Here is a 72089-nt window from a genome sequence, read left to right on the forward strand (position 1 = left end):
TTACCATCCATGTCGGTCTTCTTCTTGAAGATCCATTTGCACCCTACAGTCTTACGACCTGGTACATTCTCAACCAAGTTCCAAACTTGATTGTCATACATGGACTGTATCTCGCTGTCCATTGCCTCTTTCCACTTGGCTGACTCAGGGCCTGCCATGGCTTCTGCGTAACTGTTAGGTTCATCCAGACCTATCAGTGTCTCATCACTGATAAGTGTATCACCTTCCGCAGTAATATGGAATCCATAGTAACGCTCAGGTGCATTCCTAACCCTTGTGGAACGCCTCAGAGGTACAGACTTGTCAATTGGCTCAACAGGAGTTTCCTCCTCAAGTTGAGTGCTAGGGTTTGAAGTTCCTTCACCACTTAACTATTGAATTTCTTCAAGGTCAACTTGCCTCCCACTGTCTCCTTGGCTTATGAACTCTCTCTCTCTCGAAAGAAAGCCCTCCTAGCTACAAAGACCACATTCTCACTAGGTCTGTAGAAGAGGTAACCAAAGGATTTATGTGGGTAGCCGATGAAAATACACCTCTCACTTCGAGGTTCGAGCTTATCATGAGTCTCGCGTCTCACGAAAGCCTCGCAACCCCAAATCTTAATGTGGTCTAGTTTGGGTACTTTACCAGTCCACATCTCATGAGGAGTTTTGGCAACTTTCTTTGTGGGAACTAGATTAAGGATATGGGCGGCAGTTTCTAAGGCATACCCCCAAAATGATATTGGTAGCGAAGCTCGACTCATCATGGTACGAACCATATCCAACAAGGTTCAATTACGCCTCTCAGCTACACCATTCAACTGCGGTGTCCTGGGAGGTGTCAATTGTGAGACAATCCTACATTCCCTAAGATAGTCGAGGAACTCTGAACTAAGATACTCACCACCTCGATCGGATCGAAGCATCTTAATGTTCCTGCCCAATTGATTCTCGACTTCCTGTTTAAACTCTTTAAACCTCTCAAAAGTCTCTGACTTATGCTTGATTAAGTAGACATATCCATATCTACTGTAATCATCAGTAAAAGTCAAATAATAACGATTAGCATCCCTTGTGGCATGTTTGAAGGGCCCACACACATCCGTGTGTAGAAGATCCAACAAACCTTCACCCCTCTCACAAGAACCTGTGAAGGGTGACTTTGTCATTTTTCCAAGTAAGCATGATTCGCAACTATCATCTGACTTTAGGTCAAATGACTCCAATACTCCATCCTTTTGGAGTTGGCCTATGCGTTTCTTGCTTATATGTCCAAGACGACAATGCCATAATGATGCTTTATCCAAGTTACTATCATTAACAGAATCAATACACAATACATTATTTCCTAAGTTATCAACCACAGATACTGTGACATCCCCATCTTCACGGCCAGAAAAGACCGATTTTGTTTATGCTTTGTTTAAAAATCAGAGTAACATTTTAAATAAAAGTGTTGCGGAATTTGTTCCCAAAATAAAATTATGATAAAGACTTATCAAAGCATTTCCGTAGAAATGTATTTCATTAAAAACATCGGGATGTCATGTTCGATACAGATCAAAAGCATAAACAGTACAATATAGCCTTACTACATTTATTCATAATCTCTCATCCCAAACATCATATCTATGCTCGTGCGCCACTACCTGTAATACAAGAAACTGAGTGGGTCAGGCTTGGGAGCCTGGTGAGCACATAGGGTTTTCAACCCACAATAAATAAGTTTATTAATTTCATCAATCAACAATAACCCGATTACCCGTTCCCGTTATCCTCACATTACGTCCCTAAAACACCTATCATAAGGGACCTAGACTAAGGATCAATATCGGGATGGACACTACTGCCAAGGGATTTCCTCAGCAATAAATGTCCTAAAGGCAACCATGAGGGGGATGGAGTACACCGGTGAACACATCGTTCACAAACACCTACAGGTTGCGAGCCTGCTAGCGTTCCACTGGACTGTCTAGAAGAGTCCGTGGTCGTCATCCATACTCCGCTAGATGACAGAATCAACAACAACAACATCGAGGCCTCTCATCATTTTATCACACATCGTCTTATTACATCTACCCATGTTTTACCCCAACATTTTTTTTTGTAGATATAAAATACATATACAGTTTAAATTATTTAAAACATGTATAAAAATCTTTCATCAGTATAGGCAGCAAGTATTCAGATAATATGCACACATAGCACGTAATTAATATAAAATGCTTCATATCTATGTGTAAGATGAAAGTAACTATGCACTCACCAGATTAGGTGGTGACTCGGTACTCGAACAGCACTCCGTTATCTCAAAACAATTTTTCCTTTATCAAAACCTAGTATTAATACCACTAGCGTTTAGTTTTAACGTTAACCGCGACTAATTAATAGTCTGGCTATTATTATTATACAAGCGTTAAATAACACTCAATATATAAATAATAATAGCCCAAATAATTATTTTAAGGACCTAATAACATTACTATAATTATTTAAAAGTTATATTAAAAATTTTGTAGGCGTACCTTACTTACAGCGGGTTTTTTTTTCTCAAAACCGAGCTTCGCTGGAGCAGCGTTTCCGAGCCGAAAGGTTCTTTTCTCGGGACTCCGGGAGCCTCGGGACTTCCTTTGGGTGCTAGGGGGTTTACCTAGACTTTAGGGGCTCAAGGGAGCTTAGAGAGAGAGTTTAGATAGAGAAAGTGGAAGAGGAAAGGTGTAAGAAATGAGAGAACCCGGCACTTCTATTTGTAGTGAGTTGGGGCATGTGGTGGCCTTCTGGTGGTGCCACTTGTCCAAATTCTGGTGGTGTCACATGTCCAATTTCTGGTGGTGCCATGTGTCCAATTTCTGGTGGTGCCACATGTCCAATTTCTGGTGGTGCCACGTCACCCGATATCGCGTATCGGCCTCCCGACTTAGAAAAATCATAACTCTCGCATACGAGCTCCGTTTTTGACGTTATTTATATCCACGCGAAGGCGGGAACGTAATCTACAGCTTTCGTTTAGACTCCGTTGGCTAATTTTGAATTTATTTTAAAAGTTATATTTTTAACAGGCCGGGACAGGATTGGTCCGTTAAAAATTCATAACTTCTTCATCCGACGTCCGTTTTCGTCTGTCTTTTTATTGTTACGCCACAATTAACGAGCTCTTCGATTCTCGTTTAGGTCGTGTCGGCTAAAAACTCGCTTTATCGTAAATTCACTATTCATGCTTCCCGGTATCGTGTCGGTTCCGTCGTGAAACTTCATCGGGTCATAACTTCTTCGTTATAACTAGGATTTCGGCGTTCTTTATATCTCCATAATCCTTGTTTTGACCACTACAACTTTATGTAAAGATATCGGGCTTACCACATATTTTAATTTTGACGCTTATTTTTATTCTTTATTAATTATACATTTATATTTAAATAATAAGCACATAAATTCACATAATTCACAAAATACTCAAATATTTCATTTTTATTACATCAAAAGAGTTACAATAGTTGACCTAGACTATTACATCGTCTAAAAATGATTAGCCCCGAAACCCGGGCGTTACAATTCTCTCCCCCTTAGGATGATTCCGTCCCGGAATCATGCGTCAGCAAACAGATGCGGATAGCGACTCATCATGTCATCCTCTGTTTCCCAAGTGAGATTCGGCCCATTCGAATGTTTCCATCGGACTAGCACTAAGTCGACCATCTTGCGTCGTAACTTCTTAGTCTTACGGTCAACAATTGCCTCGGGCTCTTCGATTAGCCTCTTATTCTCATCCATTCTTAACTTCGAGATCGGAATTATGTTGGGAACTTCTCCCGTGAATTTCCTCAGATAACATACATGGAAGGTGTTATGAATACCATCGAGTTCTTCGGGCAATTCCAGCTTGTAAGCTTGGTTCCCAATCTTCTGAAGAACTTTGAACGGTCCAATAAACCTTGGACTCAGCTTTCCTCGTTTCCCGAATCGTATAAGTCCTTTCCACGGTGAGACTTTAAGCAAAACGGAATCCCCAACTTCGAAGGTCATCGGTCGTCTTTTCTTGTCAGCATAGCTCTTCTGACGGTCCTGAGCTGCTAACATCCTTTCCTTTATCACCTTCAGTTTCTCAGCAGTCTCATGGATTATCTCGGGGCCCATAAACTGCTTTTCTCCAGCCTCAAGCCAATAAGAAGGCGTACGACACTTTTGTCCGTACAAAGCTTGATAAGGTGCCATCTTGATGCTCGAGTGGAAACTGTTGTTGTAGGAAAATTCTACCAAAGGTAAGTGCTCATCCCAGTTACCTTGGAACTCGAGGGTACATGCTCTCAACATATCTTCAAGCGTTTGAATCGTTCTTTCACTCTGACCATCAGTCTGCGGATGGTAAGCTGTACTCAGACATAACTTCGTACCCAATTCCTCTTGTAGACTTCTCCAAAACCTTGACGTGAAACGACTATCACGATCCGATACAATTGTTAGAGGAACACCGTGAAGTCTCACAATTTCCTTCACGTAAGCATTTGCAAGCTTATCCATAGACCACCTTTCATTGGCAGCTATGAAGTGTGCACTCTTTGTGAAACGATCCACGACCACCCAAATCATGTCGTGACCGTTCTTCGTCCTGGGTAGTTTAGTCACAAAATCCATGGCGATGTCTTCCCATTTACCCATGGGTACAGGTAAGGGTTCTAAACTCCCATATGGTTTCTGATGTTGTGCCTTAACTCTTGCACAAGTTACACACTCGGCCACATATTTCGCAACGTCGAGCTTCATCGTCGGCCACCAGTAGTAGGGTTTTAGGTCCCTATACATTTTAGTGCTACCGGGATGAATCGAGTACATGGTCTTGTGAGCTTCTTCCATCAGAAGATCTCTTATTCCTCCAGTCTTAGGTACCCAAATCCGATCTTGGAATACCTTTAGTCCTTGACTGTTTGTACCGAACACTAATGTTTTTCCCAAACGTTCTTCTTTTCGGTCACTCTTCTCTGAAGCTTCTTCTTGAGCTTCCCTGATACTTTCCACAATGGTCGAGACAACTTCTATTCTCAACGCTCTTGGCCTTTTTCTTTCAAGGTTGACTTTTCGACTGAGAGCATCAGCGACAACGTTTGCTTTACCGGGGTGGTAAAGTATCTCACAGTCATAGTCCTTGAGTAATTCTAGCCAACGTCGTTGCCTCATGTTCAATTCTTTCTGATTAAAGAGATATTGGAGACTCTTATGATCGGTGAAAAGTTTGCACTTCGTGCCATAGAGGTAATGCCTCCATATTTTTAGAGCGAAAACTACCGCCGCCAACTCCAAGTCATGAGTCGGGTAGTTCTTTTCATGTTCCTTCAACTGTCGAGACGCATATGCGATCACCTTTTCTCTTTGGGTCAAAACACAACCCAACCCAACACGAGACGCATCGCTATAAACAGCAAAGTCTTCAACTCCATTGGGTAGAGAAAGTATCGGTGCCTCGCATAGTTTCTTCTTTAGCTTCTCGAATGTTTCTTTATGCTTATCACTCCAAGCATAGGTAGCTCCTTTGTGGGTTAACGCTGTTAATGGACTAGCGATTGAAGAAAATCCTTGGATAAACCTTCGGTAATATCCGGCTAATCCCAAAAAGCTTCGGATCTCCGTGGGACTTTTTGGTTGTTCCCACTTCATTACCGCTTCAATCTTTGCTGGATCGACCATTATCCCTTCTTGGTTGACCACGTGACCCAAGAATTGGACTTCTCGAATCCAAAAATCACATTTAGAGAATTTAGCATACAACTTCTCCTTCTTCAAGACTTCTAACACTTCCCGCAAGTGTCTACCATGCTCTTCTTGGCTTTTTGAGTAAATCAGAATGTCATCTATGAACAATATCACATATTTATCAAGAAACGGATTACAAACCCTGTTCATTAAATCCATGAATGCTGCTGGAGCATTGGTTAGTCCAAACGACATAACCAAAAACTCGTAGTGTCCATATCGTGTTCTGAATGCAGTCTTCTCTATATCTTGCTCTCTTACCTTCAGCTGATGATATCCTGACCTTAGGTCGATCTTTGAAAAATAACTTGAACCTTGCAGTTGATCGAACAGGTCATCAATCCTAGGCAACGGATATCTATTCTTTTTTGTTGCCTTGTTCAGCTCTCTGTAATCAATACACATTCTCATACTTCCATCTTTCTTTTTCACGAATAACACCGGAGCTCCCCAGGGTGATGAACTAGGTCTAATGAAACCTTTGTCCAATAACTCCTGAAGTTGCATCATCAGCTCCTTCATCTCCGTCGGTGCTAATCGGTAAGGTGCTTTTGCTATTGGTGTCGTTCCTGGTAACAAGTCAATACGGAATTCTACTTGTCGATCAGGCGGTAATCCGGGAAGATCTTCGGGAAATACTTTCGGATAATCACACACGACAGGAATGCTCTGTATCACCTTCTTTTCCTTCTTAGCATCGATCACGAATGCTAAATATGATGTACATCCCTTGGACAAACATTTTCTGGCTTTCATTAGAGAAATGATTCCAGAATTTACCCTGCGTTTGTCCCCATACACCATAAACGACTCTTTCCCAGGCGGGTTTACTTTTACGATCTTCTTTTTGCACAGTATTTCCGCATCATTGGTGCTAAGCCAATCCATTCCCAACACGATGTCGAAACCGTTAAGTTCGATAGGCAATAATTCCTCGTGAAACTTATTCCCGTTCAAATCAATTAAGATGTTTTTCATACGATGGCTAAAAGGTACAAACTTGCCACTAGCAACTTCGACTAATAAGGCATTATCTAGTCTATCGACAGGCAAAGCTAGCTTTCTACCAAATTCATGCGAAATAAAGGAGTAGTTGGCTCCAGAATCAAATAAAATTTGGGCATGCAATTTGTTTACGAGAAAGGTACCTGAAGCGACATCAGCTTCTTCCTTAGCAGCTTCCAGTGTCATCTAGAAGGCTCTAGCCTTCGGCTTTGGTGGAATGTTGGGTCTTCCTGCTTCCTTCTTCTTCAGGCAGTCCCTCGAAATGTGCCCCTCCTCGTTGCACTCATAACAGACCTTCTTAGTGAAGGTGCATTCATTGGCATAGTGCCCAGGCTTCCCACATTTGAAACAAGTGACCCCTCCGTCGCACTTCCCAGAGTGCTTCTTCTTGCACTTGTCACACCACTTCACTTCGCCTCCTCCACCTGCTTTCGAACTAGACTTTGAGAATTTACCCTTTTTGCTGGACCCCGAGGGTCCGTCAAACTTCCTCTTCTCACCAACCTCTGACCTTTCCAGACCTTTCTCTCTGATCTGGGTCTCAACATTTCTGGCAGCCCAGATGGCGGCTTTCAACGTGGTTGCTTGCTTAACCATTGGACCATAGTCCGCTGGTAGTCCAAGGGAAAACTTATTGACCTTTGAGAGTTCTGTTGGAACTAGGTATGGGATAAGCTTCATTTTCTCCGTGAAACTTGCAGCGTATTCAGCAACGCTCATCTTTCCCTTCTTCAAATTCTGAAACTCGTTATTGATTTCCAGTAGGTCCTGCTCTGAGCAGTATTGCAGTTTCAGTTGTTCCACAAAATCTTCCCAAGACATTTTACTCGCTTCTCCCTTGGGCATAGAATCAGCTAACAGCTTCCACCAACTCAACACGCCAGATTTCAACAACGGGATCGCAAGAGCGGTCTTCTGCCTGTTGCTGCATTCGCAACTTTCAAACATTGTCTCCATTTCGGAGATCTAATCCATAATTTGCACCGGCGTCGGGCTTCCGGATAGACACGGTGGCTTAGACGCCATAAAATCCTTGTATTTACATCCTCTTCCATCATTTCCTCCATTACGATTGCCTTGTCTAACAATTTGTGGGTTGTCTTGACTAACGGTACCACTGAAGTTTCCACCTTCCGATGGCCCTCCATTCACTTCGGGCTCTTCAACTTGGATTGAAAGTTCTTCACGATTTTGTTGAAGCAGACGTCTAGTTTCTTCCATCTGATTATCCAACATCGCCTGAATCATCAATTGTACACCAGCCATCGTTACTGGCTCAGGTGCTGCAGCTACAACAGGTATTTGCTCAATTACAGGTGGTCGATTCCTGTTTTCGTTTGCGTTTCCAGCTCCACTGCGGGTTCTTGCCATTTTGATCTATACACCGAATAAGGTGAATTTAGATCTTTATTCAGGATAGACGTTTAAATCATCCTTATCTCTCCGAAACGTTTACATGTTAGTTCTAATATCGTAGTTGTACGTTTAGAATCCTAAACACATAAGGTTTCCAGATCCGGTCGGCAACAGACCATAGATCCGAACAAATAACAACATATAAGGCATAAATCATTTAGCACATAAAAGCATTTTAGGCACAATTCCTAAAATAAGCTAGTGCTCACACCTCACAATCATTGCTTAGCATTCTAAGTTTAAGTCTAGAAATCCTACAAATTCCTAGTTCGCTTAAACTAATGTTCTGATACCAACTGTGACATCCCCATCTTCACGGCCAGAAAAGACCGATTTTGTTTATGCTTTGTTTAAAAATCAGAGTAACATTTTAAATAAAAGTGTTGCGGAATTTGTTCCCAAAATAAAATTATGATAAAGACTTATCAAAGCATTTCCGTAGAAATGTATTTCATTAAAAACATCGGGATGTCATGTTCGATACAGATCAAAAGCATAAACAGTACAATATAGCCTTACTACATTTATTCATAATCTCTCATCCCAAACATCATATCTATGCTCGTGCGCCACTACCTGTAATACAAGAAACTGAGTGGGTCAGGCTTGGGAGCCTGGTGAGCACATAGGGTTTTCAACCCACAATAAATAAGTTTATTAATTTCATTAATCAACAATAACCCAATTACCCGTTCCCGTTATCCTCACATTACGTCCCTAAAACACCTATCATAAGGGACCTAGACTAAGGATCAATATCGGGATGGACACTACTGCCAAGGGATTTCCTCAGCAATAAATGTCCTAAAGGCAACCATGAGGGGGATGGAGTACACCGGTGAACACATCGTTCACAAACACCTACAGGTTGCGAGCCTGCTAGCGTTCCACTGGACTGTCTAGAAGAGTCTGTGGTCGTCATCCATACTCCGCTAGATGACAGAATCAACAACAACAACATCGAGACCTCTCATCATTTTATCACACATCGTCTTATTACATCTACCCATGTTTTACCCCAACATTTTTTTGTAGATATAAAATACATATACAGTTTAAATTATTTAAAACATGTATAAAAATCTTTCATCAGTATAGGCAGCAAGTATTCAGATAATATGCACACATAACACGTAATTAATATAAAATGCTTCATATCTATGTGTAAGATGAAAGTAACTATGCACTCACCTGATTAGGTGGTGACTCGGTACTCGAACAGCACTCCGTTATCTCAAAACAATTTTTCCTTGATCAAAACCTAGTATTAATACCACTAGCATTTAGTTTTAACGTTAACCGCGACTAATTAATAGTCTGGCTATTATTATTATTATACAAGCGTTAAATAACACTCAATATATAAATAATAATAGCCCAAATAATTATTTTAAGGACCTAATAACATTACTATAATTATTTAAAAGTTATATTAAAAATTTTGTAGGCGTACCTTACTTACAGCGGGTTTTTTTTTCTCAAAACCGGGCTTCGCTGGAGCAGCGTTTCCGAGCCGAAAGGTTCTTTTCTCGGGACTCTGGGAGCCTTGGGACTTCCTTTGGGTGCTAGGGGGTTTACCTAGACTTTAGGGGCTCAAGGGAGCTTAGAGAGAGAGTTTAGAGAGAGAAAGTGGAAGAGGAAAGGTGTAAGAAATGAAAGAACCCGACACTTCTATTGATAGTGAGTTGGGGCATGTGGTGGCCTTCTGGTGGTGCCACTTGTCCAAATTCTGGTGGTGTCACATGTCCAATTTTTGGTGGTGCCATGTGTCCAATTTCTGGTGGTGCCACATGTCCAATTTCTGGTGGTGCCACGTCACCCGATATCGCGTATCGGCCTCCCGACTTAGAAAAATCATAACTCTCGCATACGAGCTCCGTTTTTGACGTTATTTATATCCACGCGAAGGCGGGAACGTAATCTACAACTTTCGTTTAGACTCCGTTGGCTAATTTTGAATTTATTTTAAAAGTTATATTTCTAACAGGCCGGGACAGGATTGGTCCGTTAAAAATTCATAACTTCTTCATCCGACGTCCGTTTTCGTATGTCTTTTTATTGTTACGCCACAATTAACGAGCTCTTCGATTCTCGTTTAGGTCGTGTCGGCTAAAAACTCGCTTTATCGTAAATTCACTATTCATGCTTCCCGGTATCGTGTCGGTTCCGTCGTGAAACTTCGTCGGGTCATAACTTCTTCGTTATAACTCGGATTTCGGCGTTCTTTATATCTCCAGAATCCTTGTTTTGACCACTACAACTTTATGTAAAGATATCGGGCTTACCACATATTTTAATTTTGACGCTTATTTTTATTCTTTATTAATTATACATTTATATTTAAATAATAAGCACATAAATTCACATAATTCACAAAATACTCAAATATTTCATTTTTATTACATCAAAAGAGTTACAATAGTTGACCTAGACTATTACATCGTCTAAAAATGCTTAGCCCCGAAACCCGGGCGTTACAGATACAGTTTCATACACACCATCACAAGGTAATGCTTTAAAATAAAGAACATTATTAAAGAAAGCATTAATCGAACCAACTTCATTATCAAATGAAAAGGTGAAACATTGTTTATACAATGCATGAAAGGAAATAATATTTCTTGCCATTTCTGGCGAATAACAACATTTATTCAAATCTAAACTAAACCCACTACTTAGCGATAAAGTATAAACTCCAATCTCGGTGACAGGTAAAGCTTTCCTATTCCCCATGATTAAGTTTATTCTTCCATGCTCCACATTCTCACTTCTTCTTAGTCCCTGCAAATCAGAACAGATATGAATACCACAACCGGTATCAAGGACCCAAGAGTTAGAATGGGGTGAGTTATTAGATAAGATAGTGTAAATACCTGCATGGTTGGGTTTAACTTTCCCATCCTTCACATCTTGCTGGTACTTTGGGCAGTTCCGCTTCCAATGTGACTTTTCATGGCAATAGAAGCATTCAGCCTCTTTAGGGTCAGAAGAAGGAGTGACAAAACCTTTCTTGGTTCCACTTGAAGAAGAGCCATTAAGGGTCCTAGCCTTGGTACCCTTCGAAGATCTCTTCCTCTTCTTCCCTCTACCTTTCCCGATTGCCAAAACCGGGGCGGAGTTTGGAGTAGGAGTGTTAACAACCGACTTACCCTTAAGACCTGTTTTTGCGGTCTTGAGGAGTCCCTGAAGTTTGCTGAGTGTGACCTCTTCCTTATTCATGTGATATGTCATGCGGAATTGATCATAGCACGATGGTAAGGAGTGCAAAATGATATCTATTGCAAGCTCCTCAGGGAAGTTCACATTAAGCTTCAGCAACCGATCCACATACCTTTGCATTTTCTGCATGTGGCTCGTGACGGATTCCCCGTCCTTCATCATGGTTGTTATGATAGAGCATATAATTTCATACCTCTTTTGTCGTGCACTTTGATGGTATCTTTCCATCAGATCTTGGTGCATTTCAAAAGGCTAGAATTCATCATAGGACTTTTGGAGTTCCGCTGTCATGGTGGCCAACATGATGCATGCCACTTTTGTAGCATCCCTTTCATGTGCTCGGAAGTCAGCGATCTTCTGGGGAGTTGCAGTGGTCTCATCAATCTCCTTAAGCTCCTTTGCAAGGACATATTCTTTGTCCTCGTAGCGGGTAATCATCCTGATGTTTCTGATCCATTCATTGAAGTTGGATCCATCAAAAGTGACTTTCCCACACAAGTTCATAAGGGTAAAGGAGCCATTAGGATTAGAGCCAGAAGCAGCATTGTTTGAAGACATCTGAAAGAAGAGAACAAGATTAGTTTAGATATTAAGAGAGTCCTTAATAAAACACCCAAATGTAATATTAAGGCTAGGATCCAATCACAATATATTATAACTTAGAAGAGGTATGCCGTAATCCAAGCTATAACATATTTGAAAGGTAGGTGAATGACGATTCACCAATTTCCACCATGAAAAACGAAATATAAATATTAGGTTTTTAATTGGTTCTTAGAAATTCCTAGATTCTTTTGAGATTCAATGAACTTTTCAAAGGCATGTTTCAATCTCGAGTGTGCCCTCCAAGTTTTGTGACTGGGATACCGAGGATCACAAAACGAGGTGTGAAGTAACCATGCAAATCACTTGGTACCCTCAAGGTTTATCACTCAATCGATGTGCCGGTAAACCACACACGCTCCACTGATGTTATGGTAAACCTTAAGTCACCCTTTACCTACCTTGTTAAGTCCAAGTTAGTGTGCCGGTTAACCACACACGCTCCACCAACGACTTAAACAAAGTGTAAAGTGTAATTTCATGGATTAGCACCTTATTCACATTTTCCTAAAGTAACTAAGATTGGGAATTTAATAAAAGCATTTAGTTACTTTATAATATTCATCATACTTTTAATGAGAATTTATAAGTCCTTGTCTTACCCGTTCGGCTAACGACCCTCCACCGATCAAGGAAGCGGTGGGTGAGAGTGAACACCCATTAAGTTGCCATTTTATAGGCAACAACCTTATACCCCCCTTATAGACCGGCTTCGTGAATGAGGCGTACTAGCGATAAGACGACTTGACGTTATACATATATATATTAGTAACTTATAATATTAGAAAGTATAAGGGTTGAATTTTAACTTTTAAAATTCTAAGGGTTGGAACTAAAGTTTTAATCAAGACTTTACATGTTCCAAAACTTGAGGGCAAGTTTTATAAACTTCCAAAACTTTTCATTTCTTATAACTTATGAATTAATTGAGTAATAAAAATGAAGACTCTTCATTTTTATAACTCTTGTGTTCTTTTAATGGCTTTAATAAAAGTGAGACTTTTGGTTTTCCATAACTTGAGGACAAGTTATGGACTCCATTAAAACACATTATGATCATGAATTAAACTACCATGAAGGTTACAAACAATTCCTATGATCATCTAATCTTCATAAGTTCAAGAACATGAATATGAACACTTTCAAGAATCAAAAATTACACTTAAAAAAAACTTGTAATTTTAATAATTGCCATTGTAAATGGATTAGCATAAACATTACACCATCTAAAACAAGCTTTAACACATCAAAACAGTTTAGGGTAATGTTTCTAGTCCATTTCCAGCAACAAATGTGCAAACTTTCATACGAGCAGAAAACAGAAAAACGATTTTTTTTTAAAAAAAAAAAAAACAACAAACGAACCTGGCTCTGATGCCACTGATGGGTTTTGAGCATTCTAACACTTCCTAAGTGTACATGCAACCCTAATAACCTTGGATCTATGTTTGTCTTGTTGTTGCTTATGATCCTTGAAACCTTGTGAGCCTAGCACCCCAAGTGTGATGCCTCAAATGCTTCACACAACACCAAATGCTTTTGGAATGACTTTAGAGAGAATACACACTTCTAAAATCGGCCTAGCCCTCTTGTTTCTTATGTGTGTCCGATTTTGGTGGAGAATGGGTTTCTTATATAGTGTTGACACATCTAGGGTTACACCATGTAAACCCTAATGTGTCATGACTCTTCATTTCCATGACCCATGGGTTTGTAACTCCCATGGAGCATCCTATGGGTTGAACCCAACTTGATAATCCATGGAGCCTCTTAGCCCACTATATAAGATATGGAAGATTTACATAATCTACCCATATATTTAATTAGTTATCTTTTGATCACTTAATTAATTCTAAATTAATTCTTGATCAAACTAATTAAATAATATTATTAATATATTAGAACTTATAATATATTAATAAACCATAAGTGTTTTTTCTCTCATTTTAGTTTATCCAATTGCATGGTGCCATGCAACCCAAATGGACCATGCCGGGTCGGGTCAAGTACATACCAGAAAAGAGACCTTATCCAACAGTTACAACTCTCCCCCACTTAAATTCGATTTCGTCCTCGAAATCATTCCTTACCATCCCCGACAACCTGACATCCTGAGGGGTACCTCCACTACCATGGCATCCGACGACTTTCAAAGGAGACTAAACCCAATGGAATTCTTTTCATTCCAGAGAAGACGATTCCACAATCCCATGCGGCACACAACCCTTCACCACCTAAAACCCGCAATCTGGAAACCTGAATTTTGTCCGACTCCCTGGCCGACCACTCATACTATCCATCACTAGCTCTCTTCCCATTACTACTAACGGACTATTCATCCATGGGAACCTGAAGTTCCTACCCGAAATAGAACCATGGGTCATATTCTGCTGAATCTCTGCCCCTACAACTCACCGTTGGCCCGCACCGGGTATCTTGGCCTACTGCATAGAGCAGGACCGCCTCAGCCTGATCAAGCACAACATGCCATCTAATAGGCCATCAGAATAAGATGTCCACATAATACCGATGATAATTTACCATGTCGTTCCTTGCCATCCACCACTTCCATGGAATACAGTCCCGCAAGCGATTACCACCAACAACATACCTACCACTACCGGCCAACCAGTACGGAACTCATATCTAGCCCATACCACCCTTCGGGTGGGAATACTAATATGCCAAGTCCAATTGATCATAGGGTCCCGTCATCCTCTGGATGGAATACCCTAGATTGGAATACCAACATGTCGAATCAATTCAACCATCGAGTTGAAACTCTCAGGGTTTGTTGGCCTACCACCTCAACCCTACCACTCCTCTTGAGGCTCCGTGCCTACGACTTTCAGTCGGCCCGCACCGGGTATTTTGGCCTACTGCATAGAGCAGGACCGCCTCAACCCTACGCACATATAATGTGTCGCCATAGACGATCAGGAGAAAGATCTAACCCGAACGCGCTCCTACAAAAGACATAATCAACACAATCTCTATGCCCACAGCCTATGACTGTAATACCATTACATGGTCCTCAACATAGGTCTGGATTGCCTCTAAGCCCACAACACGAGTCTGGTATGCCCACTCCGGCCCTCAGCTCATGACTGGAATGCTCCCGATAAGCTATCGACACTGCTGTCGTCACTTCAGTTGTCCCAACGCTCCATCCTGGAGATTCTCACCTCCTCCATTGCGCAAGAGGGCCTAATCAATGTCCTTCACAACACCAACAAGCGTCACAGTACTGAAACCTCACCCCACACTATCCACTTGTAGAACAAGTTGCTACCCCATAACACATATATACTCAGAACCTGATCATATAACTAACAAAACCGACACAATGTCTTCAACATACTCCATCAGCATGTTCAATACTTGGGGACTGACCTACTGATTGCTATAGCATAGCAGCATGCTCAATACCCGCACAACCATGCTAAAACTACTGACGAGCCCTGGCAGCCAAAAAAGCCCTTAATCTATCAATCTAAAAAAAACCATAGAGTCGAGCACACCCTCGACCGAATACTCGAACTGAACTCAATTCATGACTAGAACTCCAACCTAGTTCCCCAACTTCTGCTATCAAGCACCAAGAAGACGTGTTACACATGCTGGGGAGTTTTACCGAACTCCCAACTCACACAACCCTCAAAACAAACAACCACTTGGGTTGTCTTCCTTCCTGACAACGATGCGAGACTTATCCCATTTTCAACACTGCTCCTGATTCTGTATCCCGGGACGATTCTCCCCCACTTAGATTCGACTAAGTCTTCACAATACATGAAAATTTGAGGATTCCCAATCATTCTTACTTCCCAACGATCGATCCATTGACAATCAACCCTTTTCAACTAGTGCTTCATTACTAGCTAATCCCAATAGTTAGTTCACACACGAAAGAGTCATAAAAAGTTCAATGAGGTACTTTACATAAGATAAGGCATCAAAGATCAGGCAATTCTATCATACGGTTCATGAGGATCCCTATCTTATCACTAGCATGTTGTTCTTACATATCACAATATCAAATAACTGTATGGTATTTTTGTTGGATTAGTGTCTAAGTCCATAACTATTTCCGTATGTACTTGACCCGATTATGAGCATGGTCCTTTTGGGTTGCCTTCACCATAGCAATATGTAGGATGAATTAAGGAGAGAAAGGTTTAATTATGATTTATTAATATATTATGAGAATAATATATTAAAGGAGAAATCATATTGTTTAATTAATATTAGTCAAAAATTAATAAAGAATTAATTTTGTGACTAAAAGAGATTAATTAAACTTAAGGGACTTATTGTGTAATTATAAGATAATTACATAATTGGGCTATGGATCACCTTGGAATAATAGGTTGGACGAATTCTATGGGGAAGCCCATTATAAATCGTCCAAGACATGTTCCAGAAGGGGTCCATGGGCTGCTGAGGACTTAAGCAGTCAGATTAGGGTTTCCTAGCTGTAAACCCTAATAGCCAGCATATATAAGGAACCCTTATGGCCCCAAAAACGTGGTGAATACTTGGATTAGGGTTTCCAGCCGTTTTTGGTGCCTCCCCTCTCTTCTCTCCTTCATCCAATTGCTTAGTGGTGTTTGTGACTCCATTAGAGGTGCAACACTTGAGGCACTAAGCTTTCGGAAGTCAAGGATTGATTGTTATTGCTATATAACAATCAAAGGTAATTACTAAACCTTTATTTCAGTTCTTATATGATAGATCTAGGGTTTATAGCTTTGGATATTCGATTGCATGTTCATTAGACAAACTAGATCCAAAAGCTATTAGGGTTTGCATGTAGACCATAGGAATGATGTATTGCTCGAAACCCATCAGTGGTATCAGAGCCTAGGGCTGTTTGTTTGATGTATTTGATGCTATAGTTGATTATTCATGCTTAAAATCGAAAATTTTTGGTTTCTGGGGGCTGGACTCGCCGAGTCCATGGCTGAACTCGCCGAGTCCATAGTGAACTCGACGAGTCAGAGTCGCAGATGGAGCAGATTTCGGGATTTTGACCTGTTTTGGCTGTGGATAATTGCCTAAAACGTTTTTTATTAATGAAATCCGATTTTATCAATATTTGGAGATTATCCTTGCCAAAATAGAAGATAATTGTCAAAATTTAGATAATCTTTTGTTTTATTAGATAAAGATTGATTATTTGTAATTTAGATTTGAATTATCTTGTGAAAAAGTTTCAATTTCCCCTTTACGTTTTATAGTTTAAATTTGAACTTAAAAGTTTTGTTTTTGAAATTTGAATAGTTAAACACTAATGTTTTGAACAGTTTTAAAACTTGCCCTCAAGTTTTGGAATTTAAATTTTTGATTAAAAGTTAATTTTGAAATATTTAAATTCTAATCCCAAATGTTTTGAAAAGTTTCAAAACTTGCCCTCAAGTTTTGGAATTTAAAAGTTGATTAAAAGTTTGATTTTGAAATGTTAAATTCTAAAACCCTCGCATTTTGAAAAGTTCAAATTACACCCTTATGGTTTTGGTAATTAATTAAAGTGTATAGTTAAAAGAGAGTTAATAAATCCATAAAGTTTTGGTTTACATTTAATTAAATTAAAAGTATAATTTATTAAATTAGACCACCTAGTATTTTAAAAGTGTAAAATACACCCTATACTATATATAACATTAAAAGTCTGATATTATATATATGTATGAGTAAACAGTCAGTCTTACTGTTAGTAGGCCTCATTCACGAAGCTGGTATATAAGGGGTGTTTAAGGAAATTGCCTATAAAATGACTATTGAATGGATATCCACTCTTACCCACCGCACTCTTGACTGGTGGAGGGTCGTTAGCCGAACGGGTAGGATAGGACGAAACTTTCCATTATAAGTATAATGAAGTACAAAGTAACTACATGCTTTACAAATTCCAAAAATTCTAGTTACTTTAAGCAAAATGTGAAATTGTATGCTAATCCATGGAATTACACTTCGTACCCTTGTCAAACGTTAGTGGAGCATGTGTGGTTAACCGGCACACTAATTTGGGGTTGACATTGGTAGTGAAGGGTGGCTCGATGTTTATCATAGATCAATGGAGCGTGTGTGGTTAACCGGCATATTGATTAGGTGATAGTATCATTGAGTGCATCACGTAGATTCGTATGGTTATTCACACCTTATTTGTGATCCTCGGCATCCCAATCACAAATAGAAGGGCATAATCGAGATTAAACATGTCATTGAAAAGTTCAATGAATCTCAAAAGATCTAGGAGTTTCAATTCATTTAAAACTTAAACTTCATTTTTGTTTTTCATGGTGGGAATTGGTAAATCGTCATTTACCTACCTTCAAATATTCTGCAACTAGATTACGACATCCCTCTTCTAGGTTGTAGAGTATTGTGTTGGATCCTAGCCTTGATGTTTCTTTTGGGTGTTACATCAAGGATTCTTATCAACTAACTTGAATTTTCTCCCGTTTTGTAGATGTCTGAATCTAACAATGGTCTTCCCAAATCCATTGGAACAAGCTTTCCAAATGAAGATGGTGTTCCAAGATACGATCAAGGAAATGAGAGTCACGCTTCACTTCCTCCACCTCCTCCAATTGTTCTCCCTGACCCACAAGTTCAAAGGCTTGAAAAGTTCAAGCTCACTCAATCCCTATTGGCAAGTAAGCACGAAGATGGGAAACCTGTGTGTGCACACGTCTTAGAGATGAAGTCACGCATTGATAGGTTAAGGATGTTGGGTGTCGATATCTCAGAGATGTTGGCTGTTGACTGGGTTCTTCAGTCACTTTCTGATTCGTATAGTGAGTTCGTAAGAGAGTGCTATACGATGGCTCACGACGTGACCCTCATTGATTTGACCTATTTGCTTATTGCTGCTGAATCAGTGATGATTTGGCGCACTGGTCAAGCAAACTTGATTGGTCGATCAAACTCCCATACTTCATTGGACACTGGCTACATTGGAAGTCCAGAAAAGACTGAGATTGTCCCTTGCTATGTACCAAAGGAGTCCATTTGCTTTTACTGCCAAGAGAAGGGGCATTGGAGACGAAGCTGCCCTAGCTACCTGAAAGATCTAAGAGATGGGAGAGTCAAGACGTATGGCTCTACTTCAGGTAAAATCCATTAACTAACTCTGTAAGTTCCTATTTTTTTATTCTTGATACATGATGTGATAAGATTACATTTTGATGTTTTGCAGGATCGAAGAAAAGAGAGGAAGCTTAAGGAAGAAGCGTGCTGAATCTGATCATGAAGAAATGGATTTCGATCGCATGGATTCTAAGATCAGATTTTTGAGCTGCTGCTCTAGAGTTAGGATAGATTGATTAGAAATATGTAATAGCATAGTTTTTCAGTTGAATTGCATTGTAAGGACAAATTTTTTCCGCAATAAAATAAATTTTGATTTTGTCTTATTTATTTATCCTTGCAATGGTGTGAATGAACAATTGATGTTTAATTGTTTCTATTATTAGCGATAATGGATTTGAATCTTAATTATGTTATTTGTGGAAATGTCGAGAATTTGCCAAATAAGGGAAGATTCTCATCGCCCAACTTTCAATTGGACAGAAACTTGGAATCATACAACTTGGTTGCGTGATGAATGAGAAACTTCATATTTTGAAATTAGACTAAATCTTTGGCAAAGTGTCAAGAGAAGGACTAGGAGATCAAGTAAACTAGGTTGTGTGTTGATCAAGTCCACCACAAGAGTGATAAAGATATTCATCATGATTTACTAAAGTTTAGTAAATATGGTTATACTTATAAGATTAAGTATAATTCTGAGTTGATCGAAAGATTTTCAATCAATAGCAGAACGAATAAGAAGAATCGAGTAGGTAGAAAGATAAAAGTTTCTCTATTCTAAGAAGAAGGGAGAGTGCATTTTATTGTGTTTTATGATAGGTCTTAATGATTAAGAACTATTTCTCAATTGGTCCTCTAAGTGAGTCTTAGTGCATTTTCATGTCTAAGAAGAGGAATCGAGAATTATGGAAATAGTTAAATCAATAAGTCAATCATACTTCGTTCCAATAACAAGTCTTAGAGTCAAGATTCTGACATGAGTGACAAGTCTTAAGTAGGTTTTTATAACACTCAACAAATGTGGAATTTGGAAAAGTTTTCTTATTCTTGCACATTTGAAATTGGTAAGTTGTGATGTCTTGGATAAGACAAAGACCAACCAGGACCAATTGTGTGAAGTGTTAAACTTGACAAAAGGCTACACTAACTCTTGAATATTTGTTTGTCAAGAAATGTTTCTTGACAAGAGAATCTTATATGTCAAGGAGTCAGTGGGAGTCTTAATGGTTTTGAAAAGTTTCAAGAACAAATCAAGAGTAAACCTACTTAATCATCACTAGCGCACGACTTTAGGTTTCTGTGCCATTCCAATTAAGCTAAATATGTATGTGAGTTCTATGAGTTCTCATTTGAATGCATAAAGACAAAACACCTTGATCAATGGAAAGTACATTGATATGTAGGGGTGAGTTGCTTGGAAGACATGGTGGGCACTTGTGTTACCATGAGGCAAGAAATCAAGATTGAACAAGTTCAGTCCATATGTTTTTGGATTTGTTGCAAACTTTCGTTTTGACGAATTCGCATGGATAGGAACACATACATCATAAAATCTAAGTGTCATAAGGTTTCCCTCCTTCATGAAAATGATTGTAAGGAAATGCTTTCACTAAGAGAGATTTTAAGAAGATTGCAATTGTGAAAATTGTATTCTCAAATTCGATTATGATTACGGCATCCCTCTTCATAGTTCGAATTGTGAGATTTGGCAATTAGTCTGAACCTTTGGGACTTAGTAACATAAGTTCTGAATTTCTTTAGACACACGTGTGAGCTTTCTAAGGCAAAGGTGTATGAGGTTAAGAAGCTTAGATAAAGGCTTATCAAAGCATCAAGTATTTAGAAATATGAACTTAAGGAATTCAATAAGCATTGTTTTCTGAAAATTCAGATGTTTTCTAGATATATGTCAAAGCTAGTGGGAGCATAAGTGTTATGCTTGTATGGTAATAATCATCGTGTTAGTGGGAGCATGATTATTATTTTCAGTATTGCAAGTTAGCAATATTAATTATAGAAAAAAAAGATTCACTTTGCAAGGTTGCAAGGGTTGAAAAGTTGTTTTGCTATAATTAAGGGAGAGAATATTATACTTCGTTTCAAAATTCTAAAGCTTAGATCGAGAAATGTTAATAAATTTAGTCAAGGATACATAGTGCATTCTCAAAATTCGATTATGATTACGGCATCCCTCTTCATAGTTCGAATTGTGGGAACATGGCACATAAAATATTATAGCAGAAGGATGATAAAGTATCACGTCTTTATGTGAGACATTATGCATCGTGTCCAATATGCTTCGAGTATAGGATCGATTGTATATGCTATAATATTTGACCATTCTAAAATTTTCCAAATGCCTAGGGCATTAAGAGGGAAAAAGGGACTAGAATCGGTTTTGACTAAAATAATTAAACAACTATCAAAGGACGATCTGAGGTTCACTGAGGATTTGTCGCTTATGAGTAGTTGGAAGTATAGTACTGGATGGACTATATTGACATTATTATGAATAGATAAGATTCTATTAAGAATGAGTTGTCATATGGCAAATATGGAAATGTTTCCATTAATGGGAGTTGGATATTAAGAAATATGTCTAGATTAGAAACTTTTATGCGAGAACGATGTTCAAAGGAATGTACTTTGAATGTGAGACTTCACGTCTATGGAATTGTCTTGTAACAATGTCCGATAGAATACCTTGTAATTTCATTAGCCGGGTCTTGGTGACCTTTGTGCTATGACATTACGAAAGAATCATTGCATAAAATGTTAGAATCTGACATATTCTAAAAGTGGCAAGAATTTGGTATTCTTATACTAATAATAAGGTTTGGGGATTGTGAAATGAGTTTCATTGGAAAAGTTTTTCAATTGATCTATTTCACAGAGTATGGACCATAGGAAACCAAAGTGTGCATGCTTGGAGCATGGGACAATTGTGGTTATAATTCGAGTAATAAGTTGATTTTCTGAAACAGTAAGCAATGAATAATGAGTAATCAATATGGTGTTTAAATAAAAGTGTTTTTATTTACGCTCAAAAGTTTTGGGGCCATATAGGATTAATCTTATTATTGTGTTTCACGTTGCATGTTTTGACTTCCAGAATAACTGGGTTATTCGAACCTCCACAGTCGGTCATACGTTGGAAGTAAGTATGAAGGAAGACTGTCATGAATATGTCTGTAGATTGTCTAGAGTGTTTAGACATAGCACAAGTTTGTTGCAGAGTTCATGAGCGCTTTGATAAGATTAGAGTATTGGATTAAACTCACGCTCATGTGAATCACTTTATGGATTATATCGCGAGTGATTGTGAGTCGATAATATTGTATATTCTTGAAACCAAGACGTGTGAGTTGTTATTTGTTGGGCGGTTGCACATTGATGATAAGTAAACGCACCAGTAACTTGGTGTTATAAAACTTATTGTTGTGTGTGATTCGATTAGTAGGTGCAAGCAAGCATTTGAGTCAAAGTTTATCCATTCCTTTTACCCAAAGTGGGATAAAAGCGATATCTGTGGGCCCCTCGATGATTTAGTGATGACACCCTAAGCGCTTGGCCAAGCCGAGACTAAGTTGATGTTTTCAATTGTAGTCTGTTGTCAGTCGTCATAAATCGAAAGTCGGGAAACAGCATAGAGAGAATGATCGAAATCCATGTCTCATGTCTATACGATATCTTGTAGAATGGAGGAATATATGATCCCTTATCTAAAGGAAACGCGTATCTGATAAGATCAGAGTTGACAGCGGCTTTTGAAAGCTACGATTGCTTATCAGGTTCTGAAGTTATGCAGAATAGTTATTAGACTTATCCAAGTGGGAGACTGTTGGATTAGTGTCTAAGTCCATAACCATTTTCGTATGTACTTGACCCAATTATGAGCATGGTCCTTTTGGGTTGCCTTCACCATAGCAATATGTAGGATGAATTAAGGAGAGAAATGTTTAATTATGATTTATTAATATATTATGAGAATAATATATTAAAGGAGAAATCATATTGTTTAATTAATATTAGTCAAAAATTAATAAAGAATTAATTTTGTGACTAAAAGAGATTAATTAAACTTAAGGGACTTATTGTGTAATTATAAGATAATTACATAATTGGGCTATGGATCACCTTGGAATAATAGGTTGGACGAATTCTATGGGGAAGCCCATTATAAATCGTCCAAGACATGTTCCAGAAGGGGTCCATGGGATGCTTAGGGCTTAAGCAGTCAGACTAGGGTTTCCTAGCTGTAAACCCTAATAGCCAGCATATATAAGGAACCCTTATGGCCCCAAAAACGTGGTGAATACTTGGATTAGGGTTTCCAGCCGTTTTTGGTGCCTCCCCTCTCTTCTCTCCTTCATCCAATTGCTTAGTGGTGTTTGTGACTCCATTAGAGGTGCAACACTTGAGGCACTAAGCTTTCTGAAGCCAATGATTGATTGTTATTGCTATATAACAATCAAAGGTAATTACTAAACCTTTATTTCAGTTCTTATACGATAGATCTAGGATTTATAGCTTTGGATATTCGATTTCATGTTCATTAGATAAACTAGATCCAAAAGCTATTAGGGTTTGCATGTACACCATAGGAATGATGTATTGCTCGAAACCCATCAATTTTGGGGTCTACTTACTGGCTCCGGCTGATCGTACACTTGCATCCTCCATTATTATTTTGAAAACCATTTGAAAATCATTTTGAAACTCTTTTCCTTGATTTGAGACTGGATTCACACAAGTGTTCCTCCAATCCACTCAAACCAAGGCTCTGATACGAACTTGTAACATCCATAAAATTCGAGCCAATTTAAAAAATTTTAAATCATATAAAACCATTCAGTTATTACAATTTGTTTTCAAAATAGTTTAAACATCAGAGTTCCCAGAAATCAACATCATAAATCAAGGAAGTGTACAATCACGCCTTCGCCTTCCCGCGGTCATCCGTTGAACCTGAAACAATAAACTGAAACTGTAAGCTCGAAAGCTTAGTGAGTTACCCCCAAGATACCAACCTCATACAACCATAAACATATCATATAACAAACACAGAACAACCATGCATCTCGAGTCTACAGTGTGACTGGTCTGCCCGCACTGGGCCTTCAGTCCGCCTGGTCCACTCTCTGAGTCTACAGTATGACTGGACCGCCCGCACCGAGCCTTCTGTCTATCTGGCCCACTCTCCGAGCCTCGGCACGTCTGGACCGCCCTCTCGGGCCCTTCAGCCTATCCGTACCGTTCGTCGGGCCTTCGGCCTGACTAGGTGCCCTCCTGGGCCTGCAGTCTATCCGGTCCGCCCTGGGTATGTTGGCCTACAACACGAAGCAGGACCCGCCTCAACCTAACCCTCATATCAGTCAAACAATCATGTGCACATAAATATCATACGCTAGTATATATATAACAGATAATCATACCGATCTAACAGATCACTATCACAACAACCATCCTATAAGCAGGATACCAACCTATCCGGTCACTAATATAGCATCATCCTATATACCAGGATAACGACTTGAACCAGGTCACTAACATAATACTATCCTAACTACCAGGATACAGATCTAGCAGATCAATAACATATCAAGCAAATACTCGGATGCAAATCCGATAAAGGGTCGGCCTTGGTGCCTTAGACCATGTTGATATAGTGAGAATAACTCACCTCGCAATGTCGATCTGAACTGAAGTATCTACTCCCGAATCGCTATCTCACCGAAAATCCCGAACTATCACATGATAAATACCAAGTCATTACACAACATAACAATCTTGACTAAGGGGGTCCATGCAGTCCATCATGTCCATTTTGTCTTTTCTCCAATTTGGGCCAAGGCCCAATACCAAAACAAGACACAACACTAGGTAGGCTTTCCATGCCCATTAGTGGTCCACTAATGGCCCAATTTGCTAAATTGGGCCCAATCCTCCTAATGGGCCTTACCCCAAGCCCAAACATCTTCTTGGCCCACATTAACTGACTTTGGATGGCCCACTAAGGCCCAAAGGACCAAAATCCCCCGCATGGCCCAAACCGAGGCCCAAAACTCGCAAGGCCCATATCTGATGAGTACGCTGGGCGTACTCCTATGTACGCTAAGCGTGGTTTCCAAATGATACGTACGCTGGGCGTACCTGCATGTACGCTCAGCGTACTCCTCTGTTAAGTCCATTTCTCATTAAGTGCTTAATACTCCGATTCAGGAGCTACAATTACAGATCCAAGTCCTTTTCATCGTCCTAATCCATAAAGTCACTGACTTGGTGACTTTACTTATCCCAAACAAGCCCAAACTCCAAAAATGATGTATTACTTCCATGAAGATGGTCTTAACTCTTGCATAAACCCATTAAGACCATCAAGGTGACAACTTTCTGCCTTAGGGACTCATTTAGCACCAGGGGTGGCAACCCTTGGCCTGGAAATCAGATTTGGGCTAAAAAGCTTCCACATTTGGACCAAAATTACTTTAAAACTAAACCTTACTAGATCTAAGCACTCTTAGGTAAAGTTATGAACTTTATACCTCCAAGGAGTTCCAGATGATGATGCTATCCCAGATCTATGAGCTCCAACTTCCCAAGTTCTTCATTTCCAAGTTCTTTTTTTCCTCTTGCAAGCTTACACCACCAAAATAAGCTTCTCAAGGTCAAGATCACCCAAAGATGAAAGGATGAGACGTTTTAGGGTTTCTCTGAGGTTGGGGTGGCTGATAAGTAGGATAGGGTCTGAGCCATAATGTTCTTTATATAGTGGTTAGCCCCAAAATTAGGGTTTCGGGTCTCTGGGAGTACGCTGGGCGTACACCTCCTACACCCGCGATCATTTAAACTTCTACGCTGGGCGTACTCGCCTAGTTGCCAACTTTTCATGCTTGCTCCTTTCTTGCCACTTACTTCCAACCCAAAGGCCAAAAGTGTCATAATTCAAATCCGAGAGATGAATATGAAGCTACTTGAAAAATGGGATGTTACAGTGTGTCAACAGGGCATACAAAACCCCATGACCTGTACATAAGTAGAGAAAAAAGATCATACAGAGAAAGTAAGAAAGAAATATATATATATATATATATATATATATATATATATATATATATATATATATATATAAATAAAAAAGATTTAGATTTAAATTACATACTCTGGAAAAAATTTACGCATACTTGTAGTACGAAGTCCTGCAAGTGAAGAACCTCTATGAACAGCTCTAAAATGTGACAAAAATCTGAGAAAATTCAGCCTTTCTGCTTGAACTGTCATACCAGCTTTCTAGCAAACAAATAGGATTACCCACAGTTAAATTTTTTAAACAATTTCTACAAGATTTATTAAAGAAATGAGTGCCTCTTTCATATCAAGAGTCGACTGTGTAACCAATCTTCCAGTCTTCAACATATTTTTAACGGCTGAACCGACTTGTTTTTTAGGATTCTTATCTAATGCCTTCTTCACATCATCTACTGAAATAATTAAACCCAAAAAAACAAAAACAAGAATTTAGATCAACAATGTTTTAACATCTAGAGTTTGAGTAAATTATAGAGTGACATGGAATCGAACATACAACTTCCAAACTCAGTTTTTCTTTCTGTTATCAACTTCATCTTGAAGTAGGTTTTTTAGCTTTTTGTAGCCATTCCTGAAGCTTTTCCTGAAAATGAGAAGGAAAAGATTGTCTACTCTTCCATATTTTCAAAATGTATGTATGCTTAAATAAATGTAGTTGATTTTTACCTTAACATATATTGTAACCAAGTGACCTGACAGAAGAACTTCCTGAGTTTACAATGAATCAGGGTTGTCTGGTATAGAGGTCTAATCAATAAAAGAGAAAAGCTTCTGCACCATGAAGCTGGAAACCAAAAAAAACATATGTCAGTACTTTCAAAGCAAAGAAATCCAAAATTCTCACCATATAAAGTGAATAATCTATAAAATGAGAATGGCTCACATTAGCAGATTAAATTTATCATGATTGTATCAAGATGAACCAATATTAATTCTCTTAGAACAACATCAGCAACCTACAAAACAAAAGAAGTTTTAAAAAAAAGCTTAAAAAAGAGAAAGTAATATTGCAAAACTGATAAAAGATGTAAAGATTTATATACACTTACAGCAGAGTGACTTTCGTTTTCCATACCATCCATACAAGGTTTGAAATACTCTCCTACATAAAATAAGAAAAGAAGAGTGGAGTTTATTTAGTTAACTTTGAGTTGACTATTAAGTAAGAATAGTAGAAAAAAGGGTGATAACATATTATAATTAATTACCAACATTCTTTCCATCACTGTTTATAGTTGTGTCCTTTGAAGCACGGAGAGCTACATGAAGCGCATACCTGTTCTTTCTGCTGTTTATCTGAAGTATCACATTTGTATCAAAAGAGTAATATAGTCAATCCCCAAGTTACTTCCAAATAAATTTATAGGATTACTTACATGCGAAAGTCTTTTATTGGACTATATTAACACTCCTAGTCCTACCAAAAGCTTAGAGTTGGTAATGATTTGCAATTTGTCATCCTGTGTACCCTAATTTTTTGAAGATGTATTTTTAATCTTCGCCTGTAGTAAGTTGATTTACCTGTAATCGAATGCAAAGCACCAAAGTAAATCAACGAAAATTTACAGAAGTCCATGTCGGATTCAACGATTCGTAAATCTAAAATTAAACTCAACACAATGACCAAACTTAATTCAAAACTAGAGTTTTTCTAAAATTTATGAGTGATTTGGGAAATTGGCTAAGATTAGGATCAAGGTTCGATTTAGGATTAGTAATAGAGAAAAAAAAAACCTGGAGAAGCGCGTATGGAACTGAATGGTTGAAATTCTTAGCAACCTAACCTCGGGGATTGACGCTTGTATCGTTTTTGGAACCTTCAATCATTTTGGATCTGCCGATTTTAGTTGTTTGCTGCTACCCACCGTTCTTGCTTTTGTTGTGCGTTTTCGTTTTAGTAATTTTTGTAATTACTAAAAGTTTTCAAAGTGAACCAGACCACCAATAGAACCGCCGCTGCTACCCTATCAGGTGATCGACACCGCTGTTCTGCGAGGGTTTGGCGAGGGTCAAGAAAAAAAGGCCTCTAATTTTTGCAATCGGTCGTTGTTCCCTTGCTAGGAGGTTTTACTTCCCGACGGTTAAGCGATGGAGGATTTTTTGTCGATAAAATCTTAGATAATCCGTCGTTGATCCCTCAATAATACCTTTCTAAAATAATATAATTATTTTGATCGAAATATTTGTGGGATCCGTCGCTGATCCCTCAGTAAACTGTCACTGATTAGCTACAGATAGAATCTGTTCAAAATTTTGTTACTGTAGGTCATGTTTCTAGTAGTGTATGTAACATCCATGAAAATCATGCCAAATTTAAACTTTTTAAAACATTTTCAAAACCAAGATTATTACAAAACATGTTTCCAAAATAGTATAATATTAGAGTATCCCATAATCAAATCATAAAACATGAAATATGAGGAGCTGTACGATCACGCCTTCGCCTTCCTACGATCATCAGAAGTACCTGAAACAATAATCGATAAATGTAAGCTCGAAGGCTTAGTGAGTTAACCCCAAAATACCAACGCCATACAGATATAACCATATCATATAAACATATAAGCAAACAGCATGCATAATGAGTCATCAGTCTGACTGGACCGACTCCTGGTCCTCAGTCTATCTGGACCTCTCTCCGAGCCCTCGGCACGTCGGGACCACCCTCCTTCGGGCCTTCAGCCTATCCGGACCACTCACTAGGCCTTCGGCCTGACTAGATTTGCCCGACCCGGGCCTGCAGTCTACCTGGTCCGCCCAGGGTGTCTTGGCCTACTGCACACAGCAGGACCTGCGTCAACGCTCTCTCCACACCAACAAACTGTTGGATTAGGTGTCTAAGCCCATTACTATAATTGATATGTACTTGACCCGAGAGTAGCATGGTCTATTTGGGTTGCATATCATCAGGACAATTTGTTAGGATGGACTTTTGAGAAGAGGTTATTTATGGTTTAGTAATATATTATAAGTTCTAATATATTAATATGAAATCATATGATTTAATTAGTATTGATCAAGAATTAGTTTGGAATTAATTTAGTGATCAAAAGAGACTAATTAAATCAATGGGGACTAATTGTGTAAATTAGTTATATTTATATGTTGGGCTTATGATCCATGTTGGACTAAGTTTATGTATAGATACATAAAGAGTTGGCCCACATGAACCATGGATCATAAACCCATGGGTATGGGTTAGGGTTAACCCATGACCTTTGAAATCCTACATATAAATATGTGACTCCATAGCTAAGGGTTGGGTGGGTCATTTTTCGGTGAGACAACTAATCATGGCAACCATCCTATAACCAGGATACCGATCTAACCGATCTCTAACATAGCAACCATCCTATAACAAGGATACTGATCTAACCGATCTCTAACATAGCAACCATCCTATACCCAAGATATATATATCATAAAGCATAACGTGTAATAAACCCGAATACAAATCCGAAAGGGTCCAGCATTGGTGCCTTAGACCCTGTTGATATAGTGAGGAGAACTCACCTCGTAAGTGGTGCTGAAATGAACTGAAAGTCTCCGATCGTTGTCTCACCGAAAATCGCGAACTATCCAATTAATAAACACTATGTCAATACATGGAATATCAATCTTGACTAAGGGCCCACATAATCCATTTTTTCCTTTCTCTTTATTGGGCCAAGGCCCAATTTCCAAATCCATGATCTTAAAAGCCCATATATCCAAAGCCCATTAATGGCCCAAATTTCTTGATTTGGGCCTAACTTCCTAATTGGGCCTTATTATAGGATCCCTTATCAAAACAGGCCCAATCTCAATTATTCAGAGGGCCCAACAAGGCCCAAGTCCAGTTAGTCCAAAAACGGCCCGATCCCGAAGCCCAATTTGTTAAAAGCCCAACAGAGGACGTACGCGGAGCGTACTCCTCTGGTACGCTGGGCGTACTCTTCCTAACGTTGACCACCATCGGGGTGGTTGACCCAGTACGCTGAGCGTACAGAATTTACGCGGGGAGTACGCGGGGTTTTGCCAAAACCCTAATAAGTGCTTAATGGCTTAAGCACTTAAGTCCAAACTCCGGATCCATCAACCAAAAGTGCCTTAGAAGCATAAAGTCTTGAACTTTAAGAATTTGGACGTCCATAAAGTTTTTAACACATGGTCTTAATCCATTAAGACCTTCCTACTCCATGCATGAGATGCATTTAGCTATTTGGTCAGCATTTTTATCACTTAGTACCTCATCATGGGTCTGAAAGGACATCTTATCTCGTCCAAATCACATCATGCAGCAACTTAGGACTTTTGGGACAAGAAATGGTTCCATAAGCTAGCATGGCAAGATCTATATCATACAAGCATAAAGTTTAAAGCTTTTTACCATCTGGAACTTCTAGGGCGCCAAACAACTTCAGATCTACCAGCTTGTTCTCCTTCTCCAACTTCTTGATGCAACACTTTCTTCTCCAACTACTCAAAACACACTCTATAAGCTCACACACTTAAGGAAAGGATTAGGGTTTGGGGAAAACGGCTCTAAACTATGGAGGCTGAGGTAAGGGAGGGTTATGAGCTCATAAGGATGTTTATATAGCACTCAAACCCTAAATATTAGGGTTTCCTCCTGACGTGAGTACGCTTAGCATACATAAGTGTACGCCTAGCGTACTAAGGCGCGCCTAGTATGCTTAGCGTACCTTATGCACGCTTAGCGTACTAGCCTTGTTTTCAAAGTTGCAAATTTAGCCCTTAGGCTTCTCATGGGTCGACTCTTCTAACCCCAGGGACTACAAATGACAAAATAATAATAGAAGATAGGATTCGGAAATACCTGCAAAATCTCGTGATGTTACAACTCTCCCCCACTTGACCTAGACTTCGTGCTCGAAGTCTGCTGTAGTAAACAGATCCGGATAATGCTCCCGCATCTCAGACTTTGGCTCCCAAGTCTACTCGGACAATTTCCGACGCCGCCACTGCACCTTTACAAGTGGTATTTCCATGTTGTGTAGAACCTTTATCTTCCTCCCAAATACAACCACTGGCTTCTCGACGTAGTTCAGGCGCTCATCATCCCGAAGATCACCCAATGATGCCAAGGCTTCCTCGCCCGACACGCACTTTTGCAACTGCTAGATATAGGAAGTGCTATGAAGCTGACTGAGCTCCTTCGGGAGACCCAGTCCATACGCTGCCTTTCCAAACTTGGCAAGACCCGAAATGGCCCGATCTATCGAAACCCAATTTCCCTTCTTCCTGAAGCGGATCACACCGTGAAAATCTGGAGTCCTTCTCAGGACACACTCATGGATCATACGCGGCTGCCGATAATTTCTCTATGGGAGAAGATATTACATATTCTTTCACAGGAACGCATTCGATAACCAAATTTTTTAGAGATAACACGGACTACGGAAGGCAACTAGGAGTGACCCCTTATTGTGCTGACAGTATAAAGCTTCCTTTAGCTCCCAAATCTACATATAGTAACAGTCAACTGCTAATCCCATAACCACAACACTTGTGACTGGCCCGATCAACCTTGGGCTGGAATATCAATATGTCGAATCCGATCAACCGTCGGATTGAAATCCTCAGGGTTTGTCGGCCTACCGCCTCAACCCTACCGCTCCTCCTGGCCTTCGTGCCTACGACTTATAGTCGGCTCGCACCGGGTATGTTGGCTTACTCCAATTCTCCCCCACTTGGGACACTAACTACCACCCACTTGTTAGAGATCAACTCAAGCATAGCAGAAAGTCGACCCGGGATATGACTTTCGCAATACAGCAACATTCCAACAAAATAAAATTTCCCAAATTCACCCCGGAGAATACAGGATATGTTAGACTCTCAAGAACATTCGAAGAAATCCCGACTTCTTCCTCCTAGGTTTCCTTGAACATCCTAAGGGTACGCAGGAAAACACCCCCTTCGATCCCAGGTGACATGAACTGATCCCTGTTTGCAATCCAACTGATAGTCCGACACCCGGCCTACCTAAGAATAAGGTACCTACTTGTCTCGCAAGATGCTCACGCCACATCAACTCTCATGCACTTACTAGCACTTAAATACTGCTACCAACCCTTGTGACCAGCGGACCCGAGCTGGAAATATAACCTGACCCTGGGGTCACAAGCCTGTTCACTCCTATGATCTCAGGAAAAATTGAAAGGGTACAACCCTTGCCATAGATGATAAAATGTTAATCAACCATTCTACTTCCCATCCTCTAATGAATCCCTGAACTCTAACTACCTACAATCCTTTGATAATAAAATTCTCATGACACCTCCAATGACCTAACAACTCATGAAGCTCTGCAACACGTAGATCATACAAAACAGGCAACTAACCCGAAATTATTTTTTATCCATACTCAAAAATATTCCAACAGAAAATAAATACCGATCAAAGATGATTTAACCATAATATTATTCCAGAATGGGGGTTTCCAATTACGTACCAGAGACTTCTTGCGGCTCGACTTTGACCTCCTGAGGAATGATGACCGCTGGAATCTGAATTCCTTCCGCCCTCAACGCAGGACAGTTGGACCTGAAATGACCTGGCTAGTGACAATGAAAGCATATCTGATCCTTCTAGAAATCCCGTTGCACATGCTCTCTCTCCCCGCACTTGTAGCACCTGAACTCGTGACAAGCAAATCCGTGGGTTCCCCCACACTTGCCACACACCTCCTGACCCTCCTGACTTCCAGTACCTAGGTCAGCAACCTCCAACCCTTCGTCATCTGCTTAAAAATCCCTCCTCCTCTTTCCTAGTTATGACCCCACCACCGGCACGCCCCCAGTAGTCATCCCGGTAGCAACATCTCTCACAGATTGCAAGGCTGCAACTTGCTCCTCGAACTTGGCGATCACCCTGGCGGTGACCCGGTCCACGACACCGAACAATTCTTCTCGCAAAATCTGAGAAACCTCCACGGGAATCATCTCCTGTATCTGATCAACGGACAATACTGGCCTATCGTGGCCACTGGCTCCCGATCCTGATCCGGATTCCGCCTTAAATCATTTCGCCATCACCATATTGAACATATACCAGAAAGATATCAGATAATATGCATAAATGACGGGAAACCAACTCCCAACCAAACCCTCGGGGTTGTGAATTCCTTGCTACGCGTATGGGTCCTATGCTTTCAGTAGTACGGGCCCATACTACCTTCCACGCCTACCCATATTTGTCTCAAGTATCATCACAATGCCCTAACAATATATACACGAACATAGCGAGTGCTCAATCCTCACTCCTAGAGGACTGATAAATATCTCATACTGGCCTACCGCCTTCGCACAACCCACCCATCCACCAACTGCCACACGACCCTCCATTGGTGGCAGCTAACTATTGCATGAATACAATCACATACCGCACGACTTAAACAATCTTAGACAAAAAGATTTAATCCCACAACGGTTGGACTCAGACAAGAGCTGCGCAGCAGGACCAAATTCCTTACCCTAAGACTATTTAACCCACGTAGCATGTGACTTGGAGTATTCACCCAATAGTTAATTCACACACGAAAGAGTCCTACAACAATCAATGAGGTACTCTACATAAGATAAGGCATCAAAGATTCAGACAATTCTATCATACGATTCCTGAGGATCCCTATCTTATCACTAGCATGCTGTTCTAAAATATCCCAAAATAAACAATCCGCTAGGTATTTTGGGGTCTATTCACGAGCTCCGGATGATCGTACACTTGCATCCTACTTTATTATTTTGAAAACAATTCGGAAAATCATTTTAAAATTCTTGTCCTTAGTTTGAGACTGGAGGCACACAAGTGTTTCCTCCGATTCACTCAAACCAAGGCTCTGATACCAACTTGTAACATCCATGAAAATCATGCCAAATTTAAACTTTTTAAAACATTTTCAAAACCAATATTACTACAAAACATGTTTCCAAAATAGTATAATATCAGAGTATCCCAGAATCAAATCATAAAACATGAAATATGAGGAGTTATACGATCACACCTTCGCCTTCCCGCAATCATCAGAAGTACCTGAAACAATAATCGATAAATGTAAGCTCGAAGAATTAGTGAGTTACCCCCAAAATACCAACTCCATACAGATATAACCATATCATATAAACATAAAAGCAAACAACATACAGAATGAGCCATCAGTCTGACTGGACCGACTCCTGATCCTCAGTCTATCTGGACCACTCTCCGAGCCCTCAACACGTCTGGACCGCCCTCCTCGGGGCCTTCAGCCTATCCGGACCACTCACTGGGCCTTCGTCCTGACTAGATTTACCCGGCCCAGGCCTGCAATCTACTCGGTCTTCCCAGGGTGTCTTGGTCTACTGGACACAGCAGAACCTGCCTCAACCTTTTCTCCATACCAACAAACATGTGCACATACTATCATATAAACATATAAACATGCAAATCTAACAGATCACTAATCATGGCAACCATCCTATAACCAGGATACCGATCTAACCGATCTCTAACATAGCAACCATCCTATAACCATGATACTGATTCAACCGATCTCTAACATAGCAACCATCCTACACCCAGGATATATATATATATATATATATATATATATATATATATATATATATATATATATATATATATATATATATAACATAAAGCATAACGTGTAATAAACCCGGATACAAATCCGAAAAGGGCCGGTATTGGTGCCATATAACCTGTTGATATAGTGAGGAGAACTCACCTCGTAAGTGGTGCTGATATGAACTAAAAGTTTCCGATCGCTGCCTCACCGAAAATCCCGAACTATCCAATTAATAACTACTATGCCAATACATGGAATATCAATCTTGACTAAGGGTCCACATAATCCATTTTATCCTTTCTCTTTATTGGGCCAAGGCCAATTGCCAAATCCATGATTTTAAAAGCCCATATATCCAAAGCCCATTAATGGCCCAAATTTCCCAATTTGGGCCTAACTTCCTAATTGGGCCTTATTATAGGACCCCTTATCAAAACTGGCCCAATCTCAATTATTCAGAGGGCCCAACAATGCCCAAGTCCAGTTATTCAAAAAGCGGCCCAATCCTGAAACCAAATTTGTCAAAATCCCTACAAAGGACGTACGCAGAGCGTACTCCTTTGGTACGCTGGGCGTACTCTTCCTGACGTTGACCACCATCGGGGTGGTTGACCCAGTACGCTGGGCGTACAGAATTTGCGCGGGGCGTACACGGGGTTTTGCCAAAACCCTAATAAGTGCTTAATGACTTAAGCACTTAAGTCCAAACTCCAGATCCATCGGCCAAAGTACCTTAGAACCATAAAGGCTTGAACTTTAAGAATTTGGACGTCCAGAAAGTTCTTAACACATGGTCTTAATCCATTAAGACCTTCCTACTCCATGCATGAGATGCATTTAGCTATTGGGACATCATTTTTATCACTTAGGACCTCTTCAAGGGTCTGAAAGGACAGTTTATCTCGTCCAAATCACATCACGCACCAACTTGGGACTTTTGGGACAAGAAATGGTTCCATAAAGCTAGCATGGCAAGATCTATATCATACAACCATAAAGTTTGAAGCTTTTTACCTTCTGGAGCTTCTAGGGCGCCAAACTGTTAAATTAATGTCTAAGTCCATAACTATAATTGGTAAGACTTGACCCGACCCGGCATGGTCCATTTGGGTTGCATGGCATCATGCATTTAGATAGACTATAATGAGAGAAATAACACTTAAGGTTGGTTAATATATTATAAGTTCTAATATATTAATAAGGTTATTTAATTAGTATTGATCAAGAATTAATTTGGAATTAATTAAGTGATCAAAAGGAGACTAATTAAATATATGGGTTGATTGTGTAAATCATTCATTCTTATATATGTGGGCTTGTGATCCAAGATTCCTTATGTTGGACTAAGTCCATGGGGTGACCCATGGATACTCCATGGAGGTTAAAACCCATGGAGCATAAGGAATGGGTAAAGTTATGAGTTACATGGTGTAACCCTAGTAGCCACCATATAAAAGAATCCCATGGCTCAAGAAATCGTGCACTAATGTGTGAGTGTGAGGGCTAGACGATTTCAAGGAGTGTTCAAGTTTCTCTCAAGTTATTCCAAGTGTATTTGGTGTTGTGTGAACCATTTGAGGTGTCACACTTGGGGCACTAGGCACTCAAGCTTCATGAAGACATTCTACATCAAAGAGGTATGTATTCTATCTTGTTATATTTATTATTTTGTATGCTAGATTAGGATAATACCTTGGATGTTCATAATTGTATGTATAATAGAGAAAACATAGATCCAAGGTATTTAGGGTTGCATGTACACTTAGGAGTGTTAGAATGCTCATAACCCAACAGTGGTATCAGAGCCTAGGCTTGTTTTCTTGTTATACTTGCAAAAGTAGCTGAAAAATCGAGTTGGATGCATATATTCGATTGTTTTGGCTGGAATTAGACTAGGAACATTACCCTAAGATGTTTTTGGACTTATAAACTTGTTTTTGATGTGGTAATGTTCATGCTAATCCAATTTCTAAGATAATTGTCATAATTTCAAGATTTGTATTAGTTTGTATGTTCATGCTAATTTCTTGAAGATTGATGATTTGAATTATCTTGTTCTTATGAGGTTCTTAGATTAATAGAAAAGTTGTGTGAAATAGTTGTTTTCAATCCATTTTAATCTAAGAGTTGATTCCAAAGTGTGTTTTTGTAACTTGTCCTCAAGTTATATGAAAAGTCACATTTAAGAATCATAAAACTCATAAAAGTTGGCAAAGGTTACAAAATGAAGAGTCTAGTTCTAATTAAATGGTTTTATGACTCCATAACTTGTCCTCAAGTTATGGAGGTTCAAGAGTCTCTTCATTAAATTAAAAAAAAAGTGTAACCTTAATTAGTTCCATAAGTTACAATAAAAAAAAAGTTATTTTTTTTTATTAATTAGTTTAAAGTCTTCCATAACTTGTCCTCAAGTTATGGAACTTGAAGAGTTTTTTTTTTAATTAAAACTACTTTAAACTCATAAGTTATGGAATTAATTAGTTTTGAATAGTTTCAAAACTTGCCCTCAAGTTTTGGAATTTGAAAAGTTTTCACTTATGAATACTTTAATTCCAAGTTAGCCCTTAGAATTTTAAAAAGTTAAAATTCAACCCTTATACTTTATAATATTATAAGTTAATAATATTTATATATATATATATATATATATATATATATATATATATATATATATATATATATATATATATATATATAAGAGTAAAGTCAGTCTTACCGTTAGTAGGCCTCATTCACGAAGCCGGTCTATAAGGGGGGTATAAGTTTATTGCCTATAAAATGGCAGTTTAATGGGTGTCCACTCTCACCCACCGCTTCCTTGACTGGTGGAGGGTCGTTAGCCGAACGGGTAGGACAAGGACTATAATTCTCCTATCATTAAAAGTATTAATGATAAATACTAAGTAACTAAACTCTTATTAATACCCAATCTTAGTTACTTAGGAAAATGTGAATTTGGTGCTAACCCATGAAATTACACTTTGCACTTTGCTTAAGTCGTTAGTGGAGCGTGTGTGGTTAACCGACACACTAACCTAGACTTAACAAGGTAGGCAAAGGGTAACTTAATATTTATTATAGTATCGGTGGAGCGTGTGTGGTTAACCGGCACACTGATTAAGGGGTAAATATTAAGGGTACCAAGTATATTTGCATGGTTATTCACACCTTGTTTTGTGATCCTCGGCATCCCAGTCACAAAACCTGAAGGGCACACTCGAGATTGAAACATACCTTTGAACAGTTCAATGAATCTCAAAGATCTAGGACTTTCAAATCCAATTAAAACCTAATAAATTATTTCATTTTTCATGGTGGAAATTGGTGAATCGTCATTCACCTACCTTCAAATATTTTATAGCTTGGATTACGGCATCCCTCTTCTAAGTTATAAAATAGTTTGTTGGGTCCTAGCCTTAATATTTCATATTGGGTGTCATATTAAGGACTTTAAATCAACTATCTTGAATATCTCCCAAAAGATGTCTGGTCTAGACATTTATGATCTTCCCAAATCTCTTGAAACAAGCTTTCCTAAATGAAGATGATGTCCCATGGATATCATACTTCTTTCACCTCCTCCAATTATTCTCCCTAACCCACAAGTTCCTAAAAAGTTTAAGGTCACTCAAGCCCTATTGGCAAGGCAAGGTCTAGGTGTGATCACATCTTGGAGATGTAGTCACATATTGACAAGCCGGGAGAGTTGGGTGTCAAAGTCTTGAGAAAGTTAGTGGCTCAACTACTTTCTAAGTCACATAGTGAGTTCTTTTGGGAATCCTATGAAACAGACTAAGACAAGACCCTTAATGATCTTATCTATTTGCTAAGATCAACTTCCTAGAATGCTATGGACATTGACAATGATGACATTGGATATCCAGTAAAGCTCTCTCTTCCCAATGGAAAGGGATCGGCCATAGTCAACTCGGTTGACCCAATGATAAAGAGAGAGGCGAAGTCTGAGATAGTCCCATTATCAAGGGTCCATAGGTAACTATTGGCAAAGGAAGGGGCATTGGTTACGAAGCTGCCAAATTTACCTAAGGATGTTAAAGTCAATAAGTTTGGATCTACTTCAGGTAAAGTCCATTGTCTAACTCTATTAAGTACATGCTGATTCTGATCGCGAAGATGGATTTCAATCGCATGGTTCGGTAATCAGAATTTTGGGCTATTACTTAAGAGTTATGATATTTATATTGCTTAGGAATAGATAACAACAAGGTTTTCATATGGATTGTAAGGATAAGTTTTTCCGCAAAGTTTTAAAATAAAAGAAAAAGGTTTTGATTTTATTTATTTTAAGTATCCTTACAATGGCATTTGTGAAAAGTTGTTGCTTATAAGATTCCATTGATAGCAATATTGGAAAAATGGATTTGATTCTTTCGGTTGTGGTAGTGTCTAATATTACCAAATAAGGAAAGATTCTCATCACCCAAGGTTCAATTGGACCAAAACTTGGAATCATGCAAGCTGTATAGTATGATGAATGAGAACTTTCAGCTTGGAAAATTAAGACTAATTCTTTATGTGAATAAGGAAAGGACTAAGGGATCGAGTACACATTCTTGTGCACTGGTCAAGTCCACCACAAAAGATCAAGAAGACTATTCGTCATGATTTACTTAAGTTCAGTAAATATTGTTATACTTATAAGTTTAAGTATAAGTCTGTAGCATTGGAGAAGTTTCAATGTGAGACAGAACGAATAAAAAGAATCAAAGTATGGCAGAAAGATAAAAGTTTCTCAAATCTGAAAAGATGGGAGAGTACTTTAGTATCATGTTTATGATCATCTTAATGATTAAGATACCATATCACAATTGGTCCTCTAAAGTCATCTTAGTGCATTCTTATGACTAAGAAGAGGAGTCATGAATTGTTGAAATGGTTAAATCAAAAAGATGAGTCATACTTCGTTCCAAAACAATTCTTAGAGTCATACTCCAAGATTGTAACTTGAGTGACATATCTTAAAGAGGGTTTGTTAACACTAGTCAAATGTAAGAGTAAAAGGTTATCTACTCTTATACATTTGAAATTGGTAAGTTGTGATGTTTTGGATAAAACAGAGACCAACTTAGGCCAATTGTGTAAAGTGTTAGTCTTGATAAAGAATCTGCACTATCTCTTGAATATTTGACAAGGGAGTCTTATATGTCAAGAGGACAGTGGGAGTCTTAAAGCTCTTGAAAGTTTCAATACTTAATCAAGAATAAAACCTAAAGTCCTTCACTAGCACACGACTTGAGGTTTATAACCTATCGTGTTGAAATTTTTGTGCCTATTCAAGTTGGCTTTGCATAGGAGTTCTGAGAGTTCTCAATTGGTTGCACAACTACTTGGAAGCAATGGCAGGCACCTGAGCTGCCAAATGGCAAGAATTTAAGATTGCACAAGTTTAATCAATATGAGTTTGGATTTTTCACTAACCTTGTCTTGTGATTATGGTTTTGACAAATTCACATGGATAAGAACACATACACTATTAAATCTAAGTGTCATAAGGTTTCTCTCCGATTCATGAAAATGATGGTGAGGAAACGCTTTCACTAAGTAGATTTTAGCTAGATAGCAATTGTGATATTTGCATTCTCAAAGTCGTTAGTGGAGTGTGTGTGGTTTACCGGCACACTAACATGGACTTGTAAGAAGTGGCAAAGGTCTAAACAATTGAGACTATGATTACGGCATCCCTTTTCATAGTTCTAAAATTGTTTAGACACACATGTGAGCTATCTAAGAGAGGTGTATGATTTTGATAAAGTTTTATCAAAACAATCTAGTATCAGAAATCTGAACTTTGGTAAGAAAGTCAGCTGATTTCTGAGTACATGTCAAAGCTAGTGGGAGCATAAGTGGTATGCTAATAATCATCATGTTAGTGGTAGCATGATAATTATGACAAAGGTTGAAAGTTAGCAATGTTAATTATAGAAAACAAAAGTTTCAATTCGTGAGGTTGCAGGGGTTGAAAAAGTTGTTTTGCTATAATTAAGGGAGAGGAAATTATACTTCATTTCAATTCTAAAAGCTTAGATTGAGATTTTAATCGTATTTAATCAAGGATATATATATATGAATTTCATGTTGGAATGGCTCAACATAAGGAAATTCTATATATGGGTCCATTATTTGCGTTCTAAAATTCGATTATGATTACGGCATCCCTTTTCATAATCTGAATTTTGAGAACTTGGCAAATTGAAATGGAAATATTATAGCAAAAGACTGGTTTAGTCTTTATGTGAGACATCATGAATCGTGTCCCATATGCTTCGGATATAGGATCGATTACATGTGCTATATTCATCCTTTCTAAAATTTTCCAAATGCCTGGGGCATTATGAAGGGAAAAGGTCTAGAATTGGATATGACTAAAATGATTAAGCAATTGTCGAGGACAATCTAAGGTTTACCAAAGATTGGTTGCTCAAGGACAGTTGGAAGTATAATGTTAATTCTGGAAGGACCATATTGACATAATCTGTAAGGAGGCAACTCTTGTTCAGAAGTGATAGTCAAAATGGAATATGGAAATGTTTCAAAGTTAGAAATTATTCAATCTGTGTAAGATTAGGAAACTTAATGAAAGAATGATGTTTCCAAGGAGCTGATCTCCTTTGGAATGCTCTGTAATGATTGTTGTCAAGTCTTTCTGACTTCGTGCATAATCATTAAGAGGATCAATGCATATAAGTTTAGAATCTAACAGATTTCAGTAAATGGCATGAATTTGGAATTCTTGCATTTGCAGTAAGGATTTGGGACTGTGAAAAGAGGATCATTGGAGTGATGTTCAATTGATCTATTTTACAAAGTAAAGATCATAGACAAACATAGTATGCATACTTGGTGTATGGCATGACTAGTGTTTAGAAAACATAGTGTACATGCTTGGAGCATGGGACAACTATTGTTTTAAATTCAAGTATAAAGTTGATAAAACCGAAACAATGAATAATGAGTAATCAGTATGGTGATAAATAAAAGTGTTTATTTATATTCATAGGGTTTGATACCATATTTGATTCATTTATTCTTGTGTTTCACTTTGCATGTTTTGACTTCCAGAATAACTAAGTCGCTCTTCCTGAATTATTAAGTTATTCAAACCATCCACAGTCGGTCATATGTTGGAAGTAGATATGAATCAAGACTGTCATGGGTTGGTTTGTAGAGGTCCAAGTTGGTGGACAAAAGTGGTGCTACCACACTCATGAGTGCTCATAAGTTCTGAGTATTGGATTCAACCCGCGCTCATTTGAATCACTTCATGGATTTTATCACGAGTGATCATGAGACGATAATATCTTATATTCTTCAAACCTAGAGATATGAGTTGTTACTATGAGTTGGTTATACATTGATTGCACGAAAACGCATTGGTAACTCGATGTTATAAAACCTGCCTTTGTGTATGATTCAACAAGTAGTAGAACAAGCCATATGAGTCGAAGTTTATCCATTCCTTTTACCTTCGGGATAAAAGCGATATCTGTGGGCCCCTCGATGATTTAAAGATGATACATGTGAGTGCTTGGCCAAGCCAGGACTGATTTGATTTGTTCAATCAGTCAGTCATCATGAATCGGAAATCGGGAAACAACAAATGGACAGAGAGAATGATTGATAATCCATGTCTCAGTCCATATGATATCTAGAATGGAGGAATATATGATCCCTTATCTAATGGACAAGTCATTGACAACGGTCAGAGTTCATCGACAAGGTCAGAGTTCGACGGAAGCTTTTGACAGCTACGATTGCTGATCGGTTCCTGAAGTCATACGCAATAATAGTTTTAGACTTATCCAAGTGGGAGACTGTTGGATTAATGTCTAAGTCCATAACTATAATTGGTAAGACTTGACCCGACCCGGCATGGTCCATTTGGGTTGCATGGCATCATGCATTTGGATAGACTATAATGAGAGAAATAACACTTAAGGTTGGTTAATATATTATAAGTTCTAATATATTAATAAGGTTATTTAATTAGTATTGATCAAGAATTAATTAAGTGATCAAAAGGAGACTAATTAAATATATGGGTTGATTGTGTAAATCATTCATTCTTATATATGTGGGCTTGTGATCCAAGATTCCTTATGTTGGACTAAGTCCATGGGGTGACCCATGGATACTCCATGGAGGTTAAAATCCATGGAGCATAAGGAATGGGTAAAGTTATGAGTTACATGGTGTAACCCTAATAGCCACCATATAAAAGAATCCCATGGCTCAAGAAATCGTGCACTAATATGTGAGTGTGAGGGCTAGACGATTTCAAGGAGTGTTCAAGTTTCTCTCAAGTTATTCCAAGTGTATTTGGTGTTGTGTGAACCATTTGAGGTGTCACACTTGGGGCACTAGGCACTCAAGCTTCATGAAGACATTCTACATCAAAGAGGTATGTATTCTATCTTATTATATTTATTATTTTGTATGCTAGATTAGGATAATACCTTGGATGTTCATAATTGTATTAATAATAGAGAAAACATAGATCCAAGGTATTTAGGGTTGCATGTACACTTAGGAGTGTTAGAATGCTCATAACCCAACACAAACAACTTCAGATCTACCAGGTTGTTCTCCTTCTCCAACTTCTTGATGCAATATTTTCTTCTCCAACTACTCAAAACACACTCTATAAGCTCACACACTCAGGGAAAGGATTAGGGTTTGGGGAAAACGGCTCTAAACTGTGGAGGCTGGGGTAAGGAGGGTTATAAGCTCATAAGGATGTTTATATAGCACCCAAACCCTAAATATTAGGGTTTCCTTCTGATGTGAGTATGCTTAGCGTACACAAGTGTACGCCCAGCGTACTAAGGCGCGCCTAGTACGCTTAGCATACCTTATGTACGCTTAGCGTACTAGCCTTGTTTACAAAGTTGCAACTTTAGCCCTTAGGCTTCTCATGGGTCGACTCTTCTAACCCCATGGACTATAAATGACAAAATAATAATAGAAGAGAGGATTCAGAAATACCTGCTAAATCTCAGGATGTTAAAACTCTCCCCCTACTTGACCTAGACTTCGTCCTCGAAGTCTACTGTAGTAAACAGATCTGGATAATGGTCCCGCATCTCGGACTCTGGCTCCCAAGTTTACTCGGACACTTTCCGACGACACCACTGCACCTTTATCAGTGGTATTTCCTTGTTGTGTAGAACCTTTATCTTTCTCCCCAATACAACCATTGGCTTCTCGACGTAGTTCAGGCGCTCATCGTCCTGAAGATCACCCAATGATGCCACAGCGTCCTCGGCCGACACGCACTTTTGCAATTGCTAGATATAGGAAGTGCTATGAAGCTGACTGAGCTCCTCTAGGAGACCCAGTCCATACGCTGCCTTTCCAAACTTGGCAAGACCCAAAATGGCCCGATGTATCAAAACCGAATTTCCCTTCTTCCTGAAGCGGATCACACCCTGAAAACCTGGAGTCCTTCTCAGGACACAATCATGGATCATACGCGGCTGCCGATAATTTCTCTGCGGGATAGGAGATTACATATTCTTTCACAGGAACGCATTCGATAACCGAATTTTTCAGACATAACACGGACTACGGAAGGCAACTAGGAGATGACCCCTTATTGTGCTGACAGGATAATGTTTCCTTCAGCTCCCAAATCTACATATAGTAACAGTCAACTGCTAATCGCATAACCACAACACTTGTGACTGGCCCGATCAGCCTCGGGCTGGAATATCAATATGTCGAATACGATCAACCACCGGATATAAATCCTCAAGATTTGTCGGCCTACTGCGTCAACCCTACCGCTCCTCCTGGCCTTCGTGCCTATGACTTATAGTCGGCCCGCACCGGGTATCTTGGCTTACTACATCGAGCAGGACTGCCTCAACCCTCCCAACACAATGTGTTGCCATAGATAATTAGGAGCAATATCTAACCCCGTTCTCAGAATCTGACAGATAGGGACGCTCTAACCCAGCAACCCTCGACTTCCTGTTTTCGACATTATATCTTTCTCCTGTAACTCGCGATTCACCCCCACACGAACCAAAAGTTTCCCCGAATCACCTTACTGATCTCCAGAGTGCATGCCTCACACTGATACACTTGTTATTTCCAACGCAAATTTCCACTATAAGCCATTCTGAGATGGTCGTCCATGAATCCACCCCAAGTCTCTGACTGAAACTACCACAATCATGCACAAAAGACCCTCAAACAGGTCAATGCAAAACCTTCAAAATCCGAATCCATATGATACCCAAAACCTGAGTATAACCCTTGACTCTTTAGCATGCCATTGACACTCTTCGGAGCGATGGAAGAAGATGATCAACCAAGAACTTCTACAAGCAGAAGGAATGGACTTTCACGCTTATTAGGCCCACAACCCATGACTGGAACGCTTCTGATAACCTTATCGAAGTTGTCGTCTTCTTGTTAGTGGCCCATTCCTTCGGGCCTGAAGGTATCCACATTCCCCCGCTGCCCAAAAGGCCTAATCAACGTTCGAAGCATCGCAATACTGAAACTCTACCATGCATGATTTCCCTTTTTGGTTCAGGTTGCTACTCAAGAGTTTCCAGGCCCTCTTACATGTCCACCGACAGTCTCTAAGGGCACTCGCTAAGTGATAACCAGCAGGTGCAAATAACATACAGTTCCACAAGTTATAATCACAAAGTAGTATGCTCAATACCAGAAGACAGACCTACTGGTTGCTACAACATAGCAGCACACTCAAGTCCTGAACGTATTTCTAAGAGATCACATACAGAGTCTTCAATGCTTGACACTCAACTTGAGAATTTCAAATTCTCCCCCACTTGGGACACTAACTACCACCCACTGGTTAGAGATCAACTCAAGCATAGCAGAAAGTCAACCCGGGATATGACTTTCCCAATACAGCAACATTGTACAATACAATTTCCCAATTTGACCCCGGAGAATACAGGATATGTCAGACTCTCAAGAACATTCGAAGAAATCCCGACTTCTTCCTCCTAGGTTTCCTTGAACATCCTAAGGGTACGCAGGAAAACACCCCCTTCGATCCCAGGTGACATGAACTGATCCCTGTTTGCAATCCAACAGATAGTCCGACACCCGGCCTACTGAGAATAAGGTACCTACTTGTCTCGCAAGATGCTCACGCCACATCAACTCGCATGCACTTACTAGCACTTAAATACTGCTACCAACCCTTGTGACCAGCGGACCCGAGCTGGAAATATAACCTGACCCTGGGGTCACAAGCCTGTTCACTCCTGTGATCTCAGGAAAAATTGAAAGGGTACAACCCTTGCCATAGATGATAAAATTTTAATCAACCATTCTACTTCCCATCCTCTAATGAATCCCTGAACTCTAACTACCTACAATCCTTTGATAATAAAATTCTCATGACACCTCCAATGACCTAACAACTCATGAAGCTCTGCAACACATAGATCATACAAAACAGGCAACTAACCCGAAATTATTTTTTATCCATACTAAAAAATATTCCAACAGAAAATAAATACCGATCAAAGATGATTTAACCATAATATTATTCCAGAATGGGGGTTTCCAATTACGTACCAGAGACTTCTTGCGGCTCGACTTTGACCTCCTGAGGAATGATGACCGCTAGAATCTGAATTCCTTCCGCCCTCAACGCAGGACAGTTGGACCTGAAATGACCTGGCTAGTGACAATGAAAGCATATCTGATCCTTCTAGAAATCCCGTTGCACATGCTCTCTCTCCCCACACTTGTAGCACCTGAACTCGTGACAAGCAAATCCGTGGGTTCCCCCACACTTGCCACACACCTCCTGACCCTCCAGACTTCCAGTACCTTGGTTAGCAACCTCCAACCCTTCGTCCTCTGCTGAAAAGTCCCTCCTCCTCTTTCCTAGTTGTGACCCCACCACCGGCACTCGCCCAATTGTAACGACGTAAATTTTCAAACAATTTTTGATTTTTCAAACATAACATATCTCATATAAATCATCTCAATACTCAGGTGTATCAAATGTGATCACGGTAAAACATATCCCAGAATCTCAAATACAAAATCCTCTATCAGTGTGTACAAATCATGCCGGCGCCTTCCCGCGATCCTCGCTAGTACCTGAAACACATATCACATAACACGGTAAACATAAATGCTTAGTGAGTTCCCCAAAATACCACATACAGCACATAAGCCACTCTAGGCTATAACTCGGTATGACCCTCCGGTCAATGTGTCTCAGCGGGACCCTCCAGTCCGGTCTAGCTCGTTGGACCCTCCGGTCTGGTCTAAATCGTTGGACCCTCCGGTCCGGTCTACTCGAGGACCCTCTGGCCTCGTAAGTCGTTGGACCCTCCGGTCCGGTCTATATAACCCATAGCATACATATATCACAATGCACATAATCTCAAACATACACATCACACATAAGACCCTCCGGTCTACACATAGATACCACTCTAGGTAATGTATAGTGAGAAGACTCACCTCGTATGATGTCTAGTAAACTCTCGTGCTCGATATCCCCGATCTAGCCTCCGCCTATCAAAATGACAATATCTCTAACCAATAGTCACCTTACATCCTCATCTCTAAAGAATGGGTAGAAGAACATTCTACCCCTCCATAGCCCCTCTTGAATCAGTTTGACCAACCCTAAGGTCAACTGAAGTCAACGGTCTAACTTTGACCGGACTTGCAGAGTGCACTCAGGTGACTCGGCGAGTCCATGCTTGTCCTCAGAATCCTCCTAAGGCCTCACTCAGCTCGTCGAGTTAATGTTTCACTCGACGGGTTACCACTGATCACGAATCGCGGGGCAACCCGATCCGACTCGTCAAGTCCTCTTATGGACTTGGCTAGTTTCCTCCATGGCAACACTCATTTGATCTTCTGAGGTCAGATCTGTTTCTCTAACTTATAGATCTGGCCTTCTAGCACCCAAAAGTCACGTAAAGGTTCAATCTTTGTATCCATGCACCACACAACAAGCTCTATTTGAAGAAATAGCTCTTAAAATGACAACCTAAACTCAAAACCCCAATGGGACTGCATAAGATGGATGATTGGGACTCACTGGACCTGTCAAGGTCCAGATCTAATGTCTATTCCTCAATGGGACTCCACATGCTCCATATTCCAACTAAAGAAGGGGGGTAAAGAAACCCTAGATTCATGAGATCTACTTTATACACGAAAATAAGCATGGATTCATACCTCAAACAACAACCTTTGATGAAGTGATAGAAGATTTGAGCTCCTCAACCAGCCTAGCTTGACCCCCCCCTTTCTTCCTTGCAAGAATGCTCTAAGGTGAAGAAATTAGCTTCTACTCTCTCTCTCTCTATGCTCTCTGGTTCGAATGGTGTCTCTCAGGGTATGAGTGGCCGCAAATGAAGGCCATAAGGACCATTAAATAGGGCACATGCCCAAAGATTTAGGGTTTCTGTCCATAGCTCGGACTCGTCGAGTCCATTCATTAATCTGAGTCATCAGTCGCGATCATACTCGACGAGTTTAGGCGTCAACTCGTCGAGTCCCTCTTCTTAACTCAAAACAAATACTTAAATTATGATGCGTGGAAATCCGGATGTTACGATTCTCCCCCACTAGAATCAAACTTCGCCCTCGAAGTCTTACTCTGCAAACAACTCTGGATGCTGTTCCCGCATCTTCGTCTCCGGCTCCCAAGTCAGATCGGACCCTCTACGATGTTGCCAATGGACCTGAACCAGAGGCACCTCCTTATTCCTAAGAACCTTGATCTTTCGATCCAAGATCACGATCGGCCTCTCAATGTAATTCAGGCTCGCATCCACCTGAGTATCCTCTAGCGGCACTACTGCCGTCTCGACGGCTAACACTTCCTCAACTGGGATACGTGGAAGGTATCATGAATCTGGCTCAACTCCGCAGGTAGCTCCAAACGGTATGCTACCTTACCCACTCTCGCGGTTACCCTTAACGGACCAATGTATCGGGGCCCCAGCTTGCCCCTCTTCCTGAATCGGATCACTCCTTTCTAAGGAGATACCTTCAGGAGTACGAAATCTCCAACCTGGAACTCGAGCTCGGATCGCCGCCTGTCCGCATAACTCTTCTGGCGGCTCTGGGATGTCATCAACCTCTGGTTGACCTGTTGTATCTGCTCAGTCATCTTAAGCACTATCTCAGTGCTAACCATCACTCGCTGCCCTACCTCTCCCCAACAGATGGGAGTTCGACACCTCCTCCCATATAAAAGCTCAAAGGGAGGCATACCTATTCTCGAATAGTGGTTGTTGTTGTAAGGAAACTAAGCCAAAGGTAGGTATGTGTCCCAACTTCCCTCGAAGTCCATAACACATGCTCGAAGCATGTCCTCGAGCGTCTGTATCGTCCACTCACTCTGCCATCCATCTGTGGGTGGTAAGCAGTACTGAAGTGCAATCTCGTACCCAACTCCTCATGGAACTTCTTCCAGAACCTGGAAGTGAAACGTACATCTCGGTCTGACAGAATCGAGATCGGCACTCCATGCCGTGACACCACCTCCCTCACATATATCTCTGCCAGCCTCTCTACAGAAGAGCTCTCACTGATAGCAAGGAAGTGAGCGCTCTTCGTCAGCCGATCCACAATCACCCAAATTGCATCAACACCTCTCGCGGTCCTCGGAAATTTGGTGATGAAATCTATATAAATATGTTCCCACTTCCACTGGGGAACCTCTAATGGCTGCAATTTTCCATGCGGACGTTGGTGCTCGGCCTTAACCCGGCGACAGGTCAAGCACCTCTCTACTACCCATGCAACATCCCTCTTCATACAGGGCCACCAGTAGTCTCTCTTCAGGTCCATATACATCTTTGTGGCCCCGGGATGGATTGAGAATCTCGATCTATGCGCCTCCTCCATCAGAGTGCTACGTGCCCCGCCCGTATACGGCACCCAAATCCGACCATGAAAGGTCATAAGCCCTCGGCTATCCGTCACAAACTCGGATACCTGTCCAATCATCCGCTCTCTTTTGCGGTTCTCCGGTCTCATAGCCTCTGCCTGGGCCTCTCGAATGGTATCCAACACCGGAGTCATCACCGTCATCCTCATACATATATCTCGAATCTGGGCACTCTCCGCCCTGCGGCTCAGAGCATCGGCTACCATGTTAGCCTTGCCCGGGTGGTACAGGATCTCACAGTCGTAATCCTTTACCACATCCAACCATTTCCTCTAGCGCATATTCAGGTTGGGCTGATCCATTAGATACTTCAAACTCTTATGGTCCGTGTATATGGTACACCGAACCCCATACAAATAATGGCGCCATATCTTAAGGGTGAACACCACTGCCCCCAACTCCAAATCGTGGGTGGGATACCTCGTCTCATGAGGCTTCAGCTGCCTCGATGCATATGCTATCATGTGCCTTCTTTGCATAAGCACCACACCCAACCCCGATATAGACGCATCACAATACACCACGAAATCCTCCATTCCCTCCGGAAGGGCTAACACCGGGGCTTCGCATAATCTCTGGCGAAGAGTCTCAAACGAGGTATGTGATGGGTTTTTGAGCATTCTAACACTCCTAAGTGTACATGCAACCCTAGAAAACCTTGGATCTACGTTTGTCTCAAATACATGCAAAATACTTTTTCCAAGGTTCATAATCCTATCTAGCATACATGGGGAACTTTAAAAATCAAATATGGCTAGAATTACATACCTTGTAGTTGATTTGATTCCTTGAAAACCTTGAGAGTCTAGCACCCCAAGTGTGATGCCTCAAATGTTTCACACAACACCAAATGCTCTTGGAATAAACTTTGAGAGAATGTAGAACACTTCTAATTCGGCTTGCCCTCTTGTCTCACTAGTGTAGCCGATTTTGGTTGCTCTAAGTATGCTTATATAGTGTGTTGCTATAGGGTTACACCATGTAAACCCTAATGTGACATGGCTCTTCATTTCCATAACCCATGGGTTTGTAACTCCCATGGAGCATCCTATGGACCTTAGCCCAACTAGATAATCCATGGAGCATTTAGCCCACTATACAAGTATGGATGATTTACACAATCAACCCATATATTTAATTAGTCTCCTTTTGATCACTTAATTAATTCTAGATTAATTCTTGATCAATACTAATTAAATAATACTATTAATATACTAGAACTTATAACATATTAATAAACCACAAGTGTTATTTCTCTCATTTAGTCTATCTAAATGCATGATGCCATGCAACCCAAATGGACCATGCCGGGTCGGGTCAAGTACATACCAGAAATAGTTATGGACTTAGACACCTTATCCAACAGTCTCCCATTTGGATAAGTCTAATAACTATAACTGCAAGTATGACTTCAGGAACCGATCAGCAATCGTAGCTTTTTCCAAGGTCTCTCGGAACTGAGAAGATGATGTTACGCCATTTAAGATAAGTGATCATATAATCCTCTGTTCTAGATATCAGCCGGACAAATACATGGATCAATGTCTTGCTTATTGTCCAGCAGTTTGTTTCTCGATTTCCAATTTGTTTGACATAGAACTTAGTTGAACACATCAATTTAGTTCTGACCGGGCCCGATATATAGGTCAAAACAAAATCATCGAGGGGCCCAGATATCGCTTCTAATCCAAGAAGGAACAGATAAACTTCGACTCATATGCTTGTTCTACTACTTGTTAAATCACACATAAACGAACGTTTTAAACTTCGACTCCAATGTATAACCAACTCATAGACAACAAGACATATCTCTAGGTTTGAAGACTTATATGATATTACCGTCTCGCGATCACTCGAGATAAAATCCATGAAGTGATACCAGCGAGCGTGGGTTGAATCCAATACTCATAACTTATGAGCACTCATGAGTGTTGAGGCCATGTCCAACATCTTAGACCTCTACAACCAACTCATGACAGTCTTAATTCATATCTACTTCCAACATATGACCGACTGTGGATAATTTGAATAATATGTAAAACACAACATAAATATCTGGAAGTCAAAACATGCAAAAGAAGTAATAGTAAACGATTGACAAAAGATAGCAACACTTTACTCATAAATAAACACAATTTTTATTCATCATCAAATGTCAGTTACACTTTACAAATTTCAAAAATTATCTAACTACTAAAACTAATATCATCCTTCAGCCCTATGCTCCTTGCATGCTAGAGATGATTAACCCTACCCAGTCCCTTCGTGAGGGGATCTGTTGGGTTCTCATCCGATGATACCCTCTTTGCCACGAGGAGTCCTTCTTCTATTCGATGTCTGATGAAATGGTATTTTCTGTCAATGTGTCTGGATCTCCCATGATCCCTTGGTTCATTCGCTAAGGCAACTGCACTTTCACTATCACAAAAAATCTCTATAGGCTCCTTTATAGCTGGTACAACTCCAAGGTCTCCAATGAAGTTCTTTAGCTATATCGCCTCCTTTGCTGCCTCGCTTGCCGCTATATACTCCGATTCGCAAGTTGAATCATCCACTGTCTCATGCTCGAAACTTTTCCAAGAAATTGATCCTCCGTTTAAGGTAAAGACCCAGCCCGACTGAGAGTGTAAATTATCCCTATCAGTCTGGAAGCTAGCATCACTATACCCTACAACTCTCAAGTCATCACTCCCACCAAGGGTAAGGACCCAGTCCTTAGTCCTCTGCAGGTACTTGAGGATGTTCTTTACCGCCGTACAGTGAGCCTTACCAGGGTTCCCCTGATACCTGCTAACCTAGCTCAAAGCAAAGGCTACATCAGGACGAGTACACGTCATAGCATACATGATCGATACTATCGCGGAAGCATAAGGTATTCGACTCATTTCTGCTATCTCAACCTCTATACTCGGACTCTGAGTCTTACTCAGTTTGGCATTACTCTGGATAGGTAACTCTCCTTTCTTGGAATCCTGCATGCTGAACCTCTTCAGCACCTTATCCAAGTAGGTACTTTGACTAAGTCCAATTAGTCTTTTACTCCGGTCTCTCAGAATCCTTATCCCTAGAATATAGGCAGCTTCTCCTAGGTCTTTCATTGCAAAACACTTCCCAAGCCAAGACTTAACTTCTTGCGGAGTTGGGATATCATTCCCTATGAGTTGTATGTCATCCACATACAGTACCAAAAAGCTAACTATACTCCCACTAGCCTTGACATATACACAAGATTCATCTTCACTCCTCGAAAAGCCAAACTCTTTGACTTTCTCATCGAAACAAAGATTCCATCTGCGAGGTGCTTGTTTTAATCCATAGATGGATTTCTCAAGCTTACACACTCTATTAGGGTACTTTGTACTGACAAAACCCTCTGGCTGACACTTGTAAACATCCTCAGCCAACTTTCCATTAAGAAAAGCGGTTTTGACATGTATTTGCCATATTTCATAATCATGAAATGCAGTAATGCCTAACAATACCCTAATAGACTTAATCTTGGCTACTGGTGAAAAGGTCTCATCATAATCAACTCCTGGAGTTTGAGAAAAGCCCTTTGCAACCAGTCGCGCCTTATAAGTGTGTACATTACCATCCATGTCGGTCTTCTTCTTGAAGATCCATTTGCACCCAACTGTCTTGTGACATGGTACATTGTCAACCAAGTCCCAAACCTGATTGTCATACATGGACTGTATCTCGCTGTCCATTGCCTCTTTCCATTTAGCAAACTCGGGGCCTGCCATGGCTTCCGCATAGAAGTTAGGTTCATCCAGACTTACCAGTGTCTCATCACTAATAAGTGTCTCACCTTCCGCAGTAATATGGAAACCATAGTAGTGCTCAGGTGCATTCCTAACCCTTGTGGAACGCCTCAGAGGTACAGACTTGTCAATTGGATCAACAGAAGTTTCCTCCTCAAGTTGATTGCTTGGGTTTGAGGTTCCTTCACCACTTGAATCTTGAATTTCCTCAAGGTCAATTTGCCTCCCACTGTTTCCTTGGCTTATGAACTCTCTCTCTCGAAAGACACCCCTCCTTTCTACAAAGACCACATTCTCACTGGGTCTGTAGAAGAGGTAACCAAAGGATTTTTGTGGGTAGCCGATGAAAATACACCTCTCACTTCGAGGTTCGAGCTTGTTGTGAGTCTCGCGTCTCACGAAAGCTTCGCAACCCCAAATCTTGATGTAGACTAGACTAGGAACTTTTCCAGTCCACATCTCGTGAGGTGTTTTGGCAACCTTCTTTGTAGGGACCAGATTAAGGATATGGGCGACAGTCTGTAAGGCATACCCCCAGAATGAGATTGGTAGCGAAGCTCGACTCATCATGGAACGAACCATGTCCAACAAGGTTCGATTACGCCTCTCAGCTACACCATTCAACTATGGTGTCATGGGAGGTGTCAATTGTGAGACAATCCCACATTCCCTAAGATAGTCGAGGAACTCTGTACTAAGATACTCACCACCTCGATCGGATCGAAGCATCTTAATGTTCCTTCCCAATTAATTCTCTACTTCTTGTTTAAACTCTTTAAACCTATCGAAAGTCTCTGACTTATGCTTGATTAAATAGACATATACATATCTACTATAATCATCTGTAAAAGTCACATAATAACGATTAGCATCCCTTGTGGCAGTTTTGAAGGGTCCACACACATCTGTGTGTACTAGATCCAACAAACCTTCACCCCTAGCACAAGAACCTGTGAAGGGTGACTTTGTCATTTTTCCAAGTAAGCATGATTCACAACTATCATCTGACTTTAGGTCAAATGACTCCAAGACTCCATCCTTTTGGAGTTGGCCTATGTGTTTCTTGCTTACATGTCCAAGACGACAATGCCATAATGATGCTTTATCCAAGTTATTATCATTAGAAGAATCAATAGACAACACATTATTTCCTAAATTATCTACAACAGACACAACTTCATACACACCATCACAAGGTAATGCTTTAAAATAAAACACATTATTAAAGAAAGCATTTATTCCACCAACTTCATTATCAAAAGAAAAGGTAAGCCCTTGTTTGTACAAAGCATGAAAGGAAATAACATTTCTTGCCATTTCCCCATGATCAAGTTTATCTTTCCATGCTCCACATTTTCACTTCTTCTTAGTCCCTGCAAATCAGAACAAATATGAATACCACAGCCGGTATCAAGGACCCAAGAGTTAGAATAGGGTGAGTTATTAGATAATATAGTGTAAATACCTGCATGGTTGGGTTTCACTTTCCCATCCTTCAAATCTTGCTGGTACTTTGGACAATTCCGCTTCCAGTGCGCCTTTTCATGGCAATAGAAGCATTCAACCGCTTTTGGATCAGAAGAAGGAGTGACGAAACCTTTCTTGGTTCCGCTTGAAGAGGAGCCATCAAGGTTCTTACCCTTGGTACCCTTCGAAGGGTTCTTCCTCTTCTTCCCTCTATCTTTCCCGATTGCCAGGACAGGTGCGGAGTTTGGAGTAGGAGTAGGAGTGGTAACAACCGACTTACCTTTAAGACCTGATTCTGCGGTCTTTAGGAGTCCTTGAAGTTTGCTGAGGGTGACTTCTTCCTTGTTCATGTGGTATGTCATGCGGAATTGATCATAACACGATGGTAAGGAGTGCAAAATGATATCTATTGCTAACTCCTCGGGAAAGTTCACATTAAGTTTCAGCAAGCGGTCCACATACCTTTGCATTTTCTGCATGTGGCCCGTGATGGGTTCACCATCCTTCATCCTGGTTGTTATCATGGAGGAGATGATTTCATATTGCTCTTGACGAGCACTCTGATGGTAGCGGTCCATCAAATGCTGGTGCATCTCAAAAGGATAGTAGTCCTCATAGGACTTTTGGAGCTCGGCCGTCATAGTGGCCATCATGATGCATGCCACTTTGGTAGCATCTCTTTCATGTGCCTCATATTCAGCAAGCTCCTCAGGAGTAGCAGTTGGCTCGGGTACCTTAAGCTCCTTGTCGAGAACATATTCTTTGTTCTCATACCAAGTGACCATCCTGATGTTCCTGATCCAATCTGTAAAGTTGGTTCCATCAAAGATGACTCTCCCACAAAGGTTCATGAGAGAGAAAGAGCGGGTAGGGTTTGAGCCAGAAGCAGCATTGTTGGAAGACATCTGAAAAGAAGAAAAGACAAGTTTAGTTTAGATATAAAGATAGTCCTTAATAAAACACCCAAATGTAATATTAAGGCTAGGATCCAATCACAATATATTATAACTTAGAAGAGGGATGCCGTAATCTAAGCTAAAACATATTTGAAAGGTAGGTGAATGACGATTCACCAATTTCCACCATGAAAACGAAATATATAACTTATTAGGTTTTATTTGGTTTTTTAGAAACTCCTAGATTCTTTTGAGATTCATTGAACTTTTCAATGGCATGTTTCAATCTCGAGTGTACCCTTCATGTTTTGTGACTGGGATACCGAAGATCACAAAACAAGGTGTGAAGTAACCATGCAAATCACTTGGTACCCTTAATGTTTTTCACTTAATCAATGTGTCGGTTAACCACACGCGCTCCACCGACCTATGAAAAATCTTAAGTCACCCTTTGCCTACCTTGTTAAGTCCAAGTTAGTGTGTCGGTTAACCACACACGCTCCACTAACGACTTAATCAAAGTGCAAAGTGTAATTTCATGGGTTAGCACCTTATTCACATTTTCCTAAAGTAACTAAGATTGGGAATTTATAAAACATTTAGTTACTTTATAATAATCATTATACTTTTAATGAGAATTTTAAGTCATTGTCCTACCCATTCGGCTAACGACCCACGACCAGTCAAGGAAGCGATGGGTGAGAGTGGACACCCATTAAGCTGCCATTTTATAGGCAACAACCTTATACCCCCCCCCCCCCTTATAAACCGGCTTCGTGAATGAGGCCTACTAACGGTAAAATGACTTGATCTTATATATATATATATATATATATATATATATATATATATATATATTATTAACTTATAATATTATAAAGTATAAGGGTTGAATTTTAACTTTTAAAATTCTAGGGGTTGGAACTAAAGTTTATTAAGATGACTTTACATGTTCCAAAACTTGAGGGCAAGTTTTGTAACTTTACAAAACCTTTCAATTCATAACTTATGAGTTATTTAAAATGAAGACTCTTCATTTTTTATAACTTATGTGTTATTTTAATGGAATTAATACCAAGAGACTTTTGGTTATCCATAACTTGAGCACAAGTTATGGACTCCATTAAAACACATAAAGATCAGGAATTCAGCATTAAACAAGTAATTCCTATGATCTATCAAGAACTCATAAGAACATGAATAATCATATCAAAATTTCAAGAACATATGAACACATATAATCATGTAATTTTGATATTAGCCATTGTAAATGGATTAGAACAATCATTACACCATCCAAAACAAGTTTTAAAACACCAAAACAGTTTAGGGTAATGTTTCTAGTCCATTTCCAGCAGCAAAACTCGAAAAACTGCACTCAGGGGCTCCTACTCGTCGAGTGCAAGAACCTACTCGACTAGTAGGATGATTTTGGTCATGGACTCGGCGAGTTCATGCTTCAGAATGCATAAAAACGAGTTTTTTTCACAATTTTGCATCAAGTAACAAACAAACAAGCCTAGGCTCTGATACTACTGATGGGTTTTGAGCATTCTAACACTCCTAAGTGTACATGCAACCCTAGAAAACCTTGGATCTATGTTTGTCTAAAATACATGCAAAATACTTTTTCCAAGGTTCTTAATCCTATCTAGCATACATGGGGAACTTTAATAATAAAAGATGGCTAGAAATACATACATTGTTGTTGTTTTGATTCCTTGAAAACCTTGAGAGCCTAGCACCCCAAGTGTGATGCCTCAAATGTTTCACACAACACCAAATGCTCTTGAAATAAACTTTGATAGAATGTAGAACACTTCTAATTCGGCTTGCCCTCTTGTCTCACTAGTGAGCCGATTTTGGTTGCTCTAAGTATGCTTATATAGTGTGTTGCATTAGGGTTACACCATGTAAACCCTAATGTGACATGACTCTTCATTTCCATGACTCATGGGTTTGTAACTCCCGTGGAGCATCCATGGAGCATCCTATAGACCTTAGCCCAACTAGATAATCCATGGAGCATTTAGCCCACTATACAAGTATGGATGATTTACACAATCAACCCATATATTTAATTAGTCTCCATTTGATCACTTAATTAATTGTAGATTAATTCTTGATCAATACTAATTAAATAATACTATTAATATACTAGAACTTATAATATATTAATAAATCACAAGTGTTATTTCTCTCATTTAGTCTATCTAAATGCATGATGCCATGCAACCCAAATGGACCATGCCGGGTCAGGTCAAGTGCATACCAGAAATAGTTATGGACTTAGACACCTTATCCAACAGTCAGCTGCTCGGGACCCCAAATAAAAGCAACGCCCTTCCGGGTCAATCTGGTGAGGGGAACGACAATCTTGGAGAAATCTCTGATAAATCTCCGGTAGTAGCCGACCAACCCCAGAAAACTCCTGATCTCGGTAGGGGATCTCGGCACCACCCAACTCATCACAACCTCAATCTTGGCCGGATCGACCAATATCCCATTCTGATTAACGAGATGTCCCAAGAACTAGACCTCTCGTAACCAGAAATCACACTTGGAGAATTTTGCATAAAGCCTCTCCGATCTCAGCACTCCAAGGATATCCCTCAGGTGCTCCTCATGCTGCTCTTTGGATCTCGAATACACTAGAATATCGTCGATGAACACAATCACCGATCGATCCAACATCGGCCTGCATACTCGGTTCATGAGGTCCATGAACGTCGCTGGTGCATTGGTGAGCCCAAAAGGCATCACCACGAACTCGTAATGCCCATAACGAGTCCTAAACGCCGTCTTCTGGATATCCTCATCGCGTACCCTCATCTGGTGATATCCAGACCTCAAATCTATCTTGGAAAACCAAGACGCACCCTGCAACTGATCGAACAGATCTTCGATCCTCGGTAATGGATAACGGTTCTTGAACGTTAACTTGTTCAACTCCCGGTAATCAATGCACATCCGGTGTGAACCATCCTTTTTCTTGACAAAAAGGATCGGCGCTCCCCACGACGAGCTACTCGGTCGGATGAATCCCTTCCCCAACAGAAGTCGGCCTCTCTGCGGTAACTAGTGTATCCATCACATAGGCTACAAACCCTCTACAACCCTGCTATAGACTCTGTCTCGCTCTGGCAGTCGAGCAAAATGCTGACCCAGATCGGGTACCCTCGCCATACACCATAAGCACTCCCCCACTAGGGTCTCGTATGGTCACCAACTGACGCTCGCAGTTGATAACAACTCCGAATCGGCTCAACCAGTCCATGACCACGATGACACTGACATCCCCCATCGCAATCGGTACCAAATCTATCTGGAACTCAACACCAAAAATCTCGAGTATACATCCTCGAATCACATCAGTAGCATAAACTGTTCGCTCATCAGCTAGAGAAACTGGCAGAGATCGACTCAACGCCTCTCGTCGGATACTGATGTGCTGACTAAATGCTAATGACACGAAAGATCGACTCGCACCCGAGCCAAACAACACCAAAGCAGGTACAGAACTCACAAGAAAAGTACCTATGCATACCATCCTATAAGCACAAAATCTCAAACTTAGTATAAGTAAATAAAAGAATACATACCAGCCACGACATCGGGCGCTGCGCGGACCTCCTCCGCTGTCAACTGAAAGGCTCTCCCGCGAGCCTTGGGTGCCTCGGCCTTCGCTGGTCGGGCCTCGGTAGCTCTAGCAGCAGGTGCAGATCCCTGTGCTGATCCCTGAAGTAGTTGTGGGCACTCGGCCTTCCGATGGCCAGTCTGGTTGCAGTGAAAGCAAACTGCAAACCCCTTGGGGCAATCCCTCGCGAAATGCCTCTCCTTGCCACACTTGTAGCACACCCCTGCTCTGCACACTCCCTCATGGCTCTTGCCGCACTTCCCGTAAGTACGGCCCCTCGGACCTCCAGATCTCGAGTCAGCGGGCTTTGCCAGCTTGGCTACCAGATGGGACTGTGTCGGCCGCCTATCCCTCCTCTGAGACTCGGCCTCCTCCCTGGCCTGAGTCTCTAGCTTAATCTCCCTCTTCCGGGCATTTGCCTGGAGCTCGGCAAATGTCCGGTGCTTCGAGTTCGCTACAAACTCACGAATGTCTCTCCTCAGTATGATCATATATCGGCTCATACGTGCCTGCTCAGTGGACACGTGCTCAAGGCAGAACAACGCCCTCTCATGAAACATCCGTGTGATCATAGTCACGGACTCCGTCCCCTGCTTGAGGGACAAGAACTCCTGAGCCAACCGTTCCCTCTCCACTGGGGGAACGTACTCATCTCGAAACATGGCGGTGAACTTCTCCCAAGTCACCGCGGTAAGCTCTGCTGTGGTGAAATCAGCCATCACAAACTTCCACCAATCCTTCGCCCCCAAGCGAAGCTGGTTCAACGTGAACCGTACTCTCAGATGCTCCGGACAAGAACAAGTGTAGAAGCATCCCTCAATGTCAGAGATCCATCTCATCTCGGCTATAGGATCCTGAGTCCCATCAAACTCTGGTGGTTTCGTGTTGCTGAACTCTCGGTACAGCAATGAGTCACCTCCCTGTGGCCTCGCGGCGGCGACAGCTGCAGTGGCTGCAGCAGCAGCCGCCTCAGTAACAGCAGCATATCTCTCGTCAAACGTCTCAATCAGCGTGGTCTTGATAGAGCCAAACATCGCCGGAATGGCCTCCCGGATCGCCGCGGCCACCTCATCATGAACCATCCGACGAATCTCCTTGTCGCTAACGCCGCTGCCCTCTGGTGTGTGGCGTGTCCCAACCATGATGTCTCTGAAACACAACACAAAGAAATCAGAGACTCGCTCGAGCATACTCGCACTCGCTACTCAACCCTACTTGTTCCTTAGTACCCTAAGGACTCTTACTTGGACTGCTCACTGATCCGGTGTTTCCAGTAGTATGGGCCCTATACTACCTTCCACACCGCATTAGTATTTACCCCAACTCCTCCTCCTAGGATCCCAGATCACAAGTACACTATATCTCGCTGAACACATGCTACCCTCTAGTAGACCACTCATAAGCTCCTCGCTGCTATCTACTCACTCTCGAAGTAACTCATAGCAGCCGTAATCTCCTAGGCTAAGACATCACAAATCAGGCCACCCTAGTCCTAGATATGAATACCTAGCCTACTCTAGCATGCATAGCATATCACATATTATCTCATAACACATAATGTAAGGGTATTTTGGGAAATCACCGTTCGGGCGCTGGCTGATCGTACACACTGCTCCGTTCTGCTTTCCTCAAAAATCTTTTACTCTTTTTATAAAAATTGTTTCTCTTATGAAAAATCTTCTCAAATCCTCAGTTTGAGTTCAGATACGCCCGAAGGTGCATCCGAATCCCTCAAACCAAGGCTCTGATATCAACTTGTAACGACGTAAATTTTCAAACAATTTTTCATTTTTCAAACATAACATATCTCATATAAATCATCTCAAAACTCAAGTGTATCAAATGTTTTCACAGTAAAACATATCCCAAAATCTCAAATACAAAATCCTCTATCAGTGTGTACAAATCATGTCGGCGCCTTCCCGTGATCCTCGCTAGTACCTGAAACACATATCACATAACACGGTAAGCATAAATGCTTAGTGAGTTCCCTAAAATACCACATACAGCACATAAGCCACTCGAGGCTATAACTCGGTATGACCCTCCGGTCAATGTGTCTCAGCGGGACCCTCCAGTCCTGTAGCTCGTTGGACCCTCCAGTCCGGTCTAGCTCGTTGGACCCTCCAGTCTGGTCTAAATCGTTGGACCCTCCGGTCCGGTCTACTCGAGGACCCTCTAGCCTCGTAAGTCGTTGGACCCTCCGGTCCGGTCTATATAACCCATAGCATACATATATCACAATGCACATAATCTCAAACATACACATAACATATAAGACCCTCCGGTCTGCACATAGATACCGCTCTAGGTAATGTATGGTGAGAATACTCACCTCGTATGATGTCTAGTAAACTCTCGTGCTCGATATCCCCGATCTAGCCTCTGCCTATCAAAATGATAATATCTCTAATCAATACTCACCTTATATCCTCATCTCTAAAGAATGGGTAGAAGACCATTCTACCCCTCCATAGCCCCTCTTGAATCAGGTTCACCAACCCTAAGGTCAACTGAAGTCAACTCCAGTCAACGGTCTAACTTTGACCAGACTCGTCGAGTGCACTCAGGTGACTTGGAGTATTCACCCAATAGTTGCGCAGCACGACCAAATCCTTTACCCTAAGACTATTTAACCCACGTAGCATGTGACTTGGAGTATTCACCCAATAGTTAATTCACACACGAAAGAGTCATACAAAATTCAATGAGGTACTCTACATAAGATAAGGCATCAAAGATCAAGTAATTCTATCATAGGATTCCTGAGGATCCCTATATTATCACTAGCATGTTGTTCTAACATATCACAAAATCAAACAATCCGCAAGGTATTTTGGGGTCTATTCGCGAGCTCCGGCTGATCGTACACTTGCGTCCTCCTTTATTATTCTGAAAACCATTCGAAAAATCATTTTAAAATTCTTGTCCTTAGTTTGAGACTGGAGGCACACAAGTGTTTCCTCCAATTCACTCAAACCAAGGCTCTGATACCAACTTGTAACATCTAAGAAAATCATGCCAAATTTAAACTTTTTAAAACCTTTTCAAAACCAAGATTATTACAAAACATGTTTCCAAAATAGTATAATATCAGAGTTTCCCAGAATCAAATCATAAAACATGAAAGATGAGGAGCTGTACGATCACGCCTTCGCCTTCCCGTGATCATCAGAAGTACCTAAAACAATAATCGATAAATGTAAGCTCGAAGGCTTAGTGAGTTAGCCCCAAAATACCAACGCCATACATATATAACCATATCATATAAACATATAAGCAAACAGCATGCATACTGATCCATAAGTCTGACTGGACCGACTCCCAGTCCTCAGTCTATCTGGACCACTCCCCGAGCCCTCAGCACGTCTAGACCGCCCTCATCGTGGCCTTCAGCCTGACTAGATTTGCCCGACCCGGGCCTGCAGTCTACCCGGTCCGCCCAGGGTGTCTTGGCCTACTGCACACAGCAGGACCTGCCTCAACCCTTTCTCCTGACCAACAAACATGTGCACATACTATCATATAAACATATAAACATGCAGATCTAACATATCACTAATCATGGCAACCATCCTATAACCAGGATACCGATCTAACCGATCTCTAACATAGCAACCATCCTATAACAAGGATACTGATCTAACCGATCTCTAACATAGCAACCATCCTATACCCAAGATATATATATCATAAAGCATAACGTGTAATAAACCCGAATACAAATCCGAAAGGGTCCAGCATTGGTGCCTTAGACCCTGTTGATATAGTGAGGAGAACTCACCTCGTAAGTGGTGCTGAAATGAACTGAAAGTCTCCGATCGCTGTCTCACCGAAAATCCCGAACTATCCAATTAATAAACACTATGTCAATACATGGAATATCAATCTTGACTAAGGGTCCACATAATCCATTTTGTCCTTTCACTTTATTGGGCCAAGGCCTAATTGCCAAATACATGATCTTAAAAGCCCATATATCCAAAGCCCATTAATGGCCCAAATTTCCCAATTTGGGCCTAACTTCGTAATTGGGCCTTATTATAGGATCCCTTATCAAAACTGGCCCAATCTCAATTATTCAGAGGGCCCAACAAGGCCCAAGTCCAGTTAGTCCAAAAGCGGCCCAATCCCGAAGCCCAATTTGTCAAAAGCCTAACAGAGGATGTACGCGGAGCGTACTCCTCTGGTACGCTGGATGTACTCTTCCTAACGTTGACCACCATCGGTGTGGTTGACCCAGTACGCTGAGCGTACAAAATTTATGCGGGGCGTACGCGGGGTTTTGCCAAAACCCTAATAAGTGCTTGATGGCTTATGCACTTAAGTCCAAACTCCAGATCCATCGACCAAAGGTGCCTTAGAACCATAAAGTCTTGAACTTTAAGACTTTGGACGTCCAGAAAGTTCTTAACACATGGTATTAATCCATTAAGACCTTCCTACTCCATGCATGAGATACATTTAGCTATCGGGACATCATTTTTATCACTTAGGACCTCTTCAAGGGTCTGAAAGGACAACTTATCTCGTCCAAATCACATCATGCACCAACTTGGGACTTTTGGGATAAGAAATAGTCCCATAAAGCTAGCATGGCAAGATCTATATCATAAAAGCATAAAGTTTGAAGCTTTTTTACCTTCTGGAGCTTCTAGGGCACCAAACAACTTCAGATCTACCACCTTGTTCTCCTTCTCCAACTTCTTGATGCAACACTTTCTTCTCCAGTTACTCAAAACACACTCTATAAGCTCATACACTCAAGGAAAGGATTAGGGTTTGGGGAAAATGGCTCTAAACTGTGGAGGCTGAGGTAAGGGAGGGTTATGCATAAGGATGTTTATATAGCACTCAAACCCTAAATATTAGGGTTTCCTCCTGATGTGAGTACGCTTAGCGTATGCAAGTGTACGCCGAGCTTACTAAGGCGCCTAGTACGCTTAGCGTACCTTATGCACGCTTAGCGTACTAGCCTTGTTTTCAAAGTTGCAACTTTAGCCCTTAGGCTTCTCATGGGTCGACTCTTCTAACCCCAGGGACTATAAATGGCAAAATAATAATAGAAGAGATGATTCGGAAATACCTGCAAAATCTCGGGATGTTACAGTGTATATCGATGATAATGCAGTACAAATCCTAAGAAGTTTTTCATAATATAAAACACTAGTGAAACTTTAACATCATGCTTAATGTTAATGAATAATATAACACTATATTTGATTATAGACCGGTCACCAACACTATATTTGATGGGAAATATAGTATTGGGTTGGTGCAACGTTTTTTGAAATGCAAGGTTTGAGAAAACATAACTTCATATTTACTTTGTAAACATTATATAATATCTTTCCCATTTGAAACTCTTGGTTTCTTTGCACCAAATGTTGTATAGCTCCTTAATAGAGTCCAACATGTCATGCATAATAATGTTATGAGCCAAAGATCTGTAAATGTTGTTTTTAAAAGAATTAATCTCGATATCCAAAAAAGGTTGCGAGGTAGCTAGTTGTCCGTTTACCCGCTATGTCTATATAAAACTTTCATAAATTTAACCATTGTCTTCGTATAGAATTTATAAACATAATATCATATCTTAGCGTAATATACTATATTGGTTCATTATTATGTCACTTGTATTATTCCAATAGTTATTCTTAAGGTCCAATTCCCTAAAATTTGATGTATAACTTCTCAAAACATGTATTTTACACTACTACAAAAAGCATTATAGGACTCGCCAATTAGGACCCGGTTTCTAGAAAAACCGGGATATATTATTAAAACACCGGGACCTAAAAGGGAACAACCAATATGACCCGGTACATTCTAACAAACCGGGATATATGCTCACTTAAGGAAACCGGTTCCCAGCATAACAACCGGGACTTTTAGTCGTATAGGTATATAACTCGGTCTCGAGAAAACAACCGGGTTCTATTTGTATTACTAGAGAACAATCTTACTAGGAAGTTATATGACCCATTTTCTACAACCGGGTGTTTTGACTTCTTTTAACAAATATAAATGTGGATTAATGACTTCTTTTTTTCAATTATGACTTTATTAAACAACACACAAGAAGGAAGCTGGAACAAAGTAAAATAATGAGCAACAAGAAGAATCAAACAAACAAAAGCAAAGCATACAAAGAACTAAAAACAATAAGAAAAACACCCCACAATGGTAAAAAGGTCCAAATAGCAAAGATCTATCCCACCATCAACATAGAGAGCATAGCAAACCAGAACAAAAGCAAACATATGAATAGAGGGAGAAAACCTCAGTTAACAAGCACTACACCAAAAAATGCCAGGCAGGGGCAAAATGGTCAAGAAACTAATAAAACCCACAAACATCTAGAAAGCAATCAACAACCAGGAGCACAAATAAAACCAAAGAAGATCAAGAATGTATGCCCGCAACTCCAAAGAACACGGGAGAAACGAATCAAGAAACCACCACACAGATGCAAGACAAAACCAGGGGCAAAATTATCAAAGGGATGAACTCATCTCAGCAACACAACATTCTGATCCAGGATCCAAAAAAAGAAAGCAACCTATCTAAATCACGATATGTAATTCCACTCAATTACAAACATGTGTACAGTTCTGTCTCGTGTGTAGCTAGGAGGGTAACGTTGGAAAATTTGTTCAATGTCTTCACTCTGCAGGCATGAAACACAATTGTCAGTAAAAAAGTATATCTATATTCTAAACTTTATCATATCAAGATATGCCAAAACCAAATACGATTATCATAAAATCGTCCCCTGTATAGGCCTCTTATTTTTTTTCCTTCTTCGAAATTATCTCTCTTCTTTGTGAATGAATTGGTGCTTGCTTATATGGGAAAAAATCGTCCTTAATTATATAAGGAGGAATGCAAAAAGGCATATATACAAATATATACAAAGTCAATAGTGTATATGATCTTGGATTTTTGGCGGGAAATTAATTGATGTAATCCCGCCTTAATGTAAATGGAAAGTAATCTGTAATTGTTTATTAAATATATAATATAAGTATTAGCTATTTTTTTTAAGTTTGTTGATGTTGTTAATTTATGACTACTAATAGTACGTGGTTATTTATTTTGAGTTTGATTATAAGTTACCAAAAAATTTTCATTATATATATATATATATATATATATATATATATATATATATATATATATATATATATATATATATATATTTGTTGTTCTAAATGCACGTTATTATTCATGTAATTTCAGATGGATCGTAGTTACTGGATGTATCGCATTAAACGTTCAAATAATAAATATTTGCAAGATCGCCAGGGTCTTGATGTTATGCATATCAAGAAAAATGTTTGTGAAAGCTTGATGGCCTTATTGTTGAACATCAAGGAAAAGTCAAAAGAGAGTGTTAGTGTTCGAGAAGATGATGTTGATGATACCACTAACTTACGTTCAGATCACAATGAACAAGTATGAATATCATAACCCTATGATAAGCCTGGACGATTTGGCCCAAGTCTATCAAATGCAGAAGTATGGTAGCTTCAAGGCTAAGCAATAAAATAAGACAAATATTTTGAGTCTTTTATTTGAATAAAGAATAGTATTGGTTGTTTAGTTATCTGTTTAAACTATAATATTTATTCCTAATTGAAAAAATCACAAAAATGGTCTCTTTGGTTGGCCAAATTATGTGGTTTTGGTCCCGAAAGTTTTGTTGGTGCACCAATGGTCCAAAATTGGATCTTTTTATTGTTTTTGGTCTCTATCAACTCAAAATGACTATTTCACCCCTTAGTTTTGTTTTTATGTTAATATTTCAATTAATTAAAAAAATGACCCACCCACCCCCCTCTCTCTCTCTCTATTTGCTTTTGTTCTCAAGAAAACACACATACACACACACTCAGGAACATACAACCCTTAGCTGTCACCATCACCACCGTACACCACCATCCGTCGCCCACCCATCCACCTTATCTCTCTCTCTCTCCCCCTCCCTCTCTCTCGCGCTTTCTCTATCTCCGTCTGTCAGAAAACTCCTATTTCCCCACGCATATCCCTCATCGGAAAGACGTGCTCAGATCGAATCAAGGGGTTCTCAAACCCAAATTGAATCACCCACCAAAATCGTTTCCAGGAGGGTAACGTGCTAAATGAACCGTGTCAACAGAGACGACAACAAAAATTAAACCAAATCGAATAGCCTATCGGACATGCAGCCTTCGGTGGTGGGAGATCGGCTGTATGAAAGGATAACAAACTTCGGCGATGTGTTTACATCCACCATATTCTCTCTTATGTCTCGCATGAAACAACCACATTCATCACCTCCACAACCTCCATTGCCATATGTTTCAGCCTTACGCACCACCATAAAGAAACACCTCCTCGAGCTTCCTACAAACGGCACTGGTGGGGTTATAGACAGATCTGAGAGAATCCGAGGAGACGTGAGAGGTTGGTGCCAGTGATCTCATAGATCAGTTCGACGGAGGTAGTGTGCGACCACGATTAGACCGGTTCTCCAATTGTTGAGTCGACACCTCCTCCGGTCTCATAGACAGTGATTGGAGATTGAGTAGAGAGAAAGAGGGTGGGATTTGTTGGGGATTTCCATGGCAGATCCGACAGGTGGTGGTGGTGGTCTTCTAACGGTGGTAGTCCAATAGGTGGTGGTGTTCAAGAGGCGGCGGTGATCTGGTAAGTAGTGGTGTCCGAAATCAATGGAGAGAGAGAGATGTTGATCGGATATAGGGAAGAGAGAAAGAGTGTAGGTGGGTTATTATGAAGTAGGGTGGGGTGGGGTGGGTGTGATATTTCTTTTTTGTTTTTCTTTTAATTAAAATAGTAAGAAAATTGTAACATCCCAAGATTTGTCATTTATAGTCCTTGGGGATGGATGTGTGAAGCCATGAGAAGCCTAAGGGCTAAATTGCAATTTTGGAATCAGGAGGAGTACGCTGCGTGTATATAAGGGTACATTGAGCGTACTAGGCGCGCCCTAGTACGATAGGCGTACACTTGTGTACGTTGGGCGTACTCATGTCAGAAGGAAACCCTAATATTTAGGGTTTGGGTGCTATATAAACATCCTTATGGCTCATTTCTCCCATCACTTTTAGCCTCCATGACTTAATGGAACCCAACATCCATTTTTATCCATCAAAGCTCATATTAAGGACTCAAATTCATGTATGAACTCATATCAACCATCAAGATGGCATTTTTATGCATCTATAACAAGAAAGGGACTGAGATCTAACACCTCTAACTCCTGGAATTGCCCAACTCACAAAGAGAACCCATGGGACCAAATAAAGCTCATAACCAAGCCCTAAACTCTAAGTAACAAATTAATCATCAAGGTAAGAACTTTATACCTTCAAAAGCTCCCAAAGTTGATGAAGACTTTGGATCTAGAAGCTCAACCTCAACAATTGCTTGGTCTCCAAGTTCCTTTTTCTTGAATACACACAAAAATGCCACAAAATCACTTCCAATGCTAAAAACACTCAAATGATGAACTAGGTTTTCAATGGGACGTAATAAACAGTGGAGGCTGATGAGGGTAAGTGTCCAAATACCATAATGATGTGTTAAATAGGGTGCAAACCCTAAAAGTTGGGGTTTGACCCAGACAGACGTACGCCTCACGTACACCACGTACGCCTAACGTACGTGGTTAACTCTCTGCGATCAAAGCAATCCTGTACGCTAAGCGTACCCAAATGTACGCCCAACGTACGAGGGACCATATTTGCCAAAAAATCTCAACTTAAGGGATAAAAGAATTAGAAGTTGAAATCGGATGTTACAACTAGGCATGTGTCGGGTTTATGGCGAGGTTAGCGAGTAACGATGTTATACCTAGTAACCATTGACATGCTCCACAATCTATTGCAAGCGGTTTCTGCCAAATGATTTTCAATTCGAATTGTGTATATCCTAGCTAAAGCGAAGGCTTTTCTTTAGGGTTATGGTTTGGCTACCAACAATTATTGTTCTAACGAGGGTTTATAATCCCAACATATAGAAATATATAAGCAAGTTTTCATCAATGTCGGTCGCCCGATTCATTAGTTTTTCAAACTCAACCCAATATTGTGCCATTATTCCAGTTTGGTATTGTTTTTTCATGGTCTCTCTTGGGCCATGGTCTATCCAACTACACTACAATACATTTTTGTTTAGCCGTCTATAACTTATTCGCTAAGAGTTTGATATTTAGGTTATAACATCGACTTGCTCTTTCATAAGCTGCCATAATGTTGCCTCGCCCATGGCAATGAAATCACCAACCGATACACTAAAAAAGGTTCGTAACCTACATTCTTCAAGTGAGTAATTGGGATTTTGACAGTTCAGGTGTCCAATTACATGATTATTATGTTAGTTTCCCATGATACTGTTATCTAAACTTTTAAAATGGTTGTAATGTGTTATATATTCACATATTATTTATTAATTTATATATCCTATTATCCTAGAGATGCACCGGGTTTTACAACCCACAATGGGGTGCAAGGTCGGGAGGTCAAATCTCAAAGACCCCGTAATTCTTTGTATTAAGCTCCTTGTGGGGGAATTTTCCCTGGACCCCTATGGGTTCGATATGCCCCTTTGGGATGACTCGAACTCGGGTCTCCTTCTGAAATACGGGTCTCCTTCTGAAATAACGGAGGAAAGGCTTTTGTTGCACCAACCGCCGGTTCCAAAAAAAAATTAACAAAATCAAACCTTGATATATTACTATATAAAACAATATGATATATGTGCGTGATGTAAAAAAATTTAAAATAGCGATACCCCACCTATCAAATTTTGATACCCCCCTTTGGGATGACTGGAACTCAGGTCTCCTTCTCAAATCACGGAGGAGAGGCTTCCGTTGGCCAGCTCTAAAAAAAAGACAAAACTTCAAAAATGGTCCCTGTGGTTTTCGAAAATATCAAATTTAATCCCTAAGTTCAAAAAACCTCACAGATGGTCCCTGTGGTTTCAAAACTTTTAACAAACAGTCCCTTAGCCACATAAAAAGACTAATATGCCCTTTCTATTTATTTTTAGAATTAATTTTACCTAATCCTATTTAAAAAAAATAAAAAGATAAAATAAATAATTCATTGGGCCCACCTGCTCTCTCTCTCTCTCTCTCTCTCTCTCAAGTCTTTGTCATCTTCTTCTACTCAATCCCCAACACCCTTTGACTGATAAAAAAACGGGCACTTCATTTACATCAGTTCATAGCCCTAGCAGATTGATTTTTAAACATCACCACTGCTCCACCACTACTCCGCCACAGAACCACCTGTATCAAATGTGAATCACCAGCGTTGGCCACCGTTTGTCAACCAACAACCCCCCCTTTTCCCTCTCCTGCTCTGACAATCAATCCTAAAAGCAATAACACCAGCAGAAATCGAGGGAGGTTCTTCGATCCTCGTCTGATCGAGAAGGGAGAAGCAAGAATGGAAAATAACATCAGGTGGGGGGTGTTCGTGAGGAAAGAATCCGACGAACCAAGGCTGCCGCCCCTGTTTCAGTTTCTCTCCTTCCTCCCTCATTCTTCCCTATCGATCAACAACTCAAAACATCCCCTTTTTTGCAGTGGTCCTCAATTTTGGCTTCGATAAAGTGAGAGGAAGAAGAACCGATAAACTAGCGAGCTGTTACAACTCCCCAGCCATCCTCACTTGGTTCTCCGTCACCTCCAGCACCTCCTCTCTCCGCCTACTGTTGGTGATTTGAAGCCACAACTCCATTGAGTGAGCTATCAGCCAAGAAGGAGCTCATCGGAAAAACCGACTGCTCTTCCCTCTTCCACCATTATAGCCGCCTCCGCCTTTTCCCCCATTATGACTGCTTAACTACTGCAGAACCACACTCCACCATCAGAGCTTCCTGATCGCAGCCTTCCATTCGTGATTTCAGCTTCTCCGAACAGACGAAGACGAAGACCTGTTCCCTTAGCTCTCAACCGGAGATGATGCAAGTTAAAGCCTCAAAGGGTCGCCGGAGATCGACGACTCTGTCTCTCCTCGCGATTTGAATAACCACCATCGGAACTTCTCATCGCTTCTGATTTGTTCGTTCCTCCAAATCCCCAAACAGATGAAGAAGACGATGTGCGTTTTTTATGTTGAGAGAGAGAGAGAGAGAGAGAGAGAGAGAGAGAGAGAGAGAAAAGGTGGGCCCAATGAATTATTTATTTTGTTTTTCTATTTTTTAAAATAGGATTAGGTAAAATTAATTCTAAAAAGAAATAGAAAGGGCATATTAGTCTTTTTATGTGGCTAAGGGACTGTTTGTTAAAAGTTTTGAAACCACAGGGACCATCTATGAGGTTTTTTAAACTTAAGGATTAAACTTGATATTTTCGAAAACCACATGGACCATTTTTAAAGTTTTGTCAAAAAAAAATTAATAAAATCAAACCTTCATATATTACCATATAAAACAATAGGATATAGGTGTGATGTAAAGAAAATAAAAAAATAGTTTTTCGATACCCTGCCAATCAAATTTTGATATCCCGCCATCAATTTTTGGTGTCCTTCCTATAAAATTTTGATATCCCGCCATTTGTCCTAGTATACGATTTCAAAGCTACTCTCTGCGACCACTACTAGTGAAGATTAGAAATCACCAATCGAAGACCCTAATACTTGAAA

At 40.3% G+C, this 72089-nt stretch overlaps 1 long non-coding RNA gene across 11 annotated transcripts; it reads right to left on the bottom strand.

Annotated features, from left to right (window-relative positions):
* Positions 1-8545: 8545 nt before the first annotated feature.
* LOC145117145 (uncharacterized) lies at positions 8546-28293 on the bottom strand. Of its 11 annotated transcripts, none has more exons than XR_013712519.1 (12): positions 27888-28293; positions 27530-27674; positions 27362-27449; positions 27203-27255; positions 27037-27109; positions 26820-26937; positions 26650-26736; positions 26227-26545; positions 25610-26090; positions 24748-24811; positions 11021-11924; positions 10802-10928 (listed from the first exon to the last, which is right to left on the bottom strand). It is a non-coding gene; the product is annotated as an uncharacterized LOC145117145 (long non-coding RNA). The 11 variants fall into 11 exon arrangements; XR_013712517.1 differs by lacking the exons at positions 10802-10928; positions 11021-11924 and adding exons at positions 23886-24032; positions 24095-24423 and having other exon boundaries at positions 27888-28289; XR_013712516.1 differs by lacking the exons at positions 10802-10928; positions 11021-11924 and adding exons at positions 23886-24032; positions 24138-24423 and having other exon boundaries at positions 27888-28288.
* Positions 28294-72089: the final 43796 nt, after the last annotated feature.

This window comes from Lactuca virosa, chromosome 5, assembly GCF_052849685.1.
Source record: "Lactuca virosa cultivar CGN04683 chromosome 5, Lactuca_virosa_CGN04683_v6, whole genome shotgun sequence".
NCBI classification, from domain to species: Eukaryota; Viridiplantae; Streptophyta; class Magnoliopsida; order Asterales; family Asteraceae; genus Lactuca; species Lactuca virosa.